The 72,089-nt window shown below is 48.1% G+C and overlaps 1 protein-coding gene across 3 annotated transcripts; it reads left to right on the top strand.

The window, feature by feature from the left end:
- Nucleotides 1–15,456: 15,456 nt before the first annotated feature.
- LOC126534275 (protein Skeletor, isoforms B/C-like) lies at nucleotides 15,457–52,928 on the top strand. Of its 3 annotated transcripts, XM_055072775.2 has the most exons (12): nucleotides 15,458–15,748; nucleotides 15,893–15,954; nucleotides 22,428–22,516; nucleotides 24,478–24,612; nucleotides 26,969–27,041; nucleotides 29,508–29,610; nucleotides 33,721–33,889; nucleotides 35,666–35,741; nucleotides 39,865–40,064; nucleotides 44,530–44,619; nucleotides 45,827–45,878; nucleotides 52,758–52,928. In XM_055072775.2, the coding sequence occupies exons 3-10, from the start codon at nucleotides 22,465–22,467 to the stop codon at nucleotides 44,613–44,615; spliced, it is 894 nt and encodes a 297-aa protein (XP_054928750.2). In that variant the 5' UTR covers nucleotides 15,458–15,748; nucleotides 15,893–15,954; nucleotides 22,428–22,464; the 3' UTR covers nucleotides 44,616–44,619; nucleotides 45,827–45,878; nucleotides 52,758–52,928. The 3 variants fall into 3 exon arrangements, with proteins under 3 accessions (XP_050037500.2, XP_054928750.2, XP_050037499.2); XM_050181543.3 differs by lacking the exon at nucleotides 15,893–15,954 and having other exon boundaries at nucleotides 15,457–15,748; XM_050181542.3 differs by having other exon boundaries at nucleotides 15,459–15,954.
- Nucleotides 52,929–72,089: the final 19,161 nt, after the last annotated feature.

A 72,089-nucleotide genomic window follows, 5' to 3' on the forward strand; every position in this document is an offset into this window, starting at 1 on the left:
TGACGAGTACACACTTCCACGCTCGTCGAAGAGGGTGAGAGCGGCTCCACCACAGCGCACGTAGCACGAGTGATGACGTACGAAGTGTGCGTTTTTCCACCTTCCGTGCTCAGTTGCAGGTGCTTGGACAAATTTCCGCGACACGACCACTTCGCACCGCCGGAAAAATCCCCACAGCAGGACGGGGTCGCGCGATGACTCATGTCAACAGCTCGTCGCCTTCGATAGCTGTAGGCCACGCGCAAATTCGCTCGCTTCGGTATCGCCATATCCGTTTGCTTGGGAGGCGGCGAATTCACTTCGCTGGAAATGTACCGCGCCCTTTCTCATCCACTCTCCTCTCAGGCCGGCGACCGTCAGACCCAATTAGGCCGTTGTAAACCTTGCTCGCATTCTTGTCCCGATATATTGCAGTGCGGACTGTGAAGGAAACGCTAGAGATCAATGATAACGCAATGTGGATTGATCAGCTGCATGTTCGGAATATCAAAAATGTAGGCTTTACCCTTTACCGAGAATATTTATTTATTTATTTATTTATTTATTCATTCATTCATTCATTCATTCATTCATTCATTCATTCACTTATTCCTTTATTCACTGATTCATTAATTCATTCACGTGCTTTAAAGGGACCCTAATCATAAACACTAAATCATTTAAACCGATAAAGTATTCATTTTTCTTTTCAAAGCATCATTTACATTAATTTAGCAGCAATCGCGCGATAATTAGAGAAAATGGCCAATGTTTCATGTTTTAACATCCGCGGAGAAACTCCCATCTCCCGTCCGTCAGTGTAACGTCCACAGGTTTCAGTCTTTTATTCGTATTTCAACCGTAGTAACTCACGAAATGTTCGCGACACTTGCTTTAAGTTCGGGCATTGGTGCTTTTACACTGCAGTGTAGTCCAATGTTTCCCTTAAAAAGAGAGAGTTTTTCCTAGCCCCTATAGCAGACGCCATCATAATTCCACGACTTCACGGTGAGCTGGTGCCGAAACTTCCAAATGGCGTCGCCGCCAATAGCCTTTAGATTTTGCGCCTTGTCTGGCTTGCCTAGCTGTTACTCACTGTAAGAGCGGTTTCTTTAGTATAGCAGAAGGGCTAATTCACCACAACAGCTCGACTAATTTTGTTTCTCTGTTTTTTTTTTGTCCCTTTAATGTCCCAAAGTCCCAATGAGGTTAACAGTGACGCCACAGTGGAAAGATCCGGATTAATGTCGATCACGCCTGGTGTTCTTTAGCATGGAACCGAATTTAACTACGTAAGAGCTCTGACATGTATCCTCCATAAAAAAAAATGACACCACGGTGGCAGTGAACAAAATCCGCGACCTGGAGTTCAGCACCAGAACCTTTCATGTACTGAGTCATCGTCAGTATACATACCGTGCGCCGAGGTAAGCGAGAACATACGAGTAAGCTAGCCGCACGTTCGGGCTGTAGTTTCAGAGCACTCTGGTAGCGCTACCAAGGACGCGCGTTAGAGCAACTATGCGTCAAGGCTAGCACATAAGCGGACTCCACCTGATGATAACGAAGCAAGATCGTCACTTGCATACGCGGTTATTCTGGGAATGAAGCTGTAACTCTCGTTTTCGCCGTCTTCGTAGAATGGCCAGAGCGCTCTCGAGAGACCACTTGAATATGCGACACGAAAGTTCCCGCGCTGGCTGAACTATACCGTACTTGCATGTCCCGTGTACACCAGCGCCAGAGCTCCCTCTGCTAATATTTTCTAGGAAACCATCTCTCGGGAGGTACAGCTGGCTCCGTTGTGTTTTTATCCTAATTCTTTTTCTGTGTTTTTTTCTTCTGGGCCTCCTGGTGCCGCTTCTTCTACGTTACGCATCGCACCTTGGAAGGCGAGTTTGTCAAGCCCAACGCATCGCCCGGACAACGTGCTTTCGGTTCGTTATGCTTGCACCGTCTCGAATATCGACCCGGCTGATGTAAACAGCGTTCAGCGTACGACCGAAGGACGAGCAGACGACGGCGCAGTCTCACGTGTGGGATGTGCAGACTCCGCAGCGACGCCGCATACGTGGCAGTATAGGGCGGTGGCGCACTTGCTGCAACGAGAGAATAGCTGGCTATAAGCATATAAAAACCAGCGCATAACAGCCAAGCAACTAGCAACGGCGCACCATGCCTGTCCTCTACATGCATTCCTTCCGCGTTGTGTCTCGTCTTCAAGGGCAGAGCGACCGTGGCCATGGAGCAGACGTTCCCAAGCACGGTGTTTGCGAGGGTGACTTGCGTGGCCGTAATGGCGTTCGCGAGGAATCATTTACCATAAGGCGACGCGATGCACACTCTGTTCGTGTCGTCTCGTCATGCCAGCGAGTGAAATGCCAGGCGTAGGCGAGAAAGGCTCTGTTGACAGACGCTTGTTTTCGAAATGGAGGACGACGCCGGTAGCACAGATGGCGGTTCTGACGCCGAGCTGCCTCGTCTGGGGCCAGACGAAGGCAGGAAGCGAATAGGGATGTACCGGAAGAAACGATGGTTTGAGAGCGTGTCCTCGCAATGTCTACGGCAAAGCTCGGAACCAACGATACTTGTGAGAGTGCCGTGGGAAAGACAGCCGCAATGTTCGGCACTAACGAACTATTCCTGGGAAAGAATGGCCTTCAATAATTGGCATTAAGGCCAGCATTCACAGACACTTCTTACGCTAGAATTATTCGTACAGGAGAAAATTTCTGTCAATCCCGATGCTTGACGTGGTATTAGCGAAGGCGGCCGACCGACGGTGAAAAAGCGCATGCGAAAGAAAATATTTGTAACTTATGCCCCAATGATCCCTAAAATATATCTAAAGAATGAAAGATCTTACAGTTGAATAACAATGAAAAAATCCTAACCAACATTCCTTGACTTGGCCTCAAGAATCATTTGTTCAACAAGCAGTAGCCTAGGCACTGCATCCATGTAAACAAACGGGCTTTAGAACAAGATTCTGAGACGCAAACGGCGTTACGAATAAGTCAACCTATAGAAACGAAACACCCTTAGATATCAGTTAGGATTTATTTATTTATTTATTTATTTATTTATTTATTTATTTATTTGATTGATTGATTGATTGATTGATTGATTGATTGATTGATTGATTGATTGATTGATTGATTGATTGATTGATTGATTGATTGATTGATTGATTGATTGATTGATTGATTGATTGATTGATTGATTGATTGATTGATTTTAACGTCTCGAAGCAACGCTAGTGCTATGAGAGAGGCCGTAGTGGGGGAGTTAATTTGAGCTAGCGGGGTCTGTTTAGCATGCACTTAAATCTAAGTACACGAGAATTCGCTCCATTTTGCCCCCATCGAAAGGCGCCTGCCGTGACCGGGTATTCAACCCGCGACCCCCTGCTTTGGCAGTAGACCGCTAGAGCCACATAGGCGCCGCGGCGTCTGCATATAGTACACCAAGAATACCGTCGTGAAGAATAGTGGGGGGAGGGGGGAGGGGGGCAGATAACGAAGCCGTTTGTTAGTGACGAATACTGAAGAGGTGTGCAGTTCAATCCGAAGTGTTGATGTACACCAACTAGCTGTACCATTAGTCACATTGAACTCGATTGCGTGGATTATATGTGCTTCAGCACTACACCCACTTGAAATCAATGCGGGCTTTCTATTTCCATTTTCACGAAGGGGCGAGTGGCACAGCAACAGCTGGCTCAGTCCTGGATGGGTGACTCTTAAACGACTCCCCAGCACTGCCAAATTTTATCACATTTTTCTTTTAGCCTGCAGTAGTACTTGCTATTATACGAAGCCTCTGTCATATATGAACGCAACAATAGATGGCAATGAGCATGAACTATATATTAGTCTATATAACTATATATATATTAGTCTCCGATCACCCTACCTGCTACGCCACGACGAGCCGAATCCACTGGAACAAACCCAGCACAGAAGATGAATTGAACTCCGTTGTACTGGACTCCCATAAGGCTAAACATCATGAAACATTTATTGCGAACAGTTGGGGAACGATGGCGCAACAAATTCAAGTCTAGTCCCGTTACTGGTGGCGTGTACAGCGTGTGGGAATTCTTGGTATTTACTTCGGGTTATATCAGTACATAGAGCCGATGTTACAAGTAAGCAGCGAGTTCACTACTCGGATTATCCCATCTAATGTTAGTCTGGTAATATATACGATAAAAGCTGGTAATATATACGATTCTTCGTTATACGGTCACTATTTTCAGACATTTACTGAAACCAGAATACTTGTTCTGCACTGATATTACCTAGGTAATAAAAAAGTAATAATTTTTATATAGTGTTGTAAGGTTTGTCTTCCTATGAGAAAGCTGTTATTTCGTCCTAGAACATGAAATTGTGTCGTTTTCGTCGCGTAGGTAATCAGTAGCCAGCAATTATCCTAGTGACGCAAGAGAACTGAAGACCAGTTTCTAGGACTCACGAACATATACTGTACCAGTCTTTTGTTTTTCTTTAAGCGTTTTGTATAAAGTTAGGCGTGACAGCGTGCATACCCGCTATGCGTGCTTTTAATCTCGATTCATCACAGCACATTGGCAACTTGCGTAATAGCTTTGGCCGACTGCAAATGTAGGGCTGAAATGTAGGGCTGAGCCAAATAGCTTGTGGGCAGCCAACGTGTCAATGCTTGGTCGCCGGTGACCTTCACCGTATATTGTTCAACGTCTGTTCAATATAAGCACATCTCTGAGGCAATGGGTATTCAGTTTCATGGCATCATTGAAGGGCTGTTCGAGAGGAATCCAGTAGTGCTTTAACGGTCCTATGAGGTAGTCACTCGCGTGGCAGTTTGGGCGAGTTGGTATGTCACGACTTTTTTTAGGCTTGTAGCGCAGCTCAGAAAGAGCAAAGAAAGGAAGGAGGTAGGGGTAATGAAAGGGAAGGGAAAACAGAGTGAGCGCTACCTCCTTACTGAGCGCTACCCCTACCTCCTTTCTTTTTTGCTCTTTCTGAGCTGCGCTACAAGCCTAAAGAAAGAGGTAGTCACTATAAGCTTTATTAAGGCATGGACGCGGAGGAAATTGTTAAGTCTTCATAATAAATAACCAGTGCCTAAAAGATGCGAACGTTTGTTTGAAGTTTTGCCCAAGCTCGCTTTACTAAACGCGCTACTACCAGCAGTACCTGGCTCAGATTTAAATTAAAAGCGGCTGAGTATCATCCTTTGCAGCAGGCTTCACCTCGAAACACACCATCAATGCAGCCTTACGCGAATGTTTAGTGCGGGCAGAGTGTTCCGAATCGGCCATCCGAAGATACCGCCTTATCCACGTGTTGTCACGGTATTCAAAAGAAAAAAAAAATGTCAACTTGAGTGTGGTATAACGAATGATAGCCCGCTCGAGTGTCGCATCAATTATCAGCCCAGAGCAAACTTAAATAAAATGCACGCGTACAACCCGGGCATCTCGAGGTACATAGTATCCGAACACTCTTACTACATGCGACAAAAGCGAAATAAAGTAAGAAACTGCCGGATGCTTGTGGCGGATATGTATCTTTTTTTTTTTTTTTCGAACACAAAAAGGGGTGTGTATACGTACGTGGTTGTTCCCGTCTCATGGCTCCGGTAAATTTCAGGGAAAACATGCAACGTGGGGCTTTTTTTCTTTTTTGACTGGCGTCAAGGTCGCGCCTCGAATTATCCAGGAACGTCTCGCGCACTTACAAAAGAAAAGAACAACCGGATCTGTCTCACTCCTTGAGCATTTCAGACGATGCAGGCAGCATATATTTAGCCACAGCCTTCGGGTAAAGACGGCGGTTTTGCGAAACAGATTCGTAGGTCTCTAACCTGGGTAGCGTGGGAAGCAGCAAAACCGCTGGTAAAATGGCACGTGCCCCCCGGTTGATCGTTATCGAATGCACTGTCAGCGTTTAGGAGACCTTACGACTTTCAACAAAGGCCGGCTACATTTTCTTTTTTTTTTGTTGTTGTTGTTGTTGTTGCTTAGAACCACGTACCATTACATACACTGTTGCACAAAAATACTTTTGTCTGAACGAGGCCCCGCTGTCGCGTCGCACAATACTGCTTGTTAACTCAGCGACGCATTACCTACTGGAAGTGACATACCATCATGGGCATTTGTAACACAGCGCTTGGGACCTCTAAAATTATTTCGTTCTACAACGTCACTTCGACGTTGTAGGACCGCACACCGTACTGCTCCCAATAGAACAAGCTAAGCACGTATAACAATTTACCCGGTATGAAGACGGCCTTTCTTCCACAGTCAGCTCTGTAGAACACAAGCTAATCGAATGCCCACAATTCGGCCTACGTCAGAGTAAATTTCGTGATCGTCTTGACACCTCAAGTGGGCCCTTCTCTATGAGTAAATAAATTGCTTTGCCCCTAGTCCTATTTCTATACTCGAAGAGAAGCGATGACAGCAATGCATAGTGCAATTTTTCGTAGGTGACTGGCCTCATTCATCACTCGTAAATACTGCTATTTGTGCAACAGAATTTTTTAACAAACGGTAACATTTTTATAGCTTTTACATTTAGTGTTTTGCGGTGGGACGCTCTTCTTTCTTTTTCTCACTTCATTGTAATGACATGATGACATTTCTAGCCTTTCCTTTGCTAGCATGTTCGGAGGAAGGAGAGGGGGATGTAGAACGAATAGGGGGCGAAAAGGGGACAGAGAGAAGTTGGGCGGTGTAGGGTCACAAGTACGCGCCAACTAGCCACGGTGCTTACTGCCCACTCAAAATTGGCCGCGCGCTCAAGTCTTCCTAAATAACCGCAGAAGCGCACTGGCATGGCCATCGTAGGAGGAACGGATACTCGACGCCTTCGACCATATTTCTTAACAATACTTTTCCTTTTATTATTATTATTATTATTTTAGCCCTTTATCACTAAGTAGGACGCCGATCGCGTAACTGTTTCGGAAAGGATCGGCCTCTCAGTGCGACGGAAAACTAAAAAAAAAAAGGAATACAAAATGAAAGAGATCGCATTGTACAAAACAAAGCCTACAGGGTCCCAATGCATTTAGTTGCGGGAGTGGTCTGCCGTGCAGTCAGAAAGCGGCGCACAGAGAATGTCTTTGGTCGTCAAAATATGTCCTTGTTCTAAAAGAGTGATCGATCTAGAGAATGGCCCCCAAAACAATGCATTTCTATTACGCGGATCTGCTGTGGTGGCCGAGTGGCCATGGCATTCTGGCGCAGAGCACGAGGTGAAAGGTTTGACTCCCGCTCATGCCGGTTGCATTTATGTTGAGCCGCAATGAAAACAAAAAAAGAAAAAAAAAACGGAAAAAACGTCTTGCTTTATGTCTACCTATAGGGTGCACGCTAAAAGAGTCCTGTCCGGTCTGAATTGTTTCGATGACGTCCGCATGCAGTGTCCCTAATAGATGTCGAGTTCGCTTTGAGACGTTAGGAAATAGTCATTAAAAACATGAAGTTGAGATTTATTAAAGAAAATTATGGAAGATGCAACGCGCTCGTTGGAAACCAACGTTAAGCGAAGCTTTTCAAGAAACGTTTCCACACAAATGCTCAGCCGGGGGCGCATGACGCGTACAATGGTACTGCATACTTAGGTAAACGAAATAAACTGTTCGTGCTCATCTTGCCGTGGCAGAAGTGTCGCATCGTCTGGTTTCGTACCGCTCATGTATCTATTCCGGTTCTGCACTGCGTTTTGCACCACAGTGAATACGTGCCTGCCTGGCAAGGCGGCAAGAGACGGAAGTCTCCCACAACGCCACACCCACGTGACCAAGGATGCTGCGAACTACACTGTCCCCCAGATCAGGCCACGCTACTCGGCAAGATACCCGCAGGGCGGACGCGCCAACCCTCCAGACAGATTTCCCAGAAAGTTACGTTTTAATGAAGGAATTGTGCACACGGGGGCCTGTATTTGTTCCAGAGAGGATAGTTAGGTGTTGTCAGTTGTATCGTTGCTTAACTCCGCAGACGACAGAGCCGGTTCTCAGCATATCATTATGGGCGATACTGGGGCCTTACAGGGAAGTCGACTTGTCACGTGTGCTTTCCTGTGCGTTAGCTATACAACGCGACAGCAGCCGCAGGCAGTCCTGGTCAGCAAAGCTTGGAACGTTTCGCAAGAAACATCTTCGCTTTAAGAAGTTACGCACTTGCCTGACGCTGCAAATTTGGAGACCGTCTGCTGGGGACCATGTATACACGTTTATCGCCAGAAAGATTTTATTGCACTGCATAAATACCCGGCATAGGAAGATCTTAAAACATTTATTTTCTTTCCTTTGTTCTTTTGGTGTGTAGGCCAGAACGTCACATATGCGATAAAATATTTATACTTTCGTGACGTCACATTCACGTACTCCTACAGAGTTCAGCGCCAAATATTTTCTCTAGTTCTCGTCGTAACTTGAATCGAGTTTCAGCGCCGTGTGCTGGCAGACTCGTGACTGATTTCATTGATCGCCTGACATGACACATTGCTTGATAGCTGAATTTTAAGGGTACTTCCAATGCTTGTGCGGGACATTGCAACGTTGTATATCTATGATTAAAACAGTTGCAGCAGGATGGGACCTGTTCCCGTTTCGTTGTCAAGACTATATTGTCCAGGGTGCTTGAGGCCTTTCAGTACAATTTGGGGCTGTTCTTTTGCTTGCCCTCGTGTACTCTATGCAAAGAATAAAAGAAAGAACAAAAACAAATTAAAGAACAGGGAAAAGGGTATACAGCCTCTCTCTCGCTTTTAAATGTAATTATCTTTCCATCCAGCGAATGGGAGATGCTTTGAAAGAGTAATTCACCCGTCAAGTGCTGCTTTTCTCTGCATAATCGCTAAATCTCCACACTATATCAATTAAGAACTGGTCATTTCGATACAGCCGGACGTGGAGCGGGATTCGAGATAGTTCCGGAACACACGAAAGCGACCAGCCGTGGCGGCCCCGCGTAATCGACCACGTAGAGCCGGGCTCTTCACACCCACACGACATCGTAGGAAGTTACGCAGGGAGTGCCGCGGTGTATCTTTCGCCGCGCGAAGCGGCGAAGCGGCGTAGCAACTGCATCTGGGTCGCCTCGCCCAGCGGGCGTTGGCGCTTCTGTGCTTTCCCGCCGCTGCCGTGGCTCCTCCCTTTCGAGCGTCATTGCTCGACCTTCGTTTGCATGCCGAACACGAGAACGCGAGGATTTCTGCCTCCTTGTCGCCGGCGCCAGTCTTTAGGTGGCGCGACGCTTGCGCGGGGCCGGTGTGATGTAATCGTACTCGTTTTTTTTTTTAATGCTTGAACAATCGGCGCGCGCGGAACGCGGACTAGGTATAATCAGCGAAAATACCATATTGGGGGGGGGGGGGGGGGGCATACTCTTGCGCTAGGATCGTTCCGTTACCAGTAGGCAATAATAGACAGCAGGTACACTCTTCTAATATTCGAATCTCTGCCTTCGATCGTTCCTGGGGCGTCATTTGTTACGGTCTATCTTCTCTAAATGTCCAAGCACTCATGTTTTTTTTTGGGGGGGGAGGGAGGGGCCCAGGGTAAGGGGGAGGGCACAAACAGTAAGCCTCTGTATATCTTTCCCTGTGAAGCGTGTCGGAGGGTGTTGGCACTATGGCTTCATTTATTAAGCCTGATTACTGTAAATTACCAAACAATCATGTTCTTTTTTTCGAAGCAAGGTAATATAAGGCTCTGGAAAAAAATAATCTGGGACTTAAGTGCCGAAACTACGGTTTGATTACGAGGCACGCCGTAGTGAGGAGAATCCAGAGTAGTTTTGACCACTTTGGGGGTTTTTTTCGACCTGCGCCCAAGCCCTAAGTACGCGAGAGCTTTTGAATTTCACCCTCCACGAAATGCGGCCGCCGTGGCCGCCAGCCGAACCAGCGACCTCGCGGTAGAGCAGCGCGATGTTATAGCCACTAAGCCATCATGGCTGCCACGGATCGCACGCATGATAATTTCGAATCGCTGCATTTATAACGCAATAATATCGCGAAAAATTCATTATTTTGATGAAGTCGATTCCAAAGCCGTTTCCAGCCACGGGCAGGAAGCTTAGGAAGATCCATGTGCCATACCCATCAAAAGTCCCACGCTGGCCGAGCCGTCATGCTCACAGCTACCGTAAGCACGAGCGCGTCAGAGTTCGCTCTTGAAACGTTTATTGCATACCTCTAATGCTTCGCTTCGTGCGTACCGTAGCCTCGTGGACGGCGCCGGCGTTTTGGGCGGTGCGGCGCCTTCAAGGGCCGTTTGGTGATGCAACCGATTCTCGTTGTTCGCGCTGAAACAATTCGCGGGCTCGAGAGACGCGATCCGCGATGAACGACATGCGCCGCCGCATACTCTCACGTTGTTCCATTGAGCAATCAGGCGAATTATGCGTGCCGGAGTGCGCTAATTCGCGCGCGCCCTGCAGGTGCATGGAAAATGTCTGGTGGGATTTTTCCTTGGGATCTTTCTCCGTGAGCACTGAGGACGGGCACACTTCTTTACATTGCACCAACTGTGGCGCCCTCCCAAGGGCATCGTACTGAGCACTGCGTTGTTTATTCTCACGCTTTTCGGTCTCCTTGATCGCCTTCCATGCACAGTTAAATTATCGATCTACGCACGGACGGCATTTGGCTTTGGGCGTCTGGAGTGGCATGCTTACAAGTGCGCGGAAGGCTAAAAAAAAGCTACACTCTACGTCTTCAATCAAGGCCTGGAGATTTGGTCGCGAATAAATGTCCACTTGTGGCATTTTACGCGTAGGCCCATGACACACTGCAGTGCATTAATCAATGGGCGGCGGTTATCATCTGTATGGTTATGCAAATTCTTGGCAGTCATAATTGACTGACTTCTGGAGCCCCCATGTGTTGCACATGAAAAAGCGGTTGACAGGCATCTGTCACCTTCTGAAGTTCTTCGCTGGAAAGACCTGGGGAATATACACAAGCGCTATGCTGCAAATATATAGGGTACTTTTCCTCTCATTCTTGCGGTACAGCTTGCCCGCATTGACTAACGCAAGTAAAACATTCTTACGTACTATAAAAAGTGCTGAGGCCCAAGTGCTCGAGATTCGATTTGTCTAGGCCTTCCTCAAAGAGTGATAACGGCGGCAACTGTTGCAATCTCCAGGGACCCCCATCAAGACCCCCATTAGAGTTTAAGCATCAAAGTGTACGTAAGGCACCTTTCCCGCACTCCTTTCCACCATCTAGCCTCTTAACCTGCGGAGAAACCACGTGCCTGGTTCTGCAGAAAGGTACCCGCACGTCGTGAGGATATACCATCTTGCTTCACACTTGCAGCCAGATCGTCGACTCCTTCTTGGTGTCTTATTCAGCCAAAGATCAACCTGGCAATACCTGGCGTCTGGGAAAAAAACAGATATGTCATCGCCGGCCCTTAGAAACAAGCTTACCTTACTCCTAATACGTGCGAAGTAATGGAATTACACTCACATATACACCAACGGCTCCGTCCTGCCGAACAGCTCTACCGCAGCTGTCGTCATGCCAGCAAAAGCCATCACTATTAAGTTTAAGAAGGTCTCACTTGACGACGTCGACGGCAGCAAAAGTCACAGCGCTTCCAATCGCACCACACTTTATTTATGAAGAACCAACATACAGAAGGTCGATCATCTGCTACTCGAAGTCGGCACAGCAGTGTTCACTGTCAGCGTTACGGCGCTGTCGACATGATCAGTTGGTATTCGCAATCACAGAGGCCATACACCACCTGACCGAGACAGGACATGAAATATTTTCCAGTGGCTGCCAATTCACTGTAGTATCATCGGAAATGAACGTCCCGATCAAGCTGCTCATTCATTCACCAATTCTGATTTCTTGCACAGAATAAAAGAAATCTAGAATCGTCAGTGAAAGCGCAGCGAGCGAGAAAGCCGGGAAAAGCAGTGAAAACGAAACATAACTAATATTTGAAATACGGAAATTCAATTTTGCTAAGCCAAACCGGGGCGGTATTCTCTGTCGATCACTTTCGGTTATACAATCACTTTCGTGAGTTATAGCGTGACACGTGCACTAGCTTCTATTGCAAAATTGTCAAATTATGCCGCGTTATCAAATTCGCTATCTTGTCAGCTCTGATCAGCTCAGGGGGTTTCTTCGGCCTTTCCGATTGGCCCGAAACGCCGCCGCTGCACCATTTCACAAAACAAAGACAAATTTGGGTATGTCTAATCCAGCGCCTCCTGGGGGCGTCGGCTTGTATGTGGGCGAGAGCATTCGTGGCAAAGTACCAAACACGCTGTCTTCGATAAATGTCAGCAACGTTGTCACTCGTCAGGGGCTTTATAGTTAGGCGAAATCTGGAGCAAGGTATTTCGGCCCTTGCTCAGTGCGACCACATCCCAACTCGCCCCAGCTTTCACTGCTTTCACCGATCGATTCTTATTTTATGACATCTTTACCATCCACCACAACAAAATGGCCTATTCCAGTGATATCTTCAGTGAAACCGCTGACAAAGCACGAAAATTACATAGAACAAAATCGTAAAATCATATACAACGTGAGACTATCTGTGCTAAGCAAGCTACTCTTGGCTATATCCACCGAAGGCCAAGAACGAGAGAGAGAATCCTTAAGAATTAGCGGTACGCATTAGCCTACACACATGTCAGATCATTAATATGCTGGCACATGAAAAGGAAAAAAAAAAGTAAACCAAAATAAGAAAGAAGGATAGCAACTGAAAAACGCACAAGTTCGCACACTCGCTGCAAATAACCGTTTTCAAAAGAAAGATAAACACTGGAGAGGAATCTGAAGGAACTAGTTTAGAAAGCTTACCACGGGGTAGAAATCCAAACTAGAGAGACGTTCCCAGAAAGGAGACTTAAAATCAACAGACCTTAGACAATGGGTATCACCGGCTTACGCCAACGTTTAGACATCGCGACTTTCTGCAGCCAGGCTTGTTGTTTTGCTTGTTCATACGAGTTCATCTTGAAAGAACTGGCATACAAGTAGACTAAACGAAAAACTAACTGACCGGAGGCACCCGACCCGCCGTTTGGTTACGTATCGTCTGCTTCTGTGTCATTTCTTTCACTCGGGTTTGGCTTCGTCAGGTCAACTGCTGCTCGCCTCGGCAACGTTTATGGTATAGCCGACCGGGCCTCATCGTCAACTCTGAACGATTCCTTTTTACGATTACCGTTGATTTCCACATTGAGTGCGCCGGGCGCGAGAGGCGCGCGACAAATGCGCGACGCTTTTCGCGTTCGTCGCTCGACAACTCGCTTGCCGCAACTTGCTCTCACTTAAAGACACCATCTTGCCCGTGCTCAAACCTAAACCCCGAGCATAAAATGCTACGCGGAACCCACCACCTGGCACCCCTCCTTCCGTATAACACCTTCCCGCACGCATCGTGTAAATGCGGAGAGAAGGCAAACCGCGTTTCGCTGACGACCGTCAGAACGCGCTCGTTCTCGGCGTGCCGGGGTCGGCGTAGGCGCGTGTGTTACCGCAATCATTAGGCATCTGTGTCATCGGCCGACGGCGTGGCGCGCACACTATGCACTCAGCGCGCTCACGCGTGGCAAACGCATCCGACGCGCACGCCGGAACCCGACGCGCTGATACGGCTATCTCGGCGCCGGCAACACGTAGAGGAAAGGGAGGGGGAGGGCTTCCGGACGTGACACATCCAGTGCCGACTCCAACGCACCTCACCGTCAGATGCCGGCGAACTCACTCTTAAATGTACTGCCTCATAAGTTGTCTTGAGAAAGTGGAACAACTTTCGAATTTAGCCTCCAGCAAGTTGGGTTGAACCTATGTGGAACACGGCCATGATGTTCCGGTTAGCGAAACATGTGTGTCACGATAGATACCGAGAGTGTCGTACTGTATCACTGGCGAGAAGCTCGAGCCAAGAAAACAGGAGGCAATACAATGCATTTGTTCTGCATTCGTTCCATTTGGTGCGTGGAACATCTTTCCTAAGATGTTCCACTTGGCGGTTAAGTCTGTGTGGAACGAGATTAACAGCGTGCGCGCGGTCGTGTGTAACTAACGCAGGTCCAACTTCCATAAGCACTGAGGTTTAAGGCTGGTGGCCGCGTTAACTGGTTAGAGTTGGATGTTAGCAAGAGATGATTGGAGTGCTGGTGGAAAAGAACGCAGAGAACTAATGGAGGCAGAATCGTCATGGGCATAAGTCTCTTTGGGAGATAAAGCAAAGAGATGCAGATAGCTGTATTACGATACGGTAACACGCAACTATAGGTCATACACACCAGGAGACTGTTTGTCTTAATCTCCACTGAAATGAGTTGCTGTCCGCGTTCACCATCGTCATCGTCATTGTGAATTCCGCCGTTGCCCATTGTCTTTGCCAGGTGGCACCGAACGCGCTGAAGGTCGGAGCCTAAGCAACCTTTGAAAGTGACAGTAAAGCTCAAAGCTCAAGTTGTTTAAGTTGCTAAGTTGTTTAAGTTAATAGTTCACGTTCACCGTTGGCAAAAGTTTGGCGTGCAAAAAAAAAAAAAAAGAGTGACGAAAGCGACAAATTGATGGCGACGTCGCCTCAAAATTTTCGCCGCCTCTCGTCGTCACGTCACAAATTCTGGCCGCGCCTGTTCGCCGTTACTAAAGTGCTAAGAGTGACAAACATTATGGCTGCAGTTTTTCCGAGAAAGAAAAATAACTCTCCGTGGCAACTTTTGTTCACTTTCATATTACAAAAAACGGCCTAAGCAAGCAACATCAAAATATTACGCGGTGACGTTACAATAACGATGCCACAGCAGCCACTTGAAGGCCAAATTCAAAAGGTACAAAGTGCCTTTACTTTCAAATGTTACGGAGTAAATCTGAAAGTAAAAAAAGAAAACACACACACACACACACACGGGTTTCGGAAGAGTGACCCCTTAGTTCGACTTGTTATTCATGTTTCGCTCTAACATTCATTTCAACGCGGGAGGGAGCCGACTGCGTCAGTGGTGGAATTGAGGCAATGCGTCGTCTCGTATTCAAACGCCCGGACTCAGCAGCTTCAGTGGTTCTTCTGCGCAGCGCAAACTGGCTCACTTCCAGCAGCTGGCGCATCGCTACAAGACGTGCGCGACCAATCATCTCGACATTTCCCTACCACGGACATCGTGACGGCACGGGCCAGCTCGGAGAGGAGCGCTGCCCGCCCGAGCGCAGCCCCCCCCCCCCCCACCCCCCTCTGAGAAAGGGTCGCGTGTGTAAGGGCAACCGGATGAGAATGAGGAAGAAGACAGTCGCGGGGGGGGGGGGGGGGGGGGGGCGGTTTCGCCCTACCGAGACTTGGCCCGAGCCTTTTCAACTTCCGCCGATTGAAAAAGTGACGTAAGGCCGGCGACTTTCGCATTACTGCGAATCTCCTGGACGCAAAATGGCCGCGCGGTGAAAGTGGTTTCCTTCACCCGTGGCCGGTTGCCCCCTCTCTCTCTCTCTCTCTGGCTTTTGTCCTTTTGTCTTCCGTCCCGTTATTCCACTCTCTCTCTCTGCCCCTTTCCTTCCTTTCTTCTTCCTTCTCTCAGCTTCCTTCCTTTCCGCTCGCTCCGACGCCGGCCCGACCAGCGCGAGTTAGCCGCCAGCGCTCTTGCTACGCGCGCCCCGCACCGCCGCTCTCTTCACGTTTTGTGGGTCATGTTTGTAGGTGTTCGTCTGTACTCGCAACGCTGCAAGCCGGACCGCGTTCAGCCGTCGACAACGTCTTGAGAGGACGCGAGATTGCAGTGCGTTTCTTTTTCTTTTCCTCTGTTTCGTTCTCTTCTCGTTCGTGCTGACTGCGCCTTGTGTTTTTGCTCGGTCCGCACCAGTAAGTCTCTCGTTCACCCTCCCGCGCGTGCGAGTGTGTCTGTGTGTGTGTTTTGTATCAGCACCTGTTCCTACCGGACCGGCTTGTTCTGCTGTTCTCTTCGGTGTCATCGCGAGTCGCACTGTGAGTATACGCTCGATTCTTTTTTCTTTTCTTTGCGTGGTTAAACTTCTTTTGTCTCACCGTAGACGCGGGGCGGGCCAGGGACGAGCTGCAAGCTCGCGTAAATTAAAGAATATCGCACGGTGCTGCATACATTCTGGCTTCATCCTGCTGCGGGTCAAGCGTGTGGCTGACACATGGGGCGGTCTCCTACGAGGTCCTGCATACGGTTAGCGCGAGGCAGGGCCATCGGGCACGACTGCGGTATGTCCGTTCACGTCTGGCCTGCCACTCGCTGCCGGTGGTGTGCACGTACCATACAACGCTTTACCTGCAGTCCTGCACAAAAGCTGACGTGACACGATATTTGAGAGAGAAAAAAAAACGCATTACCAGCGACGCCTTGACAAATAGCCTCGCATTCCAAGTTGCAATGTGCAGTAGGCTTTGCGACGCATACGCATTCGTCTATTGAGTTAGAAGAGCCGTCCTTTAGCGTAGCAGAAATTCGTACATGTCACGCGACTCGCGCGTCCTAAAAACAAAAAAAAAAACGTTCCTGACGGTCTGTAGGTATACTGTAGCGCCCTAACTTCAAGTTTGCGTCGTCTTTTCGGATATTCTGGTCTCCTTGTCACGTTCACTGGCATCCCACTGAACAGAACCACGTACCAAGTTACCCGACGAGCTCCTGGACAGTGAAGGTCGCTCTAATGGACGATTGGCTGCCTAGTTACTCGGTTTTCTCTTACTTTGTTGGCGAATTACTATTGTTAGATTAGGCTGCGGTGATGCGTCACACTATTGAGCATGCGCAAGGAGAAATCCTCCAGTCTTTTAAAGACATATCTTTGCTCCGATCGAGAAGACGTCAGTTGCTTGTCGGCGAGCGATCCTGGCTTTTCAGTGCCCCCTTTAGCCTTTGTCCTTTGTGCTGCAGAAATACTGACGCTTTCCTCTTAGTTATGCGTATTTCTGAACGACCCACGCGTATAGTTTCAGCGAAGACAACCAAGTTCGCGCGGCAAGCGATCAGCGCCCCACCAGCCGCGCCACCTCCGGCGGATCCATGCACCGTCACTCTTCCGGCGGGGAGTGGAAACTTTCCGGCTTCGTAGTGGATGACGCGGCGAAGGTGCTTTCGGTTTCGGTGCCCAACCCCGCCTATACGCGGTGCGTCATGCTCCCGCCGGTATGCGCCTCGCGTTACCAGTTCGAGGTACCGCTCGCTCGCTTGTCCGCACTTAAGGCGACCAACAGTCCTGCACGTACCCCTTCGAGCAATGCGAAATGAAACGCCCAAGTTGCTTTCCAGAAGCCGCCGCTGCTGAAAACGCATGGGCCGCGCAAAAGTGTTCAATGGCACCAGATGTTCAACGGCAAAGCTGCGTTTTTCATGGTGATGAGTTATGAGCTTCCCAGATTCATTCACCAGAAGTATGAGTTGCCTATTAAAAAAAAAGGTCGTCGTTTCCTTTCATATTGCTCTCGCCAGTACCTCAAAAGCACGACGTGCCCTCGCCTTACCCAGTAACGGTATATAGACCACACCCTCCACGTCACTGTTCGCCCAGACCACATGCTCACGCGTGCTCGCGACTACTGCATGACCTGTGCGTGTGCTACACCGCGCTATAACATCGCTCTCTCGTTGGTTCGTTGTGACAGTATAGACCAACCCGCGCGCGCAGTTTTCTCGGTGACGACTACGCGCTCCCATGTTCACGATAATGCTGGATACTCAAACAAACTGCCTTCCCGCGTCTTCACGACTACTAAACACCATGTACACTACCCACGTGCTCGCTCGCAAGTTAACGTTCAATCTAGGACAGCACTTGCGCTATAAAAAAAAAACTTCCAATGCGCTCCCATAGCGGACGCGCGTTCGACATTGAATCAACGACATTTATGCAAGGGTCGCCGCATTATAAAATTCGTTATAAACAAAGTGAGCGACAATGTCTGCACTCACTTTGCGCTCACTAAACGCTCATTAAACGAAAATAAATTAGTAGATCATGTTGTGCTTCCACGGAGTCTCTGTTCTCTCAGATAGTTTTTTTTTGTTGTTGTTATTAAGAGGCAATTCAAGATCATGTGTAATTTTTGCTAGGCCTCGCATTCACCCTTGCGACAAGGTCCCGTCACGCTCAATGTCCAGATACTTTTCGCAAAGACTGTGTGTTGGAGGGTGGTATATACATATATATATATATATATATATATATATATATATATATATATATATATATATATATATATATATATTCTTCTTTTCGGTGCATATTTTGACGAAACCACGGTTCGCATTCACTCGGTCATATTTGCTCTTGGCGAAAGGCGGGTCGTCACTTAACGTATCCTGGCCCCGTCATGTCTCCACATTATTCTAATGGGCCGAGTAATTTTTGCCTCGCCGCAAGCGTGGCTTTGACGAATGACCTTGCCAGGAAGTCTGCGCCCACGCTTGAGCGAAGACTGGAGTGAACGCGCCCCACCCCAAGGCCTCACCTGACAGGCTATCTTTTACGGGGCCTGTTATTTCGCAACGCTATGGCGCGTGCTAAGCAAGGCTACATATTGTCTCGAGCGGGATCTCGACAATGGCGCATCCAGAATTATCTACACGCGCGGTGACGAAGCTCAGCATCGTCAACGCCGCCACGCCCAGAAGTTGTTGCGCTTTCCTTTTTTTCATAGTACCGCGTATTCCGGGATACTGCCCGCAGACTGTAAATTTCGTGAACGATTTTTCAAATAAATTTTGGGGGTTTTATGCGTCAGATCGCGACCTGATCATGAGGCACGCCGTAGTGGGGGAGTGCGCATTAATTTCGGCCATCTGGGGTTTCATAACCTGTATACTTTAAACACACGAGCGTTTTCCAATTTCGCCTCCGTCTAAGTACTGTGGCCGCAGCCATAATCGAAGAGATGACCTCGAGCTCAGCAGAGCAATGCTTTCGCCACCACTAAGATATTGGGGCAGGCTATTTGGAAGGCTCAGATTTTTCTTTGGACGGTCTACTTTCAGTTGCTTACTGTGCTGGGTTGTGTCCGCGTGTAGAAAAAAATCCCAATGATAGTGCAATGCCGGGCCGACCCGCGGCTAAAGTGAAGCAGACGTTAAGCACTCGCCATACGTGCGCCGAAACCGAAGACGAAATGCCAGGCCGACCCGCGGAGGAGGTGCAGTTCACCATTAAGGGGCCCACATACGCAGTTTCGCTGGTCATCCTTGTTCACAGAGTGGTTGAGCACTGACTTTCTTTTTTCATTCATTTCATCATTATTTCGTCACAGCGGAGCTGTTATACGCTAGGTTCTGGCGGTTTGTGTGCGTATGCAAAACAGATGGCGATCACCCTATAGACCTAAAAGAGCTAAAGCATAACGTAACAGCGTATCGCCGGCTATGCCCCAGCTGCGTTTAATCGCGAGAAGTGTCGATGCCTATTGTGATTAAAGAAAATATCCTAATGGAAGAATGCAAAACCGCAACAGACACTGTTTAGTATGGATTGCGGTTTGACGTCACAGGCTCTATAGGAAAACCAGATAACCTTATCTCAGTTTCCTTCCACACGTACAATGGGTAGGCCGCGTGCGGTGAGGACTGCGGAAGGACAGCGCGCCCACGAGGAACACCGTCCTGAAGAGTAACGGGAATGTGCGCGGCGACGGCGGGCGACACGTAATGCGGACGAAGATCGTGCCGCAAAAGCCTAGCGCACCGTATGCACCTTTGGTTCGATCACCCCTAACGACTCCACTCACATCGTGATTGTGGATGATTTCAACACAGACGTGTCTCGGCCAGGCGGAAAGTTGTTCGTGACGTTTCTCTTGGATATCTTCTGCATTCAATGTTACACAAACATCAGTGTGCCCACGACGCGTCATCGGTCGTGTATAGACCTCGCATTGGCCAAGAACTTTTCCAGTGTCGGCACAGAGATAATGGCCGTAAATCATCGCGACCATAAATCGATAGCCAACGTGGGGCGACCAAATAAGGAATAAAGATAGCAAACAAAAGACGGGTAAAAATGAAACAAGCATTGGGTATGTAATTCAATAAAACAACGAAAAGTCGAGAAAAAATGACATTCATTGTGGTATGTGTCTTTTATTTTCAATCAAGATATTCATTATCAACATATTTATCACCATATATACAGCGTCGCTGGTCATCCACCTTCAGAGAATGGAATGGCTCTGAATTTTTTTTATTATTTTGAAATGGTTTCGTTTGAACCTTAACGGTTGTTATTGCAAAACATTTTCGAGCTTCATATTGGCGTTTTCATTTGTTGTCATCACGCAGGTGATCACATTTACGCTCGTAAACAGCTGCTTCATCATGCCTCGACAAAATTTTAAGAATATATGCTATATACGACACACGAACAACAACTTCGATAAAGCTCGACTACAGCCCTCTGCTGTACCGAAGCAAACAAATGCAGACAGTTACACAATGACGATTCCTTTCCATCTCAAATGTTTCTTGCGGGCAGGTAGCGCATAGCAATCGTTGGATAAGTGCCTCCTTTTTGTGTGGCAATTTTTCGTTTTTAATTGCATTCAGGTTTTCTTCTCCTAAATAGACTACCGTGAGTGAGTTATACCAAATGTGAGCTCTATTCTGAACATTACGCTAATAACAACAATACCGTGCAAAATCGTGCTGAGCAACACGGTATCCTCAAACGTGTATACCAAGAAGCACTCCGGTAGTGAAAAAAAAATCATGTAACATAGAACCTAATCTCTCTATTACGACAATAAGCTGGGTATATTCTGTATTAGTAAGGTGTGTAATGTGAGTCAGCGTTCTTGCTTATTTCCGAAATGCAATTTTAATGAGTGTCCTTCACGATTGTTTAGCGTTGCTGGACCGCTATGAAAGGGCCCGTTGGTGATATCGTCAGATACAGCTTGATAACAGCTGCCAATGAGCCCATTGGCGAACGCGGTTGTACACTAAATGTGAGCACGCCTTTCGAACAGTCGAAACGTCCTGTTCAAGTTCAGCGTAAGGCAATATTCAAATTTTTGTTTTCCCAGCATCACATGACCGTTGAGATCCACCAAATGTAGCGGTGAATATTAGCATTTGAAATTAACGCGATACTGGAAACTCCTTGTCACTATTTACTTCTTTCGCCTATATTCAGTCTTCTAAAGTCCAGTTGACTGGAAGACGAAAGATTAGCGGCAGCGACGTTTGGCCCGAGCAGTGATATCGGCAACCATTGGGGTCCTAGTCACGAACACATCGATAGCAAGACCGTTCCCACGCCTCAGTTCTTTTGCGGTTTGGTCAGAAGCAACAGTTATCGCTCCAACTGCCTTCTCGGAAACCGGCCTCTTGTCAGAAGAGCAGTCCTACGTAAATCGTAGCGGCCTTCCAGACCAACCGACTACTGTCGCACTACAGTCTCCCTGTAGGCCACCTGTTGACTGGCAGGGAAACGAAGTTCCTCGTTAAACGCCAGGCACCGAATTCTCGAAGCTATACTTTCGTAAGTGATCTTTCCTATTCACCGGCCACTTTAGTTAATGATATGGCCAGCAACAGGATTGGCCAAAGTTTTCTCTTAGTAAAAAAAAATATATATAGGCTAACAACGGTGCGTGAATGCGGGCCCAGGTTAAGTGAGCGAAGTTGTCCTTACCGCAACTCAGCAAAGAGGTCTTTGACGAACGGTGTCATTAGTAGCAGGATGTTGTGACCGCTATTCCTTTAGAGGAAATGTATTTCTAAACCATCTCAAATTTAGCCTAGCCTAAACCAACCGAACTTCAACGTGAAAAGCTGACAGTGACCCTGCCGTAATCACATGTTCTAGACAATCGTGACAGATTGCTCGGTGAAAGTTTTAGCGTGAGGTCTCGAGATATTCTACCCATATGAACAACCTCTGCCCTTACGGACTTATGCGTTTCTGTTGTTGTTGTTGTTGCTGATGAATGTCGGTAGACTGTCTCCGAAGAATTCGACATGAACGAATTTTGTCGGCACATAGATATAAACCGAAAGGACAAATTAATATGAACTGAAAATTCGTTTGTTTTTTTTTTCTTGCTGAAGAATGGGACACCTGAAGGAATCTTGAAAACAGCGAATTGCTTGGCCTGTTCCCCACAAATTTGCAGTTTGAACTAGCAACAATAACGTTTGGCAACACCTAGACACCAGCACGGTAGATTGGGTCATGTTTTTATACGACTTGTTAGCGTATATCTCCAAAATTCTTCAGACAAGGACACTATAGGCAGGACACAAACAAACGCTCATGCGTGACCCCACCATACAACCCATGTATGGATAATCTTGCCCCAGATGCTAACTGCCTTGCGCGGTAGCCCGTCTGCTCAGTTCGCCTAAGACAGCGCACGAACTGTTGCGCAAAAGACTCGTCTGCGCTGCATAAGAAGTCCTGCCTACGTACGTCTGCCATTTTCGTTTCTTTGCTTTTTCGCAGTGTGTCGACCTGTTCTGCCTCGAACGTGCCTTTCGACATGGATTACGGGTTCCTCACTCTGATCCTGGTGGCGTGCATCGCTCCGCAAGGTACAGCCCCATTTCTCTCTCTCCCTCTCTCTCTCTCTCTCTCTCTATCTATCTATCTATCTCTCTCTCTCCCTCTCTCTTAGCGGTCGTCGGCAAAAGAAAGAAGGAAAAAGAACTATAGCGATGGTGGGACATGGCCGTTCTTAGTTGGTGGAGCGATTCGTCTGGTTAATTGCGATAACGAACGAGAGATTCTAGCTCAATATATAGGTTCGGGGTTCCCGGCATCTCAGGGGGACGAGTGGGCTCCTGTGCCGTAGGAAACAGAGCAGTAACAGGTATCTGATGCCCTTGGATGTCCGGGTCCGCACGCGCGTTACGACGATTGAAGTGGTGTGCGTTTATTCCCGTCTGAGAAGACTGGGCAAACCGTGGAACTTCTTTCGCGATTGGGACAGGGGATTGCAACTGTTCGCCTTGAACGAGGACTGCCCCCTAAGAGAGGAGTCGCGAGCTCGCGGTGATTACGTCCCTACTCTTTGTGCACACGGCCCCGCCGCCATAATGCCGAACAAATGATTTTGTGAGGTCACCGGACCAATCTCCGGCGCGGCCTTTCGGTCGCGCCGGTCTGTTGGAAAGACGACCAAACTTGAACGTTTAGAGAAAGTAAAAGTCGTAACAAGGTGCAAGGTACAGCCACCCTTTTTTTTTTCCTTTTCCTACCGGTCGTTGGTGAAAGAAAAAAAAAAAGCTGTATCAACGAAGTTATGTGCCACGCTGCGGGGTATTGAACGAAATCCAATACACGTTACAGGGAAGCTTCTTTTAGTGGCTAACTTTACATACTCATATGTATGTAAAAGTCAGAAATGTTGTCGATATAGGCAATCTGTGGACCAATCTGGAGACTTTTGGTACAACAGACAGAGAGAGAGGTGTTATACCTGTTGCGGCAAACGCAATTTCTATTCAATGTATCAGTTATTTTACGAAAATTACTGGCTGCCGATAAACGAGAACGATGGCGGCTAGCCGAGGGGCCCAATTTTTATTAATCATATCAGGAGAAGCCAAGACACTGAGAACCACATAGAGGAAATAATTTGTACTTACTAGTTGAATTAAAGAAATGATAAATTAATGGCGGGGAAAGTGGATCAAAAAACAACTTGCCGCAAGTGGGGAGTGATCCCACGTCTTCGCGTTACGCGTGCGACGCTCTAACCAATTGAGCTACCGCCGGCGCCGTTTTCCCATCCACTTTCTTCGGTATATACGTTTTACTACTGGAACTAACCTTGGGAGTGTTAGCCAAGGAAGTGGATGGGAAAACTGCGCCGAGGCAGCTGAAATGGTTAGAGCATCGCACGCGTTATGCGAAGTCTACCTTTGTCTTCAGCGCCGTAGAAAACTGCCTTCGCGTGCGGCTGCTCATGACTCACCAGACAAAGAAAAAAAAAACAAAGAACAGATCAAACACGAGGTCGATCGAAAGAGCGCACACAAAAAGACAAGCGCGACAAGGACAAAATGCCAGCAATCACTTTGGATAAGGATACGGCTTTTGCTATGCGCCCGACATGCACGCCGTAGGTTGCCAGATGACGAGTCGCATTCTGCTAAAGACCGGCATATGAGACGCGGGTTGACGTTGGTCAGTTATTATTTTTTTTAATGAGACATCTCGACTGCTATTTCAGTTTATACGGTATATTGTTTCTATTACTCACTTTCCGTTATATTTTTTTTGTCTACAGTGCACCATTGTGTACGGGGTTGACTTTGCTGTTATGATGTCATTTACTTTCTCTCTCCTTTGTTCCCCTTGCTCTTAAGTGAAGGCAGAGACAAAGCTTCTGTGGCCAACTTCACCACCTTTTTCGTATTGAAAGTTTTTTTCTTTCCCCCTTTTTATATAAGCTTTTGTTGTTGCTTCTTTTGTAAACGCAGCGACATATGACATTTCTTTATTCGGGCATAACCAGTGATAACAATAATTCTCTGCCTTTTCCTCACAGGCATCTCGGGTGCCTACCACGGCAAGACTATCGGCCCAGTCACCACGCTCGCCCACAGCTTTAGTGGCAACGTGTTCGCTGCCAGCGATAATAGCATCGTCATCACGAACCTCAACTACGATGGCAATGGTCCCGGTAAGAGATGCTTACTTCGCACTGCCATGGGTGGCTCTGTTCGCACCGAACGTTTTTTTTTTTTTTTTTTTGTCGTACAACCGTGTACTCCACAGCAGCCATGTTCAAAAACATTGCACTGCTAACTGAACATGGCTTAGGGTTCGCCCCACTTACTCTTCATTCGCTATCACACTGCAGAGAAAAACGTTGATATGCCATTTTTCCTGAGCTCGATCACCAGAGAAGCGAGTGACGTGCGGTCAGCTTGACTGCAAAACAACAAAGAACCAAAATGGCCGCTCCGTTACGCTCCCCTCCATTGGCTGGGTAAAGAATCAAGCGCAGCGTCCTGCCTTCCGCGGCCGGCATGTGAGCTTAGTGCGCATGCGCTCTGGCCTTGCTTCTGAACCACAGCACCCTAATTCATATCATGAGCAGTGGGCTTCTTCGGTTATGCAGTCCCGGACTGTCCGCGAACCTTCCCGGCTTCCGGGCTGACTAGCCCTGACAGAAGGGCGGTCATGTCACAATCACGTGATCCAGCTGCCGGGAACTGCCCCAGGTCACAATCGAAAGCACCGTGACCTGGCAGTCATTGTCCTGGCTGCTGTCTTTTGCTCGTAGCTCCTGGGTAGCGCCTATACTCAGCGAATTCATTATTCTAGCCTCCAAGACTGTGAAGCCTTCTGACGCGCTTCTGAAGATTCTCTCACTAGGGGGCTGAGCTTCCGAAGCTTTCCAAGCAAAATCGAATGCAGCACAGCAGTCCCAAGCAGTCCGGGACTGTCAGGGACTCATAATTGAAGAGGCCCGCTGGTATGAGCAGAACAAACAGTAAATGTCAAGGTAGATCTGTCAGTTACACAAAAGTCCGGCAACGAGCGCCTTTCTTCTTTAATTACCTTTGGGAGTACGGCGATTTAGGAAATTGCTGTTTATTTTGGTACGCGCAAGTAATCTTTGTGTTCGTAAAATAGGGCGCATTTTGTTCTTACGACCAGATATGTATTTATATGCAGGGCCTCTTATGTAGTTCGAACTTTAAATGTAAAAATGGGGATTCACCTTACCCGAATCAAACCGGAGGCACATTTTCAGTATCGTAAAAAACTTCACATGATACCTTGATATTTTTTTTGCTTAGTATGCTGAATGGTCTAAATAAATCATGTAATGTTTGAGAAGCGCTAAGTATGACGTATACATACATGGTACATGTAGATGTCCTTCATCGTGTTCCATGCCTTATATTTTACGGGCTTTTTATGGGTGTGAAAAAAAATTGGTGCTATAGAAATGAATGAAAAGAATAAGTAATGTCCCTAAGTATTTGTGCACTCATTGTCACAATACATTCAAACGCGCTATGGACTAACGAACTCCGCATATGATAAAAGTTTCAATCGCCTTTCGACGCTGGCCCATCACTTCTCAGTTCAGATCATCGCAGCTTACCTCAACACAACAAAGCTTACCGCGTGTTTGTCTGGCTTGTATGCTGAATGCCGGCATTGGACGTGGCTTATGCTGATAAGAAAACGTTTTACAAGGCCACTGTAACAAGGCCAGTACAAGGCCAGTAATAACAGTAAAATTACCATAGAAAAGTTCTGTCCATGGTATTATGATGCGAGATGACAGTATGCAGCCAAGGACGCCTCGCTGATTTCGCGGAGTGAATGGGAAATCCTGGTATGAATTCTATTTTCACGATACAATAAAGTAGCACATAATATGAGTTTAGAGGCGAACATATTATTATTTTTATATGTATGTCAGAAACCTGATCAACAACATATTAATAAAGCCCAAATTCAATCTTTTGGATTTCTTAATCAATTTTGTGCAAGGACCGTGAGAATTCTTACGCCGACGTAAAGTCGGGGACTTCACATCTTTTTCCATATATTTCAATTTTCTCCGAGTACAAATGTGATACTGATGCGTTGATACAAATTAACTAGCCTAAATCCACACACTTCTGTAAGTCAACGGCGCTGAACATACTCGGACAAACAACACATACGACAAGACGTGTGTATGTGTCCTCTCTCTGTGTTAGTCCTGCGCTGTTAATTTTCTCAAATATGGCTCTCCGCCAAGCTCAAACCACAATACTAGTGCACGCTGCAAAAGTCTATGACGTCACGATGTGGAAACTTCTGAGCGAGGGACCATGACTTTCTAGTATTCGCATGCTAGCTAGCTGTTTAGCGAGGGTGAACTCGTAGCAGCGCTGACCTGTTCAGCATTTCAAAACGGCAGTACACCAGCGTAACTTAGCGCAATAATTTCCTTTCGGTGTTTCCGTGAAGCCAGTCGTGCTGCTTTGATCGAATGACGCTGAACGCGCCCTTCCAATTCGCCCTCGCAGCGGCCTACTTCTGGGGCAGCTTCGGCCCTGAACTGGACGACAAAGGAGAACAGCTGCCCGACGAGAACGGAAGGTCAGTGGAATGTCTCGTGTTACTGTTTTGTTGCTTCGTGTCCGACAGAAACTGGCTACGCGAAACGACGCCGCTCGTTCGCCTTCCAAGGGTATGTGTCAGTGGAGTGCGACACGGCAAAGTGTTTGTGCGTGACAACGCAGCCGAACATACCGTGTGCACTGAAGTATAGGCACTTAGAGAAAATTGCTATTATGAGCCGACCTGTAGTGTGAGCGCCACTTCCTCAAGGTCCTGTTTTTGAACCCCGTGCGGGGTCTGTTGCAGACGCCAGAGGCACAGCGTCTCAACGACAGCGTCTCAAGACGCGAGCTGTCACGGGGGAAGAATGCGAGAACGCTCCACTTACCATTGCTACCACCGCATGGTGGTGCCGTACCACTGTGCTGTCTTTAGCGCTGCGTTAGTCTTCACTATCTTTGAAATCAACCAAGTAAAACGGTAGAAAAATCGCCGGTTAGTTTCGGCGATGTTTAAGTTAGTTCCGGTGAGGAAGCGAACCGCTTTAGGATCAGCGGAGCCCTCGCAGATACCGGAATTAGTTATAAGCGAAGCCTTTTCATTGTTTACTTGCAGGTTTTCACTCTTTGACATTTAGTTAGCGCGTCGTTTCATACGAAGCAACGCTTTCGTTCCGTCTTTGTTAGTTTGGTTGATTTTCCTCTACGAGCATGCCCTATTGGCTATCGGGGATAGGGCAAGCATCGGGTGTGTTAGGAAAATAATTGTCATGTGTAAATGGACATACTAATGAGAAATTTTGAAAAGATAAAGAATAGAGAAATAATAAAGTCAGGTAAAGATTTAACAATTTATAAAGGTTCTGATTCAGTTATAAACCTCTCAATAGGCTGCAACAACGTCCCAATGACAATGTCCTAGAGAGGAGGCTCCCATAGATAGAATATCGGGAATGACTAGAGTCAATCCAGCCTCGCGAAATTGTCCTTCTAAAGTGTGTCTTGTTGTTGCTGATCAACGTCGGCATGACCAAAAATAGGTGTTCTATTGTCTCATCCTCACCATAATATGGGCATATGGAGGTGGGTGCCAGGACAGATCGATCCAGGTAATAAGCTATCCGACAGCGTCATTAGGCATAAAGGACTGCAATTTTTCTACTGCTGCAGAAGTTTTTACTCCGATGGAATAATAGGTGCCGGTAATCATTTAAATTTGTTAATTATAGGTTCCGAGAGTTTTGCATGACTGCACGTCTCCTAAGCCTAGCAAAAGCTGACCCAGGAAACACCGAAAGATTGGGACCACTAAGGGCCGCTTTCGCCAAGCCTGTCTGCTGATTCATTCATAATTCTTTCTTTGTGACTTTGTGCCGATACCAATTTTAATTATTGATTAGTCAGAAGGTATCACATAATTTATTCACTTAACTTCACACTCGGCTGCTTCTGTTACTTGCTTCGTCTCGCCTTCTCTATTAGCTGCTTCTTACTTCTTTGTAGCTCAGCCCTCCTAGCCCGATGCACACATGATTTTGTTCCACCCAATTCTATCTCCGCACATGGCTGCTTTTGAAGCCCTTTCTTAATGCAAATTGCATCGACACTCGAGCCAAATTTGCGCCATTTCCCTAATGTTCCCCACAGATATTTATTTACCAATTATTTATTTACACAACACTGCGGACGCAAGGTCCAAGCAGTGCGGGAGTGATACAAAGTACAGAATAGTGATAAGAATCGTACACATGCGCTAAATAAAGCAGATATTTTGTTTATTGCGTAATAATGTCAATAAATATATGCTAGAAAAGTGTATATTTAAATAAATAAACATATATAAGGCTGACCGACAACTGGATTCGAACAAAGCACATCCAGCACAGAAGCCCGATACTCTAACCTTTAGGCCTCGAACTTTTGTTTCAGCAAGCGGAATAGGACACCCTTGAGAATTTTGCACCTGCAAGAGACATTTTCGTAGCTGCCGAGGCACTGTTCACTCTTCCCAGAAGGAGATGTCTTGCGGGCTGCATCAGGCCAATATGGCGCTCCCGTGTATAGTATGAACACTACTCGAGGAGTCGTTGCTGTTGTGGTTGTTTTCACTACAACTCGTGGCTTGGTGCCATACTTTGTGTCACATACCCAGTTGCATATGCCTAGCGGCTCAAGTTGTATAACTAGCATGACAGCAGCAGGCCAGCACACGTAAAGTGGGAGGAAGGGACAAATAACTTACGCTTGAAAGAACTGCAATATCTACGCGGGTGCTCCAGAGACCGTTACAGTTGGCGTCAACTCGTGTATAATGCCGTTTATAGCGACGGAGATTAGAGCGGAGACAGAGAATGGGGCTTGAAACCAATTGCTGGTCGCTTTTCAGCGCTCCCAACATTTCTGCGCCACTTAACCAAGCACCATTGACATTTTGTAAATCTGTACATCTTGGTTGAGCTAAGTAAATAACTATCCCTCTAACTGTTTTCTTTTTCTGACTTTGCAGCATGAACGTCCTCAAGGGCTACCACAATGCGCAGGTGCTCCTGAAGCTCCCTAGGAAGATCACTGAATACAAGTCTATTGGGATGTACTGCAAGAAGTTTTCGGTAAACGGCGTCCTTCATATGTGCTTTGCTCACCTGTTTATTTTACAGTGAAAAGACGCGAAAGCAATAGGCAGAATCAAATTGGGTTTATAAGTAACATCTTTAGAAGTGTAAACCGTTTCCTGTGTCGCCGGAGATGACTTATCGACATAGTTATTTATTCACTGAGTGATTCATTCACAGTACATATTCATGGAGGCCCTGAAAGAGGCAGTAGGAAGGGAAGTAGACAAAAGGAAATTACGTGATATAAGGTGTTCCAGGGAAACCTCGAATGAAATGTCCCCACATTTTTGTTGCGAAATTACGATCGCCAGCAAAGAACGTGCAAATTCAGTCGTAGCTGCACCTGTGATCACGGAGGTGTTGCTCTACCGAGAGCAACTATGCCCTTTTGTTCAAACGCCCACGCTGAGAAGGCGCCACAATGTCGAAATTTGTTTTATTTCATTTTAATTATTCTTATTTGGGTAAGCAGTCTACCCACCCGTTAGAAAGGAACTGGTCACGAATTATAATCAGTATCATCACCATAACAGACAAAAATTTGTTTTGAAGAAACGTTCAGGAACATGGGTGGGAAAAAATATGTGCCTAATGCTGGGACAGGGAATCAAGGAAATGATCAAAACATTTGGCCGTCAAGTACGGTGTAAATGATGCTTCAACTGTACAGGCCGGAGTCGTCAAACAGAATGTGAGGAAAACACAGATAGCAAATTTGAAAGAAAAGATGGTAACAGAGATGTCCGTGCAGATCGACAAATATGACAGGAAGGAAGCCGGGAGAGAAAATCCGCACAAGAACACACGTAGCAGTGCCTCACTAATTGAGGCCCGAGCTGGCTGACTTGCAACGGGTTGAGGCGTGTGTCTGCTGCAGCATAATTCCGGAGATGACTCAGCACATCGTAATGGAAGCCAAATATCCTCCTAGCAAGAATTTCAGGAAGCGCCCACCTTACAGAAACACTGGGTTTCAACGCAGGTGTGAGCGTTAACGGGTAAGCGCTAGAGATGAGCACGATACGTTTAAATGTTTGTTGAAAAAAAAAAGATCAGGAGCTATATTCATAGAGCAAAAGTCGTTACAGTTATAGGTAACTGGTAATATAGACATAGAGGTTTTAATGAAGAAAGCAAAATCGAAGAGCGATATACGCGAAAGTCTAGAGTACAATAGCTATACAACCCCATTAACCCGAGCCTGCTAGGTGACTATTGGGTCCGCGTCGTTTCAAAGGGCCTGATAGTAGCAATCAGCATCGTCATGGTGCCGGGAGAGCTGCGTCCGAACACTGACATTATCACGGTGCCGAAAGGAAGAGCAACAGTGAGCCTTGTGAAAAAAAGTGCACGGAATCAGCCAAAGTTCATTTTCTTTCCAGTTGAAAGCAACGTAATTACCGTTTTTGTACGTTTTATCACTGATTTGCTGCAACTTACCACTTATAAACGCGACATAATACGTCGACGGAGCTGATGGCCCATTTAGTAGGTCCTGCAGCGGCAGTCCTATCCTACAGGTCACGCAATTTTGGTCCCTGTCATGGCTCAACCAATCCCTACCATTTCCGCAAACTCCGTAAAGAGACAGTGCCCAAAATAATATCGCCTTCCCAAAGAGTAAAAAAGCGAGGTCATCTGTTCTTTACTTTTTTCCTTGTATTAAGCAACCACTCTTGTTTTATTATCGTCACTGGTAGTCAACTCATGGGTGCGGTAAAAGTTCTGCTTATCTAAATTGACTCCACTTGAATCAGTGGCGCAATTTTCGTAGTTTTTCGGCCATCAGTATTACACAATGGCTGAAACGCTGGCACATCTGTCGAGCCTTCGTCTAACAATTTGCTATGATTTCTTGGAGCCTGTCAGTGTAGCTTCTCCCTCGCTTCCCGAAGTCTCCTGCAAGCCGCAATGCATATATTTTTTTTTACCTGATCACTCGCAGCATCTTCATATCATGACAGTAAATGCGCGCCGAGCGAAGGGGCCGGGAGGCTGTGGGTGACTGATAGTCTGCAATGATTATGTTGTAACGAGATGGTGAAATAATGCACTACAACGGTACATCCTGCAAATGTGACTTCACTCGATAAATGCGGTACAACTGCTGTAAATGCGGAGCAGCATATACGCCAGGCATTTCGAAAGTCGATCCAAGCCCCTGCTCAATTTAGTGCTGCCAAACGGCCAATTCCGTTGTCGTTCACTTTGATTCAAGTAAGTATATTAATGGCTTCATAAATAGCGACTAGTGGAAACAGTAACTCCAAAGAAGAAGACAGTCGCCGCAACTATTTTTGCAATTTGCTATAGCAAAACAAATAGGAAATGCTGAAACATGTATCACAGAGCAATGTGCGCGGAAACAATTCAGTGAGAGAGATAATGAAAGAACTGGGAGAATAGAGCCACCTCTAGTAGCTAAAAAAACAAATTAATTCATTCATTCATGTTCTGACAATTGGTTACACTGACGAAGTGTTCTCGGGGAAACAATGACGTACTAAGAATATTGGCGATTTTGCATGTACTGCACGTTTTGTTGCATTCTGTGCATGATCCAGAACAGCTTAATGTGTACTGTTGGATGTAGAAAAACGCGAGTCACACGAAAGTAATTCTATTCACTGAGCTTTTTTTTTTCCTTCTCTTCCCAATGTGCCATTCTCTTTCAGTAATCGTTAGATGTGGTTGCTACTGCCAGGCTATCATTTAGTCGTTAGTAGCATATTCGTGTGTAGTCAACACTTCATTCCTGTTGAGTAGGGTGGTTTTCTGGGCAACTTGGTGTATAATGGTAGCGTGATGGTTCCAGCAGGTATAAACGCGAGCACAAGTAAAAAATCTACAGGACAATGCTGGACTTACGACCACTGTTAAAACAGTGGTTGTAAAACAGTCCAGCGTTGTCCTGTGTGTGTGTGTGTGGGGGGGGGGGGGGGGGGTGCGTGTGCGTGTGCGTGCGTGCGTGCGTGCGTGTGTGTGTGTGTGTGTGTGTGTGCGTGTGTGTGCGTGTGTGTGCGTGTGCGTGCGTGTGCGCGTGTGTGCGTGTGTGCGTGTGTGCGTGTGCGCGTGTGCGCGTGTGTGCGTGTGTGCGTGTGTGTGTGTGTGCGCGTGTGTGTGTGCGCGCGTGTGTGTGTGTGTGCGCGTGTGTGTGCGCGCGTGTGTGTGTGTGCGCGCGTGTGTGTGTGTGTGCGCGTGTGTGTGTGCGCGCGTGTGTGTGTGTGTGTGTGTGTGTGTGCGTGCGTGTGTGTGTGTTGTGATTACCAGCTGGAGCCATCACACTATCTACTTTATTCCTGGTTTACCAACATGCAAAATGCAAAACTTTTCGGTGTTCGATCGTGGTCGTCGATTGCCACTTTTGTTCCACCTATTTTCCACCTAGTTTCAATTCATCGCTTCCGCCTTGGTGTTGCCTCCATTGTTGAACTTTCTTTCTTTTTCTATTCACCATACGCGCTGTGCATCGTGGGACTTTGCTACAGAGAACGAGCATATAGATCATGCGTCGCTGAACTGCCCTCATTGTGCCCAGCAAAAGTGCCAGCTATGCTACGAACTTAAGACGCCGGACCATTGTCACACAGAACAATAGTTATACCATGACCAGTTATTGACCTCTAAATGAGAGCTTTCCATCCGGGGAAACCCTTCTTTTCTAGAATGGCCTTTCCGCTTCAAACAAATCGTTGAACAGCCCATACAATGACTATACTCAGCCACATCTCATGTCATACCCCTTCGGGAGACTTTCAAATGTTGGAACTAAATAAGTAAATTGCCTTTTTCATTGGTGTGGGCATGTATTCTGCAAAGTGTTAGTGGCGATTTTATATGCACTGACTCGCGTTTGCCGTAGTTTTGCGCTTCTCTCTCTCTATCTCTCATACAAGTATGTGTTAGTAGTTGCGTGGGCAAACGGATCCTATTTGCATCATTTTTTGCACCTTTTTTAGCCAATTGAAACACCGTAGCCAGCAGCATGCTGGTTGGGGTACACTGCCAAGTTTGACGACGGTTAACCCTTAATGCCCGTGCCTTATCGGCCTCCGCTCAGATCTTCAACTGCATATTCTTTTCGCGTGGTCAATCGCATTGCAGGCCGACTTCGGCCACGTCAAGATTCCGGCAGACTTCGAGCTGCCCAAGCAGCAGAGCCTGGGCAAGCTCTACCCCAGGCAACAGAGTACCATGGCTGCCGAGGTTATCCTGAAGGACAGCGCTACCATGATGCTCAGGCAGTTCGAGTACGGAGGGAATTGCCCAGGGTGTGAGTATTGCCCAATTTTCTTGACACTTGCACTGTGGGCGAGTTATGCGAATGGTGAATGAATAGGCTTTTCGTGCATGTCGGCTGCACATACAGAAATACAATTATTGACGTAATCTGGAGACTACAATCTATCGATAGCACCTACCATGAGTGCATTGAGAAATAGACCACCTTCAACTGCTTAGGCATCCTGTGTACCTAATTGTACATGTCCACGCCACAACGTGCACATTTGTCAAATACTCTGCGTACATCATACATTCGGAAGCAATGTCTGCTGTTGCGTGTTCTAATTGGAAAATTTTCTGTCCATCCTAGACGAACGTTACTAAGTCGTACCACAAGAATATCCTTGCGTGTTTATTTGTGTCTTTCTTCTCTATCTATATTTTACTGTCCCTATTGTACTGTTCTGTCTCTCCACTGCATAGAAATTCTTATAAAAAATGCACACATTAATGAAATAAACGCAGTTTTGTAAGACGAGTATAATGCGAAGCGTTACATCTTCCCTGCACAGTACGATGGCGTCATGTCACGCCGAACGAAGGCTCAGTAAACATCAAATCAGGCAGGGCAGCGTATGCTGCCCTGCCTTACACTACCCTGCGGGCATTCATGCACGCAAATCCCATTTACACGATGTGCTTCAATAAGCCGTCGCTTCTGTCAAAGAAGGCAGACAACTTGGTTATAACGCTACGATATGCCTGGGTGCTTGAATAATCATGGATTGCTTGGCCTATTCTACTAAGTTGCTTTTACGATCTTGTTCCTGGTATTTTTCTGCGCAGTTATTATTGTGATAGGCATTGCGTGTGATCATTATAGGCAGTGCTTGAATTAGCATAAAATGCCTCTGAACAGAGGAGTAGAAAGCGTCTCGATAGAAAAGGCGCACAGAGCAAAAAGTATTTTCGTATGCAGCAAAGCGCGTCGTCGAGCGTCAGCAGGATGCTTGAGGGAAAACGCGAACAAAGTGTCATGCAGTGTCGGCGACAGACCAGGAGCCACGAGAACTGGGGATTGAAGTGTGGCATGAAGTTTACTACATATAGTCGCATCTGCATCACACACCTTCTCATTAGACGGTCGCGTTGCCTTCATGGCGTTTTTTAAATCACCCAAGTGCGTGTAGTCAAAAGTAAAGGGTGTATACGCAAGCATTCCACACCGCTTTCGCATTTTTAGACACCACGTTGTGAATCAGCACACGGTATTTAAACGTTGCGGGTCTGGCCTTGAAGCGTTTAACAGTGCAGTGCAATGCACTGATTATTCAATATCCCCTCGCCTGTGCCATCAAAGGTGACACTGCATTGCTGTTGACACAACACACACATCAGCTCTTTCAACCAACATTTTCCAAACCGCACGACAGCTACACGTCCTTCAGACACCAACATGAACATAGGGTCTACATATATATTTATTTAACCATATACATAAGGAAGGCTGCCGCCGGCACATCCAGCTCATGTTTAAGAGATGAAGATTGGCAAAAGAGGCAACGATTGTAATGCCAATGAGGCATTCTGATCTTAAACAAACGTGCTCTCACCAAACGAGGCATGTTATGGTCCTTCACGACACCATGTGGTTCCTCTGCATCATCTCTGTTCGACGTCTCGTGACGTTTCTGTCTAGAGGCTGGTACGAAATTGAACATGCTTATTGGTCATCGTGCCAATATGTTCGCGCTTTTGTATCAGCGGTAATATGCAACAAGCCAGGGCACCCGCAAAAATTGTGCGCTCTCGAATTTCCTCACAGCTGCCTTCTTCGTGGCGGGTCCCAGTGCAAACCCTCCAGTGGAGCAGCTGACCCACCTGATGTACGACGACGGAAAGTGAGTAGCACTCTGGCCGCACTGATTCCGGTACAGCACTTACGGCGTAGTACTTTTACTGCATCAGTTGCTCAACTCCTCGTCCTAATCGTATTGCATCATTGTTAAACTAAAAAAGGCACCTGCCTTCTATCACCGAAGCACAAGGACATTGGTAGCTTGTACTTTCTATTCAAATAATGTAGCGCTGTAGCCGAAGCTACATGGCGTGCTCAGAGCACTCGATACTAATCTGGAAGCTGTTCTGAAGACACATCAACCATTGCTGTGCCGCCGAAGGACACGCGAACTCGTATCATCGTGAAATTGATAATGCTACTAGAATGGTATCTGCGTTCCTCCGTCTCCATGTGTTCCCAGCCGTAGGCTAATTACCATACTGCATGTTAGCTTCAGCATATTCACTGCTTGGTAGGACTTTAAGGTCATCAGGCAAATGTTTTGGAAAAATGTAGGGTGATTTTATAAGTTCCGGCATTTTTCTTTGTTGTTTGGAGCTTAAGCTCTGCCAAAAGTCAGGAAAATCACAAAATCTGGTCACCACTACGCGCTCAAACCAAGCATGCTTCTATAAGTTTTTCGTTGATTGACTCAAGAATTCGTGTTATAATAGGAAGAGATGCGGGTGAGTTATAATGAAATAGGTGGAGGGCGCGTAACAATTGGTCCAGCTCTCTATATTGGTCCAGCTCTTATCCTTCCCTCACTCTGGCACAGAGGCTGAAAGTACCTTCTCTAGTATGACTATTGTAAAAGAAAGAAAAGCAGAATAGACTTGGAGCTTCAATCGTGAACGCCGTTCGCATAATAAAGTCAGCCTTAGCAGTGACTGGCCCTAACTGCGCAAATATGAGCGTCTAAGAACGATGTGATGAACTGCATTGAAATCAAATGTACTGAAGAATAAAAATGTACTGACGTGTGCTCTAAAAATGCTTAAGCAGACGTTTTCGCTTTCTTTGTCTACTCGTCTTCGTTATAGCTGTGCATGACAGCACACTTTCAGGAATCAAGTGCTAATTATCACCTCTTGGGCCCCGTCCTTTCTTAAGAGGCTAAAGAGTTGGTAGTTTCTGCTCTTGGTAGTACAATCTTCAAAACATTATCTTAGGCGCAATTGCAGTGGTTTCCTGAACGAATCGATTTTAGCTATAAAATACAGCTTGACAAAGGTACACGTGATGCAAGTTACATGAAACTTATTTCGAAAAGTTGCTTCTTTCGATTACTTAGCCATTTCGGACGGTTATGCTGACGCTCTGTCGTTAATTATTATTGTTTTTCTTAGGTAATTTCTGGAACTGCAATGGTAAAACGTAGTGTTTTTGTGAAATCTGCATAAGGTAATATAAGGTATTTCAGGCCATCGGGTAGGGTCCTTTTGAAAGATTCGTTGGAAGTAATGGTATGCTCGTCCTTTATGTTAATAGAAATTCGGCTTAGGGCGGGTCTTTGTATCTTTGCAGCGTTTAGCATAGCTCACACCCTAGAATATGATTACGACGACTGCGGCCGCTCAACTGCGCAATGTCCTTTGAATATTAAAATTATATTCGTTTATAATAAGCTATGATCCCGTTACTGAATTTCAAAGATGTGGTGAGGATTAGGTAGAGCAACGAGCACGTCAGTAAAAAAAATGCATCTAAGAACACACAATAGGCTATCATATGAACATGAAACAATACAAATGAACATGAGACAAGAAACATGAACAAATGAACACACAATAGGCTATTAAAAATGAACATGAAATACATCGAAAGGAGATATATACTTGAACATTTCACTAAGAACACTCAACAGTTGAAATGTAAGAAGAAAAGCTCACGCGCAGTATTTCTTCTGGACCGAGGCACCGGCTTTTAGAGACAGCGTTACAGTATCGGAATGAATTCGTGAAGTAAATATGTGTCAACAACAAAACAATGAAAAATCACCAATACAATCATATAAACACTGATAGACCAGAAAGTCTAATAGAAAACTTTAATAGAAGAGCATGGATGACTTAAACATGACGCCTAGGAGGTTACAGTGTGGTCCCATCCTTTCTTTGATAAAAGCCCTTAAGGTGAGTTGTAGTTTTTCGTCAGTGTCTTGTATTTTCGCCAATGATAGAGTAGCTACCGTACATTTTAGCGCTATACTTATTTTACTTTACATCACAAAATTTGTTTGCCCAGTCCCTTCTTAATCGTACTGGAAATACTGCAAACCTTTCCAAATTCTTAAAGTTAGCAGCCCCACAAAGCTGTTCTAAAACCAAAAACTATAGTCCCCAGAGAACATTGCTCCCTCTCAGCACCGTCCTCCCAGGGACAAAGGCCAAACAGAAAGGCTTTGAGGCAATTGCTTTTGGAAAATTTTATATCATCGAGTTTCCGCAGATGGGTTCTCCTTACCAAGATGGTTCTTCTTCAATAGCTCGTACCAGTGCCGAAGCGCTGCAGAGTTGAATCATGTGGGGAGATTGGTGGCGGTAAAAGTGAAGCTGCTGAATTGGAACATGATTTCGTTTTACTTGTCTGTGGTCTAGGGTAGTCTATAGATATTGGTTCAGGGCCCACCATTCTGGCACAAGCGTGGCATCATTTCCGCAAATAATCCCTCCGGCTTGTTCAAATCCTCGCTGGGCCCTTGCCGTAATAGCAACAAGATATTACCCAACGAAGTCCTAGATTTCAGGAAAAGAATTGTGTCAGTACAGCGAGGTTACGTTCAGCATGTTAGGCAAACATGATATAGTAACAAAGCTTCGTGATCGAGCCCGCCTCTGTCATCACAACGTTCTGCCTCCATACGCATTTTCAGCAAGAGTGTAAACAGATACAAAGGATGCGCACCCCAGCCTTCGAGTATGTGCACTTTGTGCTTTTATGCACGTTGGGCACTGACCCAAGACTTGTGAAAATCTGCTTCACTAACGGCTCAAGTGCATCCCACTGTCAGAGAAACGTCGTTTCTGCGATTCACGACTGAGTGACCCCTAACGACGCCGTTATTCACCTTTCAGAGCTTGATTGCCGCATCGAAAGCATGGGCACCAGCGGACCAGATTATACGAAGGGGCCACTGCGTGAATTCAATTCTACCAGCTTAGCCTGAATATCCTTAGCCTTGTTACACCCTTGAAATGCTGCAAACGGAAGCTGCTACTTTGGCTATGCTGAGTGGCGGCTCCATTTTGTATGAAACTCCTTAGCGGCAACTTGCGTTACAATAATGAGCAACGCGTCTATCTCTGCTAAACTACAGACGCACGCGCCAAGTTTGGAGATGGGTAGTGCACCGGTGTTCCTATGTTTTAAACGTTGAAAATCAGAACCTTGGCTTCGAAACTAACACGAAGCAGTTTTAGAGTCCAATAAAGAAAGGCCTAACTCGTATCTGTCAGGTACTTCTGACTCATAAATTATTTTGCCACGTGCAAACAACGCCGAAAAATATTCCCCGGTATTACGTGCCAAAACCACGGTCTAAATATGAGGCAAACGGTAATAGGAGATTCCGGAATAATTTTGACCACCTGAGGTTCTTTAATGTGCAGCTGAGGCCCTTCAAGTGGCACCAATGCTTTTGCATTTCTCCACCATCTAAATGCGGCCGCCACGCAGGCACTGAATCCGCGACTTCGGAGTCAGCAGCGCAATGCCACAAACACTAAGGTACTGCCACGGACGATATGAAGCTGAAATGTGGTAAAAACAATGCATTGTGACCAATGTTAACCTCTAGTGTCAAAACTGTAAGAATACAAGTAAGAAATTTTAAACTGAAGAATGAGAAAATAAAGAAAGACTACTATATGAATCAATTAGCAAAAGCGATTGGTTCTTTATTTTGTTGAAATTAATGAGCTTGGGTAGGTCTTGTGATGTGTTGTAATGACAACCCGTGGTATATTGGAGTTGTACAGTGGCTGCAAAGGTTCAATGACGCAGTGGAGGGCGACAGAGAAATATACCTTAAGAGACAAAAGGGAGTCGGCTCACCCAAGGCAAGGGTAGTCGTAGGTTGTTAAGAGAAGTATTCATCTTCAGGAGACGGGAACGTGACGGTGATGATCTTGACGGTCGTGCTTTACAAGTGTCTATGCTTATACGTCGTTTCACGCATCCAGGACCGGCAAGCTGGAGCGCTATGACAGGAAGGATGTGATGGTCAAGCTGCCCCTCGGCCACCACTGGAACGAGTACAGGTGGTTCTCGGTGTACTGTATGGACACGAAGCAGAGTTACGCCGACATCGGCATCGACATGGCTATGGCAGAGAAGCTGCCTCTGTACGACCCCAGCTCGGCCGGTCCCCCTTCATCGTCAGGTACGCAAGTATCGCTTTGGCAGGTTCAGGATAATTCGTCGAGGAACGCACTTCAGCGATCATTTCAGGTCGTAAGATTCCTCCCTATTTTTGTGATCTCCTTATGAGATGACCGCTCTATAATCTTTTTCTCTATCATAGCTTCCCACCTTGCTAACCCATTTTCCCTTCATACGTATTTAAGCTGCCGTTACCTGGATTTCCAGGCAGGCCCTCAAAAGCTCATTGATAGTGCCCTTATCTCAAGCATTCTGTTACTCCACACCAGATAACTACATGCAATTATGTAGCATCACTCAAAACTCAAAACAATAACATGGTGCTACTGAATAAGGGGGAAGTCCGAGCTGATGTTTCCATGTTTCTTCTTAATAGCGATAGACCGGTACAATCGACTGCCGTTGTTTTGATCAAGGCGAGACCTAACGGATATATTTCAATTGTCTCAAGTTTGAACATAAAGGGTATTAAGGATCGTGGACGTGCTTTGGAAATTTTTCTCGCCGTCAAGAATAAAATATCGATAGACTGCTTTTGCTACAAGTTGAGTGCACAGTGTATGAAGATGGCAGAATCATCCACACTACATGCAGTCGTACCCCGTTATTATGACCCTCGCTAATGATGGCTCGAATTAGGGACAATTCTCAGGGGTGCCAAACTTTTTTAGTGTTTTTTATGCAATGTTACTGTGGAAACTCGCTGTCTAAACAATGAACAGGGAATGAAAGCACATAGCCCGTAGAAGACCATGAGTTTTGGCACGATAGTATTGCTACGAAGCGCTGCAGGAGCTAACGACGGTGAGAGGACTGACGAAGATGATCGCCGATAGTCGTGCACACAAGCTCCATCTTGTATGCCTGTCTTGTGCCCATTGTACAGATCTTGTAAATATATCGTCGAGGTCTTTTCTCCCCGTAACAATAGAGAGCTTTATAATAGGGGCCCCAAACGTTTTAGGGCCCAAAGAAATAGCGTCGGAGCCGCTGCGCATGCGCGAGACCCAAACTGCATTTGGGTTTTGCATTGGGAACGCTGTTTCACCGATTTAGCGTGAGCCCACATAGCAGCCCCAAAAGCTTTGCGTCAGCAAACATGGCGGCACCCATCGAAGCGACGGCTCTAACCTAGCACAAAACTCTGTTCGATTCGTGGTGCCGCGTGAAGTTTGCAAGCTAGAAGTGACTGCGATTACCGCTTTCTCTCAACTAGCATGTGCTATGAAGATTGATTCATTAGACGCCGCTGATTCTGAATTAGATTGTGGATTTTATGGCTCGTAGGCCTAACACGGCTAAGCTTGGCTGGTGAAGGCACGTAATGTTGGTTTGCTCAAAACTAAGCGCAACTAATTGTTTGCTGCTTACAGAATAACCTCTAAATTGTAATTAAACGCAAATACACGCAAGTCAAAATTACCATTCCTATCATAAAATGGTATATTTGATTTAATCATTTCTAATAGCTTTGACGCCGTAGAGGCGCTGTCAGCGCCTCTACGGCGCTACGCTATCCTACGCTATCTACGATATCCGCAAACACAAATCCCTATTCTAAAACTCTTCACTCCTGCGTGCCCCAACGCTAACGCCGGCAAAGTTCTTTGGGGCCCCAAACTATTGGGGCCCCTATTCTAAAACTCTCTCATATAGAAAGCGAAGAGACCCGCCGTGGTAGCTTAGCGGCTATGGTGTTGCGCTACCAAGCGTGAGGTCGCGGGATCAGATCCCAGCCACAGCGCCTGCATTTCGATGTGGGCGAAATGCAAACACGCCCCTGTACTATGCATTGCGGGATGTTAAAGATCCTGGCAGTCCAAATCGATCCGGAGTCCCCCACTACGGCGCACATCATGGTCAAATCATGGTTTTGGTATAAGTAAAACCCCAGAATTCAATTCTGAAAGCGAGGAGGGGCAGTGGAATGAAGGGACTTCCTGTTAAGGAAAGAAGCCGCATATCTACTGCCGCAGCAAGCTCAGATAGCTTAGGTGCTCCCATCCTTCTGGAGTCGTGCCTGCCTTTTGAGATTAAATGTGGACCTTCAGTGAAGCAGCTATTTCACTGGAATTTTATACGCAGATTTCAGGACATGGTAGAGATTCCTACTATGTACTAGCTTCGCCGGAAAGTTGGGGTGTCTCCTACTGTACTACAATTAAAGAAAACTTTACACACATTGCTGCGTATCCCGTTCCCAAATAATAATCGTCGTCTCTGGAGTGGGCAAAAAGTACTCTCGAGAGAGGTCACCACATGGGAACAACTTCACTGGCTGTTTATGAGTTCGCAATGGCTCCTCAAATGCGACTGGTGGTCTAAAATGAATATTCAAAAATTGTCATATTGAACCGTAAGTAGCTAAATAATCGAACTTCAAGAACAGCGTCATTCACGACGACTACGAATAACATGCCCTTGGTCTCACTTTTGTATGCTGAAACGCTCTAAACTTATAGTTTGGCTCAAGTTGCGTGAAACAGACCGTATGCGGCCAGTCTCAGAGAATGTTGATCAAATGGGAAATTGTTGAAATTGCCTGTTTTTTTCTTTGTCTCTTTAGCGGCTTCCGCCGTCCTTCTAGATTTTTAAATTTAACTACGGTTTTCATCACAACAGCCTTGTATTAGGCTAATGAGCTCTCTGGGGCTCTAATTTCTTTATTACACAATTTCGCATCACTCTAAACTATCATAAAAATACTTGCACATGACGAGGCTTGCTAACCAAGCATAAACTTGATTTACCGGCACACAAAGTCCTAATGCCTCGGTTAAAGGACGTGATGATTACTAATGTGGATTAACTTTTGATGCAGAATGACTAAGTGCGCCAAAGAAACAGTCGAGGGCAAGCAGTAAAAAGCATGCATGGGCCCTAAAACGTAAAACTATTCCAATGTGTTTTTGTTTCAATCTCCTGAGGTAAAAATTGCGTAACCGTTGACGCAAGCATCGGACGGTGACACGCAGCGTTGCCTCAACAGCCCAATCAAACGTCCTCTTAATTTATAAGAGCTCACTTTTCTTTCGTTTCGAAATGGATAACATTACCTAGACTGAGCGCTTTTTCGTACGTAATTGGCCGCCAGAAGGTGAGGAGCACCCTCAAATGGAGATGGTTTCGCTGGGGCCGAGCCAGCCCACAGAAAATAGACAGCCGGATAAAAGGGGTGGTGCCGGCGTCTACGATTGGTTCGCTTCCCCTTAGCTTGCTATGGCTGGTCGAAAGTCGCGGCGGCGTGCAATGGAAGGTTAAGAATGCCGCTAAAACGGATCCTCAGCAAAGAAGAGTTGGCAGAAAGAGGTCGTAAACGTGCAGAAAGTGCTCGAAAACGTTACGCGTCCACGCAGAATATTATAAGCAAATAAACCCATGCTCTCCGGCAGGTGCGAGTAGCCAGTGCCTGAGCGATCGGTGGCAGCCGTCTTTTATTCCTTTAGCAACGGGGCAGCCTGCGGCTATTCAGAAAAAAATTCGGTTTTGTTCGGCATATTAATGCATCTTCAACGCGTACATGTACTGTGACGCAGTGAGTTGCGTGACAGGCAGATGAAGTGGGCACAACCCGAAAACTTTTGACCAATAGCCGTGGGCTAATGGCGAAAAGGCCTCGAATGAGAAATAACCATCTTTCTCTTTTTTTTTGGTTGAAAACTGCATAATCAGGGTGTACACGTCATATTAGATGTGGAGCTATCACGGTTTTCGTGACGTCGCTTGACAGACAGGCAAAGTGGGGGTGGTCCAATAAAGTTTTTTACCAACTGCGGATGTCTGATTGTAGAGTTGGAAGAGAAACGTTAGGAATAGTTTTACGTTATAGCGCCCATATATAACGTATATGATGGAATATATGTGAAATTAAACGTTAGTGAAGAGGGTAATAACATTACATACAACAAGATTAGGCACATACAATTGTGTTTAATTTCCTGTTACAGAACGTGTCTTCTCATGGAATGTTTATATTTATGCACCCCACAGGTCAGGATTGTATTCTCACGCATGCTTTAGGTTTATGAAAGGGAAAATTGTCATCCACTCGACAGTCCATCCACACAAACGGGTTGCTCACACTGTAGCTTCCACCCGAAATTACACGTTACTGCTGCAGTCAGGTGGGACAACTTTTCCTTTCATGAACCTTCCTCTGTACCTTGCGGCTTTCCGCAGAACAATTTCGCCATAAGCTTTGTGTCCAAGCACTACACCGTTTACCAAGAGAAGCTTTGTTTTAACATACGCCGCAGTATGCTTTCTGTCAACGAATCCGTTTCAAATCGCAGAACCAGTCATGCGATACTGAATATTTCGGCGGTTCCGGAACGCTTACAACGCCAGTCTTCTCTCGGTAGCATTAGACGTATAGATTTCCGCCTGCTGTAGCTGCACTGACTCAGCATTTACTTTAGAAGCGACGTGAGCGGCTCTAAAATATGTCCATGCTTACATTGACGCAGGCTCGCTCCTTGGTCCACTCTCGGCGTTGTCTACGCTTAGTATGAGCGTGGCCATATTGCTGACAGCTATCGTACTCCTGCGATGAAATGGTGAGTACTTTTCTGTCTTTGTCTGTTTGGTCATTTCTCTGGCACATAAATGCTATAGGCCGGGGTTCCCTGAAAGAACAACTCATTGGAAAAGCACGTGGCGAATGGCGATTCGGGGGTAAACTTAGAAATTGTACTTAACTGATTAAGTACGCCCGCATTTCGCAATGTTTCCTTACATCTTCATTCACATTTTATTATCACTCATCACGTGTATCGTGAGCCTGGCTCTGAGGACAAATATGGTGGGGCGTATGTGGGGCGTATACGGCGTATGTGCCAATGATGACAGCAAATAAGGAATGATTGCAATGAATCGTCTAAATAGTCGCAGTTTCGCGCGAAAGGGGACGCATTGCTTGCGACAGCAAATTATTGGATAGCTATACCAAGTAATGCTAATGTGTTATCATCTGCTGTGAAAACTTTGTGATACTGCTGTGAAACATGAACACATCTCAATCGACGACCACGCACACTCGCTGTCGCTGGCATGCTGAAGAGCGGCAGCAGCGGCGAGCGAATTTCCCCTTCGTGCTTTCTCAAGCTTCAATGCAAACCCGACGCGCGAGAACACAGCGCACATGGAGCCAACAGCTACTTCGCGTCGCCTAGCCTTCGAACCCAGCGCAATGTACCTCCACGATAGGACGCGCGTGACAGCGCTCAGCCGCTCCTTGCGCAGCCGGAGTAGAAGAGGAAACACGCGCTAACGTAGCGCCTTCCTCCTTCGCTCTTAATGCGCGCACTTCTTCCCGCCTTCCGCCCTGGCGTGCGCGAGAAGATGCCGTTGCACCAAGCCATCATCCTTCTCGCCTCATCCTTGCAAGCTTTACTTCGCACCTACAGCATGCGGCGCGTTGCCGCGATCTCATTGTACTTAGACATTACAGTGAAGCTCACGGCCACGCTCGCAGTGACGGCAACGACGACGGCGGTAATTCGCATGGAGTGCCCATATATTTGCTATTGCAGTAAAATGTAGCCGGAAGTTTCTTTCAAAGCGAAATTTTTGTTCACGTCTGTGTACCGTATGTTTCCTCAAATTTAATTTAAAGATGAATTGATTGATCATGACTGCTCTACTGATCCTAGCGCCCGTCCATAACAGTTGTATTATACGCCATAACTGACCGTAAACAAACTGTCAATTTACAATTCAAACCCAGAGTCTTTCACTATCTGATAATGCTGTCCTTCATTCCAGGGACCGATCGTCGCTCGAAGATTTGCTGATGGTGGCTGCTTATTTTAATACGGTATGTCTATTCACACATAGCCATGTTGTCGATGAAGCGCTTCTTACCTTGAAACTTCCTCCCCCCCGAACACACACATATACATACACACACACACAAACACACACGTTTATTTATTTATTTATTTATTTATTTAGATACGAGAAGAAAGGTAGAACTGGGGGGCCCGAGTTTGGTTAGTCAAACCATAGGCAGTGAGCAGAAAATTACTCGAAAGAAAGCACAGGGAAAAAACTTGTTTGCTTCAACTGTTCATATTATAAACAAAGGGAAATGAAAGTGGACGAGTAAACAACTGACCGCGGGTGGGATATGAATCCGCGCTTTCGCTTTACACGTACGTGCGTCAGGTCTCTTTATCGAAACGTTAGCTACCACGACATTACGTGTCTTTTAGAGTTAATCTCTCCAAGCCGCTAATTTTCCTGCGAACCTCTCGAGTGATGTCGTTAGTCGTTCGTACTCTTTCGTTTGTCGGCCACGACACGCGCTATGCACGCTGCAGCCACAAACCAAGCGTGGTAAAATAAACTAATATCGTTCTATTGAAAGCTCCACTTAATCACACTTCCAAGAACACTAAGCTTGCTGGAATGCGTTGTTAGAGGACAGCTCGAAGGCGAGAGCTTTGCTCCTCGGACTGTCGGTAAGGACGTTACCTTGTAGCAAAGTCGCGCTCGGTCCTTCGATCCTATGGCACATCTAACATGTCTGATGTGCTTAGTTAGACAGCTAAGAATAAATATGGCGCTCAGCGCACTCATGCTTCGTGCCATTGTAGTAAGACATGCCCCAAACAAATCTCTCAAGAGTTTTACCATTCGAAAGGATCGCGCATAATTCCCGCACTGAGTATGCTTCAAAGACCATGCCTTATGCTTCAACATGTCGCATGGACCCCGAGCCAGCAGGCATCTTCATCCCATCCTGCAAAAGCGCTTATAAATCTTCCTTCGTTTAGACTCTTGTCTCAACCAGATATTTCAATTGGTTGTGAATGACAAAAAAGAGTCATAATTATATGAATCTAACAAAGTATGGAGTCAATAAATACATAGGAGAGATTATGTGCGGTTGCTAATTGAAATGTACGAAGTAATAAGGAAAATCAGAAACAAAATAGGCGAACAGACAATTTGACACCAGTGGGCACCAAACCCACACCTTCCACATAACGCGTGCGATACTTTTCAAATTGAGCTAAGGCGGCGGCTGTCCTACCGTCGCCCTTCTTGACTGTCTTTGTGTTTGTGCTAGATCTGGGCCTGAATTTGTTACCCAGCGCTACTCGTGTCTACGGATAGTTCTTTAACCGCGGACATCACGGGTACACTAACTTAGCAGCACGGGACCAGCCAATAAGCCCTCGTATGCTACCTGAATTCATCAAGGCTTCAAGAGCCGCGACACTCGCTGTGCAGTGAACGCTGTACTGTGCATAAATAGTTTCATGTTGTATATGTTGGGGTGTACGTGTTCTGTGTATGGTGAATGTCTATAGCTTTTCTTCTACACATTTTATTTGTCATCGTAGTTATGTAGAGTAGCTTCTGTCACGCCTCAAGATTTCATTATTCATTCGCAAAATTGCTTGTCGCTGTTTCTGAGCTTTTTGCGCTGAGTTTCTATGAGGAACCATGCGGTGCAATCAGGCAAGGCTAATTTTCGGTCTCTCCTTAACGGGCTAGTCTCCTGCAGGCTTTGGCAGCTGGTGTCGAGCTCCATGGCGCAGTTCAGTGTATTGTAATGTTTTAGTGCCATCCCTTGACTGAAGTTCCATATGTCAGCAAACTGGCGCTATCTAATCGTAAGTAGATAAGCTCACTGAGTTCAACATATGGCGCACACGGTTATGCACTGAAGCCACCTGTAAACTCGACAGCCTCGCGGCTTCATGCTGACTGTAACAGCTACGTGCAGCAGCTTTGTTCCAATTGTAACCTGAGCAATTTAACACAACTTGAACCGCTGCCGCATGACTAGATGTTTTTTTGCGCGCCTGTGAGCTACAGCACCACCACAGTGAGCCCCGTTGCTAAAGCTTAAAGCCGCGTGGATGACAGCAACCAGCTTTCTTTGATTCTTGTTTTCTTTTCTTCCTTTAATCCAGCATTGAGCTATCCGGAAGCGGTGATTGCAGTAATCGGAAGCGATCGCAAGGGCAAATATTTTAGCTTTCGCGAGGTGAAACCTCTGCCATTCTAGATTCCCGTGTGGGATCGCCTCACCTGTATACGTATCGCAGCGTGCCACCATTTCCAAGTTTGCTAACCTCTTCTTTTGCGTAGTTTCCTCTGACAGAACCTGCTAGAGCGTAACGCTCGGATACCAACCACAGCAGCGAGGACGACATTTGCGTTTGCAGGGCACGGCTATGGCGGCATGAATACTGCGTATGTGAGAACAGCGCAGCGAACTCAGTGCGACCTGCACGCGCTATTTCTATGCGCGTCCTACGAACCGTTTGTATGCGCGTTCTGTTAGCACACACGTCTATACTTTCGTTATGGCGGTAACCCTCAGCGCACGGCGAGTGCATGCACTGTCGATAGGGTTCTGGTAACCCTATCGTGGATAGGGTGAGCACGAGGGCGTGAACGCGCCTTGAATGCCCGTGTGTTTGGTATCGCAATAAAGCCACAGAAATTCATTATACGCTTTCCAATGAAAGAGCCGTTCTCTCCGTTTCAGCTAAGCGTAGGCATTTCCTAGCGTCAGCTGCCGTTTGCTTTGCGTAAGGTTACCACGAGCGGCGCAAGGTTTCAGGACAACCGAAGATTTAGCAAGGTGGTAGGGAATTGTGGCACGGAAAGAATCTGCAGATCCTACGCGCTGTGGGAATCAATGCTAGGCGAAGTATTTTGCAGGTAGCTGGCCACCCAGCACCATCTGGGGTTCTTCGAAGATTTACCGAATGGACCAACGTGTTTGTGCAAAGCAAGCTGTTTATTTGACGGGAGTCTATTCGAAGCATTAGATGCCGCGAGGCAAGAATGGGAGAAGCTAACGCTCCCACTCATGACGCAAAGAGCATTGAGACTGCTCTCATTGCCTGTAGCCTATAACCTAGCCTCCACGCATGTGCTCGTGCCATATGACGCGAGGCTCTCACAGCTGTCGCAAACAGCTATCTGGCATTTCCGCCAGATCGTGGCGTAGTGGTTAGACCATCGAGCTGGTGCGCTCAGCGTCACCAGTTTGATCCCAACGTCAGATGCATTAATTTCCTTTTTGGATTCCTCAGGCTGATCACTCAGAAAATCTGTCCGCGAGTCCGTAAAGCGTAGCACAATGCGCTTCACAGAGGCGAAAAATTCGTCAGAGACACTTGAGACCGCTTACGTGTGGGAATGCGAAAGCATTATACCACTTGCAGACCTGGGAACGTCAAGAACGCGCTCATGTTATAAACGAGGTGCCATCTCCTCCCCATTGGCTACGCCGTCACCTACCCAATGACCCACGTACTAGGCCACACCTTCAGTCGGCCCGATCTCTGTGACGTGCCGTGTGCAATAACGCACGCCCTAGACACGCCTTTAGTCAACGCGAACCGCGGAGGTTCTGCGGCATCGAGGGAGCCTGCTTTGTCTGGCACCACAGAAGCCCGGGTTCGGTTCCCACCCAGACCGAAACGTACCGAATTTTTTCTTCAAGGCCATCAATTTATTTTGTTTACAAGAGCCTCCCTGAGAACTTTGACGTCAAACCGAGCATTTTTTTCCCATGTTCTTACACTTTGTGCAGTCGGCCATTTTAGGTACCATCTTTCGGTCACCCTGACGCCGACTACCTTTCGCATAATGGGGCATATAATGTTTTACTATTAAAATAAAATCGAAAGGATACATTTAAAAGCGAAAGCGTTGGCGGCGATGAGTTTAGAACCTACGACCCCGTGCTCACAAGCCGAGTGTCTTATCCGCTGGGCTACACACTCACTTTTTTCTCTTTATTAGAAGGGAGCAGTGGGTAGTATGTACGCTGCACAAGAAACAGTGCCGGACTGGATGTCTTTATTGGACGTGCGTGCTTTTCTGACCTTTGATTGTGTTTCAGTCACCTTAAATTTCTAGAGCGCTTTCTTTGTCCTGTTTTGCTTAAAATTCTGGGCTAAACACCCACACTTGCAGAAGATGAATGTATCTAAACCATATTAACGGATTGTACCGGCAGTACAAAACAAATATGAAGGAGAACAGTTTCTATGATGACATTCTTGAAAAATTTGTGTGATGAGGGAATATAAAAGCCTTCTATAGGACCTCATGTAGAGGAGACTTCGAGCCTTGTAAATATCAGGAAAATTGCAGTTTTGCCAACATTTCATGCCGAACACTTCACATCCCCGATGCATTTCGGGAGTCGCAGGATTCTCCTTCCTTTGGGTTGTTCCTTCAGCGACCGAAATGTCCCAGATCTCTGGAGGCACATGCTTCGCTCTATGCAACACACACAGATAAGCAGTCAATAAGTTGATAAGGAAGATAAGGAGTGATGAGGGATTATATGGGTCTTGTTACAATTGATAATGGCTCGATGTTGATGGATAAGGTGCTAAAGAGTGATAAGTACTTACAATAGTCGGATCATTTCATATAGAGCATAATTATAAGCATTGATAAGTGTCGGATCAAGTCAGGAAATACTGATAATGGTCGGATCATGTCTGATAAGGCTGATTAGGACAGAGAAGGATTCATAAGTGTCGGATCGAGTTCGATAAGGTTGATAACAGCTCATTAGGATTGATAAGGGTCGCATCAAGTCGGATAAGGTTGATAACGACCGATATGGGTTGATATTGGTCGAATTAAATTTGATAAGATTGACAATGGCACCACACAATGTGGAGATGACCAAGTGGCACAATACTTACATATGCTTGGACAACTCCAAATTTGTTTCTGCATAATGTTGTTTTTCAACCTCTAATAGTGTTTTTCTTTCAATGTTCCTGACCAGGCTTCCACACTTCTGAGATCGTATTTGTACAGGTACTTGTTGGTCCCTTATATGCACGATTAGGTGAGGTCTCTCCTATTGGCAGTGAGAGAGATGGAGAGAATCTCCAGATTATATTATACGATATATATTCAAACAACGCGAAACACCTTTCATACATTGTTAAATGGGCTATTACAAGATCATTTTTATGAAACCAGGTGAGACAGGAACCTACCTACCTACCACAAACTGCCGCGAATGAGCCAAAGAATTTTTACCACAACAAAGAGGTCATGAGTGTAAACACCGACACAAGTACGTAGAACGAACGTTTTACGCCTGCCTTTCCATATATTTTACGAAATTCTGTTTCGTGAATCTTGATGGCAGTTTACGTATTATTTTCGCTCTCGACGTGTGCTTAGGTGGCACCGCAGGGGTGGATACCTCGCCTGATCTCCGTAGTTCATTTAAGTATCTATGAGAAGGTTGCTTAAATGTTATTTCAACACCCATGACACTTGTAAGACACAAATCGGCATAAGAATTCTATCGCAACCATGGTTGTTTTAACCGAAAGTCGTCGTTGCAGCGTTGCTGGGTTGTTTAATTTCACTATTGCAAAGTATCGTCATTGGCACATGCAATTATAGAAGAAAAGGTAGCTACATGTGACTCTAAATTTCTAGGACCTGTCTTATTGCGATTACAATTACACAGGCAATCTGAACAGGCGCCTTCACGCTGTACTTCATCGACAGCTTTTGTACAGCTTGCGCGAGGAAAGTTAGGCCGCCACCACAAACAGACCAGTTAGGTACGTTTGGCTTCAAAATCGACGAAGCCAAATCGACGCACCGTGATGCGTAGCTCAATCGATTCGGCAAGGGCGGTATCAGCGGCCTTTGCTGACATCAGCGTTGTGCGAAAGCGTATTGGCGCTCTTGTTGAAGAGCAATGTTCATGTTGGACAATGGCGCACTGGTCTCGGCGGGACGTGCAACGAACGCCAGCTAAGTCAAAGGTGATGTCCAGAACCACGTCTCGTAAGATGGCGCCCTCTTTATTTAAATTGCGGATCTTAAAGGCTATGCTTTTCTTGGTTGAATGGAGCGGGAGCGACTTTGAGAGCTGGAAACTCGTCATAGACATCGGGTTTTCGACAGCTTCCATTAGGCGCTGGTTTTCAATCGGTCTCATCTTACGCGCCCTGGGGGTGTGACACCAGCAACGATGCTGTCACCGTTTCTCATCGTGTCAGAGTTGTGACACGCCTGGTACGTCTTCGGTGCTCTTCCTGGTGCGTGCAACATCGCGCCATGTCACATCGTGTAGTCTTATAATACATGTGCTAGAAGCAAAGCCAACGCAAAACCTTGCAGCCCCTTACAATTTATTGACTTTCAATGAAACTGAGATGTTTTTTTTTTCACGGAAGCTAAGGTGCCGTTCACTCCACGCACAATGTGACTATACTAATGCAAAATATATGTACATCACCGAAATACTGACACCAGGTAGAAACCTAGTTTTTAAACCCTTTTTCGAAAAGAAGGCAGTAAAGTACAAGGAATAAGGAACTTCGAAACCCACCTTAACAACTGAAGCTGTAACAACTCAAAATTGCAAGTGGAGGAACAGCCACCGCCTTTGACGATGCCGAAGAAGTGTTCAATTTGGTTCGTTTTATGCTTAACAAAAGGTATTGATTTTTTTCTGTATTTCTGTCTTCTGCACAGCGTGGCATCCAGCCTATGTGAAACAACTTTGAAAAACTAGACACCACAGTTGTTACATCAAAAAACAAAATGGAAACTGTATTAGTGCACAAGGCGTTCTGTTAACCCATGCACGTACTCGAAATTTATTACTGCGTTTTCTTCTACGCTTTTGTGCACAATATAATGCTGTCATGCCGAACGTTCCATGCAGGTGCCAGTGCACCATGGCCGTGTACGCGCAAGCAACCAGGAATCAAGTGCGGTGGAGTGATGGACCCAGTTGACGTCAAATCCTTGGCAGCGTGCATAGAAGGTGGACTTTGGTGGTGCTAGCGTGTCCGTGCTGTCGCGAATAAAAGCTCTCCTGTAGAGCCCATTTTTATCTGTTGTGTCGTAGGACGTGATCATGTTTGCGATCGTAGTGACCTGAACCTTGAATCAAACCACCTGTGGTTGCTCAGGGGCAGTAGCGAGTTATACTACTGTCCCATCTGAACATCTTGATCACGATGGATCCCAATCCGGATCAAATTTCTCGATCGCTCCCTTCCTGAACCTCAGCAAGGAAACGAATCCCGATGGAAATATTCAATTTCGATCGGACCTGATCGCGATCGAAAATACCCCTATCAAAAAATCTCATATGACACGTATGCCACATACCCAATAATCTCGTATGATCATATGAGAACACTTATGTTTCAGATGCGTTCTCATATGGTCATACGAGATTATTGAATGTGCGGCATACGTGTCATATGAGATTTTCTGATAGGGACGTTGTGGCCGCATTCCGATAGGTATACGTGATCTAAACGCATTCTTAGATATCGAGTTGATTTTCGGCTTTATTGGTACATCTATTCTAATGCTTACCGCAGCAGTTTTAGACAGACAGCCAAAAGAAGACACACACACGAACACTTTTTTCTTCTGTTAGCAGTAGTTTATTAACCAATCGATGGTTTAATACACGGGTTCGTACACGCAAGAGAATAGTTCAAGCATGCGCAAACTTTGAGCCACTGAGAAATGGCAGCCCTTTCCTCGATAAGGATAGCATGCAGTTGTGTGTGTCTCCCTACCTATGACCAGCTCGTCCAAGTATGTGCTTTATGCACTAGAAAACATCTATACCGGCGCTTGAGCTCCTTGGTAAATAACGCCGAGTGATTAAAGGTAGTCTCGTGCTCATTCCTTGTAGAGTTTCTCATGGTGAGATAATGGCTTTTGGGACTATAAGCTCGCCTATATGCACTATCAGCTCGCCCAAGCGTCCACTGTGTAAAAAAACACAGTACGAAAAAAATTTACTAACAAACATATTTTGGAAACATTCGAAGTATGATGCCAAAAAACGTTTAATTCAGACGCTGTACAGTACATTGAAAATTATGAAAAAACTTATTTAGAAGATATCTGTGCTGTTACTATTAAAATAAAGTACGCAAGCTCCACAAGAACTTGCGGCAGAATCCATCCCACGGCGACGGTCAACGGTAATAAGTCTAGCATTGAAGTTATATGCTGACAAACTATTGCCATCGTCGATGCAAGACATGCATGAGAGGTGTGCTGCAGTGGGCCTCCTTTTTCTCGCTTCCCTAACAACACTCGGAGTGATCTAGTGCTACTGCCCCGAAGTCCGAACTTGGCGTCCGAAATTCATGGCGCGTGTGCATGCAAACGCTGATAAGGGCGTCCATTTATTTATTTGCTTGTTTGTTTCTATATTTACATATTCTATGGAGCATAGGAGGCGGAACATCGGCGTGGTCCGAAAAGGTTACGAGCCTTGGATCTTTGGTGGGTGTCGAACCTACGACCTCAGGTGCTATAGTGAAGGCAGTGAAAGAATGAATTGTGGGGATTTAAGTGCTAAAAGCAAGATTTGGTTATGAGGCACGCCGTGGTGACCGAGAGAGAGAGGAAGAAACACTTATTTGCAATGAGTTGGGGCGACTTCCTCGTAGGGTGGAGCCCTTAGCTCAGGGCCCCATTGGCTCGCGCCACTCCGCGTGCCCGCCGGACCAGCCGTCGCTGCTCTTGCGGGTCTAAGCTGGTCTGCGCAGGCTCCCAGGAGGCAGGTGAAGGTAAAGGAATAGGGGAGTAACCCGGAGGGAGTGGGCCCTTCCAGATGCAATGTTATACTGTGGCGTTTGCTCCACACTAGGGACAGTATGAGTGATATTGTGTGGGGTGGAAGAGCTGATGGTAAAAAAGGCAGCGAAATTAATTAGTTTCAAGCTGTCGGCCACGCGACGGCATCTTCTCGGTTAAGGGAATTATGTGGTGGGAGAAGCGTCTCCTGCTATGCTTGTAGTGTTGTAGAGTTTCAGTGTAGCTCAGTGGTTCTGTCGGTGCGTCGTCTGGTTTGGACACTTCTTCCAATGGCGCCCGGTTAACGAGCTCTCGGGCTACCGCATTAGCGCGTCCATTACCACGGAGAGAGGCGTGTCTAGGTGTCCAGATGGTTACGTACCCTGTGTAACGCTGTGGTTTGTAATGATATAAGGATGCCGTGTGTGTCGAGTGTGATGCGTCCATCCGGTGCCGGTATGGTTGAAGCTTGTACGATGGCTAGGGCAACAGCGGCCTCTTCCACCGTGCCACCGTCCACAGTGTTGAGCGAGGCCGAAGCCCTCAAAATGTCGGTACTACCTAGTACGACTATATATATATATATATATATATATATATATACAGGGCCCGACTCTGTGGGTAGCGGGCCACGTCGGTGCATAGGACCGATGTGTTCGATGTGTCATCCCCAAAGGGTCTAGGCAGGGCTTGTGCTCATGCATTTATTTGGTCTTTATGACGGTCACAGTGCCTATTCCGGGGAATTGGGGCCACGTGAATTTTGTTGGCAATGCTAAGCGCTAGAATTGTGCGGCCTTTGTGTTGTGGTTTTCTTGGTGCTTGGTATCTTAGCCGGGATAGAATGAGACACCCTTGCATTGTTTGTTGTAAACGTTGCAATTGGCTGTTAAGATGACCTTCGACTAGTTCGCGGATGGTGTTGTGCACCCGGAGCCATAGTAGGGGCTGCGTGGAGGCATGTTGAGGTAGTCCCAGCTCTGGCTTTAGGGCTGTAGGGAGGAGGGTGCCCATCTGGTGCATCTCGGTGTGAGTCAGGTTATGATATGGGAAGTGGTAGGTTAATCTGCTAATTATGAGGGCTTGCAATATTCGGTGTGCATCTTTTTCTTGCAGTCCTTGTCGGCAGTTTGTAATGCTCTTAATGATGTGCGTTACTTGGGTGATTTGTTGGCGGAGTATGTGTAGGGTATGTGTTGCCTTCCCGTTGTGTTGTATCTGAAAGCCAAGCACACATAGTCTGTCTACGCTTTGAATAACGTTGCCATTGAGATACAATGTGATGGCGGGTGCAATATCGGCCTTATTGTGTTTTTTAATACAAGCAGGAGCTCCCACTTCTCAGGTGCGCAGGTGAGCCCTCCGGCTATGGCATACTCTTTTACTATGTTTACTGCTTTCTGTAGTGCGTCTTGAATGGCGCCGTCCGACCATGTGGTCACCTAGATTGTTAAATCATCGGAGTATAGGGCGTACACCACATTCGGAAGGTTGTCGAAAAGCGGTGGTAGCTTTGCCATCGCCATGTTGAACAGGTTGGGTGAGAGATCCGAACACTCGGGAGTGCCTCTGCCGGATAGGTTTATGATATCTACCCGAATATCACCTAGGCCGATGGTGGCTACGCGTTAAGATAAAAAAGCTCGGACATAATCACCGATGCGTTTTCCTCACCTGGAGGATGCAAGATTGTTTAGAATGAGGTCATGTGAGACGTTGTCGAAGGCCCCTTTGAGGTCCAACGCCAGAAGTCTCTTGTTTAAGCTTTGCTTGGACTATCCACAACATCCTCCTTAAGTTGTAGGAGCATGTCTTGCGCATACAGACTGGTCGATAGCCGAATAAGGTGTTGGGGAACAATTGGTTCGCTTGGAGGTGAGACTGGAGGCGCATTAGGACTTGGGAATAATTTTGACCACCCGAGGACCTTTAACGTGTCCCCAACGGACGGGACACGGTTGTTGTGCAATTTCACCCACATTGAAATGCAGCTGCCGCTGCCGGAATTCGCCATCAAGGTCGATGGCGAAGAAATTTCGCTGGATCAGCTTACGAGAGACGAGGGGTGGAAAACCGCCGGCAAGAAGTTGAAGCAAAGGAGCCACGCAAGCCAAGATGGCGCCGAAGCCGCAGTTGACGTCAGCAACAGACGTGCCGATGACATCGATGGCACCACCGACAAGAGCCTTCGTCACAGGATGAAGCGAGTAAACAAGGGCAAGCTGCTCAAGGGCGCGAGAATGCCAGACCTCCCGCGCGAAGACGTGAAGATTGTAATGCGGCCACGCGGCGGACTTCAAGTGAGCGATGTGGCCCGGGTCGAAATCAGCCGAGCCATTGCTGGGGCAGCCCAAGTCGATGCAACTGCAGCAAGAGAAGATATTATTTGTCCAAACCATCAACAGAACATAATCGTGGTGAGTACCCCGAAGATGGAGCACGCCGACAAGTACGCCATGGTGAAACGCATCGACATTCGAGGAACGTCCCACGAGGTGAGCGCTTACGAATCGGCGCCTCACGGAACAGTTAAAGGAGTGATACGCGGCATCCCGCTAGAGGACACCGCCCAAGAAATTCAAGACCTAGTGGTGCACAAGTACAACCCGACGGCGTTGCAGGCGAAACGGATTGGCAATACGAGGTCCGTGGTGATCGCCTTCGAGGGACCCAAGGTTCCCAATGACGTGCGTTACGGGAACCTGCTCGATGAATGTTCACTGCACCGCAAGCAGATCGACGTCTGCTACCAGTGCGGCCGCGTCGGAAACCGAATGGACGTGTGCCCCAATCCCCAAACTCGCATCTGCCGGGGGTGCAGCACCGCCAACCCGGACAAAGAGCATGTGCGGCCTGTGCGGCGGCAAGCATCTCACCACCGACCGGGCCTGTAATGCAAAATTTAAGACGCCGTACCTGGTGCGGCGCCGGCGCTGGGAGCGGCGCCGGGCCATCGACGACAGCAGCCAAGAGGAAAGAGGTCCTTCAGGCCGACCCCAACGCAGCACCTCTTCGCGGAGCCGTTCGAGAACGCCGACCCGCAAGGGCAGCCACCAAAGCCGCCGACGATCGAGATCCCGTTCCCGGGGCGGCGCAAACGTGGCCGACCAGGCGCCATCGGCTGGCTCCAAGGACGGCCGCCACTGGGAGACGATAGGGAAAGGAGGCAGTCGTAGCTCGAGCGGAAGACGCCGGGGATACCGTTCGAGGTCCCGGACCAGATCGAGAACACGGGTCGAGTCCAACCAACGAGGGATACTCGCTGAGAAAAGGGTGGGCTGGACCGACAGATCTTCCGTCGCTCTAGGGAACGACAGAGAGTTCCCACCCCTCAACCATACCCCACCTCCCCCCTCTTACCAAAACGCCGCAACACGCCAAGAGTGCGGCGAATGTACAGAACTTGAAAGACTAATCGAAAGGCAAAACGCCCAGATTCAGGAACAGAACGTGCAGATCAGAGCACTCATGAGTAAAATAGATGCGCTAGCTAGCGGCAGCTCAGCGACTAAAATAACCAAAACGAGCACGGCGCCCGAGGACGCCAACGAGAAACGCAAGGTGCCGCGGAGGAACCCCCCCCCCCTCGCCCCTCCAAGGACGGAGAGGAGAGGTGCAGCCCACGCAACAAGTATTGAATGTTCAAGAAGCGATGGACGCTGAAACCAGCGCTGACTGCTAGACGGCAGCAGCGGCACCGCAGACGTCACATCAACAACAGCAACCGCCACGAGAGGGCAAACTGGCAGCGATACTCGCAGCCATCAATCAAATCAACGAGAATCTCGGCAACATGAATGCCAGGCTAGCGGTCTTCGAGGGTCAAATAAAGATCCTGTCAGCCAAGCACGAACGACTGGCGGCGAAGACAGCGACGATAGCCGTGAAGAACAATTTCGCAGCGCTAAGGAAAGAACGCGCCAATAAAGTCAAGGAATCGATCGCGTACAGGCGCGGTCGCACCAAAACCTCAAAGGAAGATGGCGCAGACGCCGAACAGTGAAAAGCAAATCCGCGGGGGGGAAACAACGATCATTTACCAGTGGAATTGCAGGGGCATCCGCACCAAGGAAGCCGAGTTACAACTTCACATAGATGGGCTCGACCAGAAACCGGATATGATGTCGTTGCAAGAGACACACGGCAGACCCAGACTCCCGGGTTACGTGACCTACACGGATCCGACGGAAGGCGGGACGGCGTTACTGGTGCGAACAAACATAGCAGCCACCCAGCACCTCACGGCGCAAAAGGTCTGCGAACACACGCTGGTCGAAGTCCACAAAATGACAATTGGCAGTGCCAGAAACCTGTTGGTGACGAGCGCATACTGCAGGCCGTCACAAAGGCAGTACGACTTTGAAACAGCAGCGAGCCAGGCGAAGAGGTTGGCGGGTAACAGATTGCTCCTGGTCCTAGGCGACTTCAACGCCCCTCACACTACATGGGGTTACAAATACCAATCTAAACGAGGCAAGGCTCTAGCAAAGGCAATGGAGGACCAAGAAATGGCGCTCCTTAATGAACCAGGCATCGTCACCAGAAAGGGAAACAGCGTCAACAGGGACACCACCCCTGACCTGCCGTGGATGGCGGGCTCTCTAGAAGTGGCTTGGCGGAACGAAGACGTAGACCTGGGCTCCGACCACAGCATCATAAATGTAACGATCAAGGGACCAAGGTTCCGGGCGGCCCTCGGTAAAGCCCGGATCACCGACTGGGACCGAATGCGCAAGCACACACACGAAGAAAACGAGACCTACGGAGAAAACGCGGAGGAAGGCAGACATCAAACGCACGCAGAATGGGCGCGAGAACAAAAGATCGCGCTCGACAGATTTACTCAAGAAGTTGTGACAACGATGCAGACGCCCTTCGTCGACGCCAAGCTAGCACACATGTGGGCGGCGCTGCACTCGCTCACGCGAAGATGGAAGCGTCAACGTCGAAACAAGAAGCGCGTCAAACGCATCGCGCTCCTCAACAAACAGATCGCTGAATACGCAACCGAGCTGTGCCGAGAGAACTGTATGAGTATGTGCGATGGGCTGCAGGGAAAGCTGTCGGCGCGCAAGACCTGGTGCCTGCTCAGACACCTGATCGACCCGTTGAGCAGCAAGAACGCAACCAACCGCAACCTCACCAAAGTTCTGAACGCTTACGGTGGTAACGGCCAAAGGCTCATTGAAGACCTCAAGGGGATCTACCTCAAGACGGAGAGAGGGCGATTTCCGATACCGGAGGAGTACGGGGGACCGGAAAATCCGGCATTGGATGAACCGTTCACCATCACGAAGTTATTAAGAGCCATAGACGAAAGTAATAAGACGAGCGCACCCGGAACGGACGCCATTACATACAAGCTGCTCAATAACATGAGTGATGCGGCGGCACGCGGGCTCCTGGGTCACATCAACAGAACCTTGGAAAGCTCGAAGTTGCCTGCAGAATAGAAAGAGGTCAAAGTACGGTTCATACCTAAACCCGGCAAGCCCCTGACAATCGAGAACATGTGCCCTATCTCGCTCTCGTCCTGTGTGGGCAAGGTCATGGAACGCATGGTTCTCAGAAGACTTCAAGCACAACTGGACGAGACTAATCAGATGCCGGCGACCATGTATGAATTCCACCAGCACCTGAGCACCCAAGACGTCCTGATCCAATGACACGAACTAGTGATTAAAAGATCAACGAGGCACGCGCCCCGGGGTATACTTGCTTTGGACCTCAAGGGGGCCTTCGACAACGTGTCCCACGCCAGCGTGCTCGAGAACCTGCGCAAGACGGGGTGTGGCCGCAAGGCCTACGGCTATATTAACAATTTCCTAACCAATAGAACGGCAACTATCCGGATAGGAAAGGAACGGTCAGAGTCTATGGAGCTCAGAGGCAGGGGTACCCCACAGGGGTCGGTCCTGTCGCCTCTGCTTTTCAACCTAGCACTTCTGCCCCTGCCCGAACTACTCAATCAGATCGAGGGCGTGGACCACGCGTTCTTTGCCGACGATATAATGGTGTGGACGAACCGCGCGGGGTCTGATGCCTGGGCAGAGGAAGCCCTGCAGAGAGCGGCAACGATCGTCCACAGTATGCCACGACCTGCGGCCTGAGCTGCGCTCCACAGAAATCGGAGCTGCTCATGGTACAGCCTGGAAGACCAAAGAAAAAGCCGCCGCCGAACATAATTATCACCATCGACGGCACAGAGATCAAGCCAACGCAGCAGATCCGGATACTGGGCCTGCTGTTGCTCAGCGACGGCAAGGCGCATGCAGCCGTGAACAAAATCAAGACCACATCAGAGCAGGTCCTGAGCATGATCCGGAGAGTCACCAACCGGAACAGAGGAATCAAAGAAGAAGACGTACTGCGCCTGGTACAGGCATTCGTCGTGCCACGCGTAACGTACTCCGCCCCGTACCTCCAGCTTGCGAAGGTGAACCGCGAGACGCTGAACACGACGATAAGGAAAGCAGTCAAACTCGCCATGGGCATCCCAGTCTACTCGGCAACGCAGAAGCTGCTGGAAATGGGTGCCCACAACACGGTGGAAGAGCTGGTGGAAGCACACCTATCCCACCAGAGAGTAAAGCTGAGCCGGACAGAGCACGGTCGGGCCATCCTACGCAAGATAGAATGGCAAATTGAACAGCAACCGACAACGGTTCCACTCCCCACAACGTGGGGAGACATTAAGACCAAGCCCCTCCCCCGGAACATGCAGCCGGGGAGGAACGACGAGAGACACTCTGCGCGGGCCAAGGCACTGGCTCGACAGCTCATAGATAGGTTCTCTATGCGGACGCCTCGCTTCCCAAGCACGGAACCAGAGCAACAGCGGCCGTCACCACCATCGATAAACTGGTCACAGGCGCGTCGATACGGACGACGAATGCAGCCGAAGCAGAAGTGGCCGTGGCCCTCGCACTCGCACAACCGGGAGTGAGGACCGTGGTCACAGACTCCCAGACCGCCTACGCAAGCTACCGCAAGGGGAGCATCTCTCCCGCGGCCCTAGCGATCCTCACCAAATGCAAATAACCGGGGTGGGCCGTTGAGCTCGTGTGGGTCCTGGCTCACTCGCAAGTGGAAGGCAACGCACTCGCCGACCACTATGCCCGAGAACTGTCAATCCGGGCCGAGGACGAGCCAGAGCTACCACACCCCGTGACAAGTTACAAAGAAATCACACAAATGTACAGAAGCGGCAGATGTAGGCTTCCCCATCCGCATCCGCAACTCAGCCGAACGCAGCAAACGATTGTGCGACGCACGCAAGCGGGGTCGGTAGCGCATCCCGTGCTCTTGCACAAGATGTTCCCAACAGAGCATGACACTTCATGCCCGTTATGCAGATGATCAAAAGGCACTCTAGCACACATCCTTGCAGAGTGCATGGCGCGACCGGACGTCGTCACGGTACTTTTAACGTTGACGTTGTTGTTGCATTCATCCACGTAAGAATAACCGAATGCCCTATTGCAAAACAGTGCCAATGGGACCAAGTATCCAGTGCCATGCCTGATTATGGGCCCAGTAAATGCTGGCATGCTGGGACAGTGGCACACTGCGATGCTGACACACTACGAGGCCGGCACACTGCTATGGTGGCACACTGCGATGCCGGCACACTGCGATGCCGGCACACAGCGATGCCGGCACAATGCGATGCCGGCACACTGCGATACCGGCACACTGCGATGCCGGCACAATGCGATGCCGGCACACTGCGATGCCGGCACACTGCGATGCCGGCACACTGCGATGCCGGCACACTGCGATGGTGGCAGACTGCGATGCCGGCACACAGCGATGCCGGCACAATGCGATGCCGGCACACTGCGATGCCGGCACACTGCGATGCCGGCACACTGCGATGCCGGCACACTGCGATGCCGGCACACTGCGATGGTGGCAGACTGCGATGCCGGCACACAGCGATGCCGGCACAATGCGATGCCGGCACACTGCGATGCAGGCACACTGCGATGCCGGCACACTGCGATGCCGGCACACTGCGATGCCGGCACACTGCGATGCCGGCACACTGCGATGCCGGCACAATGCGATGCCGGCACACTGCGATGCCGGCACACTGCGATGCCGGCACAATGCGATGCCGGCACAATGCGATGCCGGCACAATGCGATGCCGGCACAATGCGATGCCGGCACACTGCGATGCCGGCACACTGCGATGCCGGCACACTGCGATGCCGGTACACTGCGATGGTGGCAGACTGCGATGCCGGCACACAGCGATGCCGGCACAATGCGATGCCGGCACACTGCGATGCCGGCACACTGCGATGCCGGCACACTGCGATGCCGGCACACTGCGATGCCGGCACAATGCGATGCCGGCACACTGCGATGCCGGCACACTGCGATGCAGGCACACTGGGAAGCCGGTACACTGCGATGCCGGCACACAGCGATGCCGGCACACTGCGATGCCGGCACACTGCGATGGTGGCAGACTGCGATGCCGGCACACAGCGATGCCGGCACACTGCGATGCCGGCACACTGCGATGCCGGCACACTGCGATGCCGGCACACTGCGATGCAGGCACACTGGGAAGCCGGTACACTGCGATGCCGGCACACAGCGATGCCGGCACACTGCGATGCCGGCACACTGCGATGCCGGCACAATGCGATGCCGGCACACTGCGATGCCGGCACACTGCGATGCCGGCACACTGCGATGCCGGCACACTGCGATGCAGGCACACTGGGAAGCCGGTACACTGCGATGCCGGCACACAGCGATGCCCGCACACAGCGATGGTGGCACACTGCGATGCCGGCACACTGGGACGCCGGCACACTGCGATGCCGCCACACTGCGATGCAGGCCCACTGCGATGCCCGCACACAGCGATGGTGGCACACTGCGAAGCCGGTACACTGCGACGCCGGCACAGTGCGATGCCGGCACACTGCGAGGCCAGCACACTGCGATGCCGGCACACAGCGATGGTGGCACACTGCGATGCCGGCACACTGGGACGCCGGCACACTGCGATGCCGGCAAGATGGGAGGCTGGTGTGCTCTGCCATGGCACTTTAGCGATGGCGGATGGCTTGCGCACGCATCAATGTATCACAAATGACCTCAATTTCTGAGAAAAAGGTATTTATTAAAAAAAACAAAGATTAAAATAGACCGCTTCACACCGCACATTTCCTGCGCTGGCCTAGCCGAGCACTCTCTTCAAATGGATCCCGGATGACCTTTCGAGCTTGCGCCCACCGTTTCCCTCCCGGGACGCCACTTCCTATTTCTCCTATCAGCTTTTCGACTACATCTGAAGAATGTATGAACCGGATTACATTTAAAACACACATGACAATTGAGTAATTATATCGAGTTCTACATGCAAACAGCCTTTGTAAAATGATTTCTGCAATAGACCATGCAGCAAATTAGACCTTCACATTACGCATGCAACGATGTTTGAACCCTTGTTCTCGCTTATGCTGTCCGAACAGTAAGCTCAACCTTTGGACATAGTTAAGAAAATTTAGAGACAGGTAGCAATTTGAAAATCTGCAAGCTTCATGAAAAAAGCACGAACCTTTGTTATGCACTGTGCAAGTACATTTTTTTGCTGCATAGCGGGGTTGCATTTTCTGATAAAATATCTGGTCTCCACATCATGTCATCAGTGCGTAAATTCGTAAATAACTGTTGCAGTTATTGTAAAGCGCACGTTCGTAGATACTGCTGACACTGAAAGGGAGCAGGAATTTGGGCCGCGTTACGTACTCATTATGGCAGTCATGTTATTAGGCATTGCCTGCTGCCTCGCGATGCTGTCCGGAGTTCTCCGGCTGGGCTGTCCTGTCAAGCAGCGAATTCTCAACTCACATACAGCAGAAAACAAAACGTGACATTTCTCTGGCCACTTTCATTTCATGGTCAGACTTCATTATAAACGCCAGTTTGTTTTCAGGGATGGTAATGCTTGGCCGAAGGTGCACCTACAGGCATAATACTGCTTGAAAGCAAGGCCAATTGCAATTTCTTTCTGTTAGGCAATAACAAGAGAAAACACAGCAGGGTGATAACCCCTCATTTACAGCCTTATTTTTACCTAATAGCGAAAAGTTAGGCTGTGGGTTTTATTTTTCCAAAGCAACACACTCTAGGCTATGGGGGATGCTGCAGTGGGGGCCAAATGAATTCAGATCATCTGCAGTTCTCTTATGTTATCTAAATGCAAGTAGATGAGCGTTGCATATCTTCCTGGGAATGCTGCTACCGCTGCTCAGGAATGGAACCTTTAGCCTCATGCTCAAGAGCAGAACGCCCCCATTAGCCATGAGCCACCGTGAAAGGTCCTAATAGAAAACAATGCTTTCGTAACACGTTTTCAGGTTGTCGCCATACGAATCATGGTTCTTATGGTAGTTTCAATCAAAATATGGCAAGTTTTCTGTTCATAGTTTACATATAAATTTTGAGTGTCTACCAAAAGAAGAAATCGCAGCTGTGAGTTACTTTGTATCACGGACCATAAGAATTCACAAATCAGAAATCTAACGGACATTTTCCTTTCGTTAAGTACCGTGCACTCAACGTACCGTGCACTCAACGACGAATAATATACATTGGCATATGCACAAAGTGGTGAATTCCATCTAATAGATTTACGAGTATGAGGTCTCAATACTTTCCACAGCTTTATTATTCCGTGTAGGTCCAGTATATGTTTTAGTTGCGAGTCAGCGCTTTGTGCTTATGCCATTCTGTGTGTCAGGCCATTCTTGTGCGCCATACATGGAAAACGTTTCAGTTGCTCGATAGAACTGTGAACATTACCAAGTTGTTTGAAAAGTGTCGCATACTTGGAGTCAAGACTCGGCAACAGTTAGGTCAATCGCCACATAGAGTAAGCGTTTTTCGGCATTCTCCAGTGTAGTATTCTGAGGTCTTACGGCATGACATTCATTTTTTGCATGTTATTGCTTTACTGTTCACTTTCGCGGTGACAACAGTTCCAACACGCGCAGTGACTTTCGAAGCTGCAGCAGCGCCTCTGTGGAATCCAGCGAAAGGTTCTTCGGGAAAGCACCTCGTGATCTTCGCGCCATCTGCACTAGATTTAAGTGGTTTGCACTGCTACAAACTAACGTTTTAGTCCCGGTGCAAGTCGGTGTTTGGATAAAATTTTCTGTGCTTTCTTTGTGTGCGTGCGTTGGTGTGTGCGTGTGTGTGTACGTACCTTTCTCGGGTGCCGCATGTCTTCAGCGAAGCCACCCGAGTACATCCGGAGGCGATTGATGTAGAAAAAGGAACTATGAATTTGGTTGTTCATTCGTCATGGCTTTCACAATACGCTATTTCAGGGCTCAATTGTTCGAATATGTACAACGCTAGTGTATCTATACATATATATATATATATATATATATAGATATATCTATATATATATATATATATATATATATATATATATATATATTGTTACGTGTAGAAAGACACAGACAAAAGAGGCTATTTACAGACTATTTACACTAAATGGAGCCAGAGCGCCAGGCCGACATTCACTCGCGCCAAGGGCACCGACCCACTTCGTCGTCGTTCTCATGGCGGCTCGTCTCTCGGGTATTTACCGATCATATCGTAATACTACCCCCCGGCGGCAAAAGCGCCGTCACGGTGCAGTTAAATATCCAAGGCACGTGGAGAGTTGTAGGGCTTGAGTCGGGCGACGTGGACAATGTCACTGGTAGTCACAGCAGAGGACGTAGTGGGCGTGGCGAGAACGATTTCGTAGGTGACATCTGTCACTTGGCGAAGCACGCGATATGGGCCGGTATAACAGGAAAGCAGTTTCTCACAAAGGCCAACTTTACGCGATGGTGACCAAAGTAACACGAGGGTGCCGGGGACAAAAGTGACATCACGGTGACGGAGGTCGTAGCGCTGCTTTTGTTTGTCTTGAGAGACTTGTAGCCGAGCGCGCGCAAGTTGGCGAGCATGGTCAGCATGGGCGATAGCATCACGGGCATAAGCGCTAGTTGATGCTGTGTTGGACGGAAGCACAGTGTCCAGCGGTAGCGTCGGTTCACGGCCATACAAGAGGTAAAAAGGAGAAAAGCCAGCAGTGTCGAGACGGGAAGAGTTATACGCAAAGGTGATGTAAGGTAGAGCCTGGTCCCAATCACGGTGGTCGTCTGAAACGTATTTGGATAGCATGTCTGTAAGGGTGCGGTTCAAACGCTCAGTGAGGCCGTTCGTTTGAGGGTGGTAGGAGGTGGTAAACTTATGCTGTATTGCGCAGGCACGCATGATGTCGTCAATGACTTTGGCTAAGAACGTACGGCCACGGTCTGTTAGCAATTGACGCGGAGCACCATGAATCAAAATGATATCATGCAGGAGGAAGTCCGCAACATCAGTTGCGCAACTGGTCGGAAGAGCGCGTGTTACGGCATAGCGGGTCGCGTAGTCCGCCGCGACTGCAACCCACTTGTTTCCTGATGTAGATTCCGGAAATGGGCCGAGAAGGTCTAAGCCGACACGATGGAAGGGCTCGGCAGGGATGTCGAGCGGCTGCAGGTAACCAGCGGGGAGCTGGGAAGGCTTCTTGCGTCGTTGGCAAAGTTCACAGGCGGCGACGTAACGTCGCACGGAACGGGCAAGGCCCGGCCAGAAAAAACGGCGACGTACACGGTCATAGGTTCGAGATACGCCGAGGTGTCCTGCCGTTGGTGCGTCGTGAAGCTCTTCTAAAACGGTTGAGCGGAGGTGTTTAGGCACGACAAGTAGGAACTCAGAGCCGTCCGGATGAAGGTTACGACGGTACAGAGTACCATCGCGGAGGACGAAGAGGCGTAGTGTGGAGTCGGCCGGAGTGTGTTCAAAACGGTCGATGAGTGCTCTGATGTAGGCGTCACGACGTTGCTCGTCGGCGAAATGAAGCAGCTGCGACACAGAGAATATGCAAGCAGCACTGGTAATATTGGAGGAGTCAGGGTCGTCAACAGGGTAACGCGACAAGCTGTCAGCGTCTTGGTGCAGGCGGCCAGACTTGTACACCACGGAATATGAAAATTCTTGTAGCCTCAAAGCCCATCGACCAAGCCGGCCTGTAGGATCTCTTAGCGATGAGAGCCAGCAGAGAGCATGATGGTCAGTGACTACGGAAAAAGGGCGACCGTAAAGGTAAGGACGGAACTTCGCTACCGCCCAGACTACAGCAAGGCATTCTCGTTCTGTAATGGAGTAGTTGCGCTCCGGTGGTGTGAGGAGGCGGCTCGCATAAGCAATAACGCGATCCTGGCCACGCTGACGCTGGGCTAAGACGGCACCTACGCCATGACCGCTGGCATCTGTACGCAATTCTGTAGGGGCATCAGGGTCGAAGTGGGCGAGGATGGGTGGTGAGGAGAGAAGAGTAACGAGACGAGAGAAGGCGGCGGCTTCTGCAGTACCCCACGAGAACTGTACGCCTTTCTTCAAAAGATTAGTGAGGGGTCTAGCAATTGCCGCAAAATCTTGAATAAAACGACGAAAGTACGAGCATAGCCCTACAAAACTTCGAACGTCGGCGGCTGTCCTCGGAACCGGATAGTCTCGGACAGCGCGAGTTTTGTCAGGATCAGGCTGTACTCCGGAAGCGTCAACGAGGTGGCCCAGAACAGTAATTTGGCGGCGGCCGAAACGACATTTGGACGAGTTAAGTTGCAGCTTCGCCTTTCGAAATACATCAAGTATAGCTGTGAGACGCTCAAGGTGAGTGTCGAACGTGGGTGAGAAGACGATGACGTCGTCGAGGTAGCAGAGACATGTGGACCATTTGAAACCTCGGAGCAAGGAGTCCATCATACGCTCAAAGGTGGCAGGGGCGTTGCATAATCCAAACGGCATTACTTTAAATTGGTATAGGCCATCAGGTGTGATGAACGCGGTTTTTTCTCTGTCCATATCGTCAACAGCAATCTGCCAGTATCCAGAACGAAGATCAATAGAAGAGAAATAGCTGGAACCGTGGAGGCAGTCAAGGGCGTCGTCTATACGTGGGAGCGGGTAGACGTCTTTCTTAGTAATTTTGTTCAGATGACGGTAGTCTACACAGAAGCGCCACGTGCCATCCTTCTTCTTAACCAACACTACAGGTGACGCCCAGGGACTCGAAGAAGGCTCAATGATGTTTTTGTCTAGCATTTTGTTCACTTCGCTTTGAATAACTTGGCGTTCCGACGCAGAAACTCGGTACGGTCGTCGGTGAATAGGAGTAGCATCGCCAGTAAGAATCCGATGCTTGACCGCGAGTGTCTGGCCTAAAGGGCGATCGTCGAAGTCGAAAATATCTGTGTAGGCCGATAATACTCGATAAAGGTCTTCAGCCTGCGCAGAAGACAGGTCCGTCGCAACCATTTTCTGTATCTTGGGATCGGCGGCCGAGGCTGGCACGAGAGGCCTGCTAAGCTCGCAAGAAGGATCGTTTGATAAATTTGCCACGTGATGGTCGCCGAGACAATCAACGTTGGCAAGGCAAATACCTTGTGGTAGAATTTGCTTCGCCAATCCAAAGTTAAAGATAGGCATGAAAGTGCGGTTCGCAGTAACAGTAAGTATACTGTGAGGCACGGTAACGTCATACTGTAGTGGAATGTCGCGCAGAGGAGTGACGAGGTACTCGCCATCAGGGACTGGTGGGGAAGACAAGAGTTCAATATAGGCTATTGATTTTGGTGGCAGGCAAATAAAGCCAGTGGGGCGTAGGCGGCACTGGGGTGCGTCAGAAGGTTCTGCGAGAATCGGTAACTCAAGGCGAAGGGTACTGGCAGAGCAGTCAATAAGAGCAGAATGCGCGGAGAGAAAATCGAGGCCGAGAATGAGGTCGTGGGGGCAATGAGCAATCACGGTGAAGAGGACAGGAGTGTGGCGGCCGGCGATGCTAACACGTGCCGTACACATGCCGATGATAGGCACAGTACCACCATCCGCAACGCGGACGACGCGTGCCGACGCTGGGGTGAGGAGCTTGTTCAGTCGTCGTCGGAAGGCAGCACTCATAATAGAAAGATGTGCCCCTGTGTCGATGAGTGCCGTGACAGGATAGCCATCAACGTCAACGTCAAGAAGGTTTTGGTTCGTGTTTAACGTGAGCAGAGGATTTGAGGGCAGTGTCGACAACGCAGCTTCACCTCCAGAAGCTGCAGTGCCTAGTTTTCCGGCTGGGCCCGGGAGGTGATAGGCGGCGAAGAGAAGCGGCGGGGTTGGGGCGAACGGGACTGACGGCGTCGAGGTGAGGGCGAGCGGCTGTAGCGAAGGTTCGGAAGAGGAGCATCAGCGGCAGTGGGTTCACGGCGGGTGGCATAGGGAACAGACGGTCGAAAGGTGCGGGAGTAAGTGGCGGCGTATGTCCGAGGAGGCGGAGGCCAACGGTTGCGGCAGTGACGAGCGACGTGGCCGATGCGACAGCAGTGAAAGCAGATTGGTCTGTCATCAGGGGTACGCCAATCGGACGGGTTGCGGCGAGATGTGGCGGAAAAGGACTGGCGCGGACGAGGAGGGCCGGTGGAGAACTGGGGAACGCTGGGTTGAGATGTTGAACACACGGAGTTCAGACCCATGTTCTCAAATTCTTGTCGGACTACGGCCTGAATCATGGCAATCGTGGTTGCTGGCGGATCGGGAGGCGTCGTGGAGAAAGCTGGCGAACAGGCGGCCTCAAGCTCGCGGCGAACAATACGGGTGACGTCGTCACAGGTGGTGGCTTGACGCGATCGACCCTCACATGTCGACGTAGCAGCGGTGTTGGGTAGCCGCGTGATGTGGTGTGTGATACGACGGCTCTTGGCTTTTTCAAGGCGACGGCATTCTTTAATGATGTCGTCGATTGTCGAGACATTGCCGAAAACAAGCAAATTGAAAGCGTCGTCGGCGATGCCTTTTAGGACATGTGACACTTTATCTGATTCAGACATAGCATCGTCAGCTTTGCGGCATAGAGCCAAGACGTCGAAGATGTAGGAAACGTACGGCTCTGTGGATGTCTGAACGCGAGACGCAAGTGCCTTTCTCGCGGCAACCTTGCGGCCAATGGGGTCGCCGAACAGTTCCCGTAGCTGTTCTTTGAAAGAGTCCCAACTGCTGATGTCTTCGTCATGCGTCTGGTACCACACGCGTGGCGTGCCGCCAAGATAAAAGATGACATTGGCGAGCATGATGGTTGGGTCCCACCTGTTATTAGCGCTGGCATGTTGATATAGCTTGAGCCATTCGTCAACGTCCTGTCCCTCCAGGCCAGAGAACACACCAGGGTCGCGATGTTGGGCAACAGTGATGACGGGAGCAGTCGGACCAGCCGAAGCCGTTGCAGAGGCGGGCTCGTCACCGGGAGGCATGGTGACAAGCTCGACGTACCGACCACTCCGGAGTTCCGTGGCGAGGACGGGGATCGCTCACCTCCACCAGAATGTTACGTGTAGAAAGACACAGACAAAAGAGGCTATTTACAGACTATTTACACTAAATGGAGCCAGAGCGCCAGGCCGACATTCACTCGCGCCAAGGGCACCGACCCACTTCGTCGTCGTTCTCATGGCGGCTCGTCTCTCGGGTATTTACCGATCATATCGTAATAATATATATATATATATATATATATATACAACCCGCCCTGGCTGCTCAGTGGCTATGGTGTTGGGCTGCTGAGCACGAGGTCGCGGGATCGAATCCCGGCCACGGCGGCCGCGTTTCGAAGGGGGCTAAATGCGAAAATACCCGTGTACTTAGATTTAGGTGCACGTTAAAAAACCCGAGGTGGTCGAAATTGCCGGAGTCCTCCACTACGGCGTGCCTCATAATCAGAAAGTGGTTTTGGCACGGAAAACCCCATAATTCAATTATATATATATATATATATATATATATATATATATATATATATATATATATATATATATATATATATAAAGTTAGATAAATATAGCCGTTGTGCAAGCTGCCGCGGTGTCAGTGGCTCGTAACATGGGCAAGCCGTCACTAGACCTTCACATACACGCACGTGCATATATATATATATATATATATATATATATATATATATATATATATATACTACAATAAAATTATGGGGTTGTACGTGCCAAAACCACTTTCTTATTATGGGGCACGCCGTAGTGGAGGAGTCGGGAAATTTCGTCCACCTGGGGTTTTTTAGCGTGCACCTCAATCTAAGTACACGGGTGTTTTCGCATTTCGCCCCCTTCGAAATGTGGCCGCCGTGACCGGGATGCGATCCCGTGACCGCGTGCTCAGCAGCCCAACACCAAAGCCACTGAGCAACCGCGGCGGAATATATATATATATATATATATATATATGTGTGTGTGTGTGTGTGTGTGTGTGTGTGTGTGTGTGTGTGTGTGTGTGTGTGTGTGTTACAGACTCAGCCTAGCAACTGATTTCCTGGTTGT

Source organism: Dermacentor andersoni, chromosome 7 (assembly GCF_023375885.2).
Source record: "Dermacentor andersoni chromosome 7, qqDerAnde1_hic_scaffold, whole genome shotgun sequence".
Lineage (NCBI taxonomy): Eukaryota > Metazoa > Arthropoda > Arachnida > Ixodida > Ixodidae > Dermacentor > Dermacentor andersoni.

Bases quoted from the DNA above. Each gene is read 5' to 3' on its own strand.
- LOC126534275 (XM_050181543.3), top strand. From the start codon at position 22,465: ATGGATTACGGGTTCCTCACTCTGATCCTGGTGGCGTGCATCGCTCCG. The intron at 22,517-24,477 runs GTACAGCCCCAT...TTTTCCTCACAG, and splicing joins GGCGTGCATCGCTCCGCAAG to GCATCTCGGGTGCCTACCAC. The intron at 33,890-35,665 runs GTGAGTATTGCC...ATTTCCTCACAG, and splicing joins CGGAGGGAATTGCCCAGGGT to CTGCCTTCTTCGTGGCGGGT.